Source organism: Bidens hawaiensis, unplaced genomic scaffold (assembly GCF_021521415.1).
Source record: "Bidens hawaiensis isolate Kalapana, Puna unplaced genomic scaffold, B.hawaiensis_p1.1 tig00002866_1, whole genome shotgun sequence".
Taxonomy (NCBI): Eukaryota; Viridiplantae; Streptophyta; class Magnoliopsida; order Asterales; family Asteraceae; genus Bidens; species Bidens hawaiensis.
In genome coordinates, this window is record NW_027491154.1 from 1,912,536 (window position 1) to 1,984,624 (window position 72,089).

At 37.1% G+C, this 72,089-nt stretch overlaps 2 protein-coding genes and 4 pseudogenes across 5 annotated transcripts; 2 read left to right on the forward strand and 4 right to left on the reverse strand.

The window, feature by feature from the left end:
• Positions 1 to 9,717: 9,717 nt before the first annotated feature.
• On the reverse strand, positions 9,718 to 22,646 carry LOC143621430 (E3 ubiquitin-protein ligase UPL1-like; annotated as a pseudogene). Its single transcript, XR_013151517.1, has 16 exons — positions 22,602 to 22,646; positions 22,128 to 22,223; positions 21,843 to 22,049; positions 14,432 to 21,322; positions 13,842 to 14,342; positions 13,438 to 13,755; positions 13,155 to 13,356; positions 12,789 to 13,072; positions 12,418 to 12,686; positions 11,229 to 12,336; positions 10,990 to 11,136; positions 10,828 to 10,908; positions 10,504 to 10,729; positions 10,283 to 10,422; positions 10,095 to 10,201; positions 9,718 to 10,014 (listed from the first exon to the last, which is right to left on the reverse strand). The product of XR_013151517.1 is annotated as an E3 ubiquitin-protein ligase UPL1-like (transcript).
• Positions 22,647 to 25,837: 3,191 nt separating this feature from the next.
• On the reverse strand, positions 25,838 to 28,047 carry LOC143621472 (putative L-type lectin-domain containing receptor kinase S.7 pseudogene; annotated as a pseudogene).
• A 4,725-nt stretch (positions 28,048 to 32,772) lies between these two features.
• LOC143621473 (nicotinamide/nicotinic acid mononucleotide adenylyltransferase-like) lies at positions 32,773 to 35,542 on the forward strand (annotated as a pseudogene). The gene is made up of 8 exons (XR_013151527.1): positions 32,773 to 32,823; positions 33,104 to 33,203; positions 33,276 to 33,349; positions 33,634 to 33,719; positions 33,912 to 33,995; positions 34,355 to 34,439; positions 34,606 to 34,685; positions 34,897 to 35,542. The product of XR_013151527.1 is annotated as a nicotinamide/nicotinic acid mononucleotide adenylyltransferase-like (transcript).
• A 1,569-nt stretch (positions 35,543 to 37,111) lies between these two features.
• Positions 37,112 to 39,774, forward strand: LOC143621431 (uncharacterized). Its single transcript, XM_077092855.1, has 2 exons — positions 37,112 to 39,036; positions 39,181 to 39,774. The coding sequence occupies exon 1, from the start codon at positions 37,112 to 37,114 to the stop codon at positions 38,987 to 38,989; it is 1,878 nt and encodes a 625-aa protein (XP_076948970.1). The 3' UTR covers positions 38,990 to 39,036; positions 39,181 to 39,774.
• A 626-nt stretch (positions 39,775 to 40,400) lies between these two features.
• Positions 40,401 to 44,628, reverse strand: LOC143621528 (DEK domain-containing chromatin-associated protein 3-like). Of its 2 annotated transcripts, none has more exons than XM_077092935.1 (11): positions 44,166 to 44,628; positions 44,026 to 44,059; positions 43,424 to 43,506; positions 42,980 to 43,039; positions 42,621 to 42,725; positions 42,240 to 42,320; positions 42,079 to 42,162; positions 41,544 to 41,973; positions 41,257 to 41,369; positions 40,968 to 40,998; positions 40,401 to 40,855 (listed from the first exon to the last, which is right to left on the reverse strand). In XM_077092935.1, the coding sequence occupies exons 1-11, from the start codon at positions 44,625 to 44,627 to the stop codon at positions 40,701 to 40,703; spliced, it is 1,638 nt and encodes a 545-aa protein (XP_076949050.1). In that variant the 5' UTR covers position 44,628; the 3' UTR covers positions 40,401 to 40,700. The 2 variants fall into 2 exon arrangements, with proteins under 2 accessions (XP_076949050.1, XP_076949048.1); XM_077092933.1 differs by having other exon boundaries at positions 40,433 to 40,855; positions 41,544 to 41,979.
• A 4,112-nt stretch (positions 44,629 to 48,740) lies between these two features.
• Positions 48,741 to 56,552, reverse strand: LOC143621432 (ABC transporter C family member 3-like; annotated as a pseudogene).
• Positions 56,553 to 72,089: the final 15,537 nt, after the last annotated feature.

Genomic DNA, 72,089 nt, shown 5'->3' on the forward strand with positions numbered 1-72,089 from the left:
CCCAAAGGGAGGAGACGTTGAACTGGTGGCATATACAGATTCTGATTATGGGGGATGCAATCAGAGTCGGAAGTCAACAACAGGAGGCTGTCAGTTTCTTGGAGGAAGATTAGTTTCCTGGCAGTGCAAGAAACAGACATCAGTTGCAATTTCAACATGCGAAGCTGAATACATGGCAGCATCCAACTGCTGCTCTCAGGTTTTGTGGATTCAGCAACAATTACGCGACTATGGTCTGAATTTCTTACTCACTCCTATTTTAATTGATAACACTGCCGCCATCTCAGTAATTAACAATCCCGTGAAGCACAGTAAAACTAAGCATATTGACATTCGTCGTCACTTCATACGGGATTGTGCTGAGAAGAAACTGATCAAGATCGAAAAGGTTGATACACTGGAAAACTTTGCTGATTTGTTTACAAAAGCGTTTGATAAATCCAGATTTCAAAACCTAATTGAGCTGAACGGGATGATCAATCCCGAGTAACCATGCCTTTGTGTTTATTTAAAAAAAAAAAAAAAAAAAAAAAAAAAAATCTGTGTTATTATTGCTTAAAATTAGTCGGTTACCTCAGTTTGATGGACATATCCTCGGATATGTTTTGGTCCTCGTTTCAACTTAGAGAATGAGGTTAGCCATTAACCGGAAGACTGAAAGTGACCGGGGCAGTTATGACGTATGTTCTTCAGTTGCTGAAAATTAGTCGGTCATTCTTAGTAAGAAGGACACATACTTGTATGTGGTCGGTCCAGTTGATCCATTGGATCTTCAGGATTGCCGTTTACCTGACGACTTTGACATGATCGGGGCGATTGAAATCAAAATTTTATTGGGAAATGAAATTACTTTTCAAGTCTAATACTTCGTAAGAAGTTCTTTGCTGTGTTTAACAGAAAATTGATCCAACCATGGAAAATGATATATATACTGATTGTGTGTGCTTAACTAGTGAAGTTATTAGGCTTAAAAGGCTTTAGAACAGTCATTGTATGTCATGGTAATTTTTATGGTGCGTAAAAGTGTATGTGATACTAACTTAAACTACTCGAATTTACGTGGAAACTCCTTAAGAGTTTTGTATGTCTTCATACATATCTTTTCGAAGGATAGGCAGAAAAGCAACTACCCAGTCATACACGAGCCCGTGAGTGTTCTGATTCCCGTGAAGAAAGCATTTCAAGACACTGCAGTGATCCAGATTCGGGACTTGCAGTACTCCGAAGTCAATAAGAATGTTTGGTTTAAAAAAAAAAAAAAAATATTATTATTGTACATGTATATTTTTTTAGTACTTATGAGACATAGTAACAATCAAGACTTCTCAATTCTGGAGTAAGAAGAGAACGGGAAGCAGACAACGAGTATATACAAGTTAATCAGACACTATGGGTCGAAGTCAATTCGGGGTGACTTGGGTATAGCCAAATACGCTTTGAGAATAGATAGAAGGCTTCATTATCTTTGAGTTGTTGCCCACTTAAAATTTTGAGCTTAACTGAACCTTAATCCGTATCACAGAAACGATGAAAACCATTTAAGTTATTTACGTGCTTACAACCTGTTTCTCTATGTCATAATACAGCTAAACACGGATCCAAGTGACAGTCACATAGTTAGTATGATTCCTGTTCGGATCTTTTCTAAAAACGTAGTGGTCCCTGACTAGACTGAAATTTGATCCCTTATTTCGTTAAATTTTATAAGTTTTTCTATTTTTGTAGTTATATTAATTTATCGTTGGTTACTGGGTCTTGATCATATTTGTTTAACTCTTTTTAGGAAACTTCTAATGTTAAGTGCATGATTCGTCAAACTTAAAGGGCTGATTTTGAAATTACGGGTGAAGTTGTTGAATTCGACGAAGTTGTGCTTAACTTCGCCTAGGCGAAGTTAAGCGTAACTTCGCCTGAACCAACTCTGCCCTATATAAGGCTCTTTAAAATCTGAATAGTTCCATTGTTTTCGAATTACCGGCGAACTTATAATCAGAAACCAAAATTTTTCCGGCGATCTTGGTTTACTTTTCGTTTTCGATCTTGTGTTTCTATTATACTCGTGGTATGTGTTGTCAATATCATTCCCAAACTTACTCGTTCGTTATAGTTTTACCCGGTTCGAGACCTCGGGTCGTCGAACCTTCAAAACATAGTTTTTCAACCGTGTATTACGTGTTCATGGACGAGCTTTACGTATTTACACCATTATTATGTGTTGTTCGTCACTCCTAAATCGTCAAATTTGTGCGAAAACATCGGATCTTGGCCGATTGAATCTGAACAGTCGCCGTTTCAGATTCAGGCGAAGTTATGGTTAAGGCGAAGTTATCCGCAACTTCGCCTGAAGCTTAATTTCGCCTGTGGCGAAGTTATCCGTAACTTCGCCTTGAACTCAAGTTCGCCTGTGGCGATGTTGTGATAAGGCGAAGTTATCATCAACTTCGCTTATACCAATTTACTTAACAGTTTTTAGACGAACTTACAGATAAAGCGAAGTTGTTCCCAACTTCGCCTCACCTATAAGTTCGCCTATACAGGTTTAATCACAACTTCGCACGTGGTACAAAGCGAACTTGTGAGTTGCTTAACTGTTCTCTAACTTGTTTTGTTTTGTGCAGATATGGCTGCTGTTGGAGGTGCTGGTGGTGATGACGGTGATGATCAACGACAATTCTTTCCGGCCCATAACCAGTACATCATTTTAGATCCAGACGTAAGAGGCGTAGAAGACTACAGGGAGATAATCACATTTCTCCAGCGATCAAGAGTCTTTCATGCGATCACAAATACACTGCCCATTTCTCTGCCTAACATTGAAGACTTTTGGCAGACAGTGTACTATGATTGCAGGCCTGAGCCTCCGGTGATGCGAGCAACCGTAAATGGTCATAACATACAGTTTTCCTCGGAAGATATACGGTTGGCTCTGCAGTTCGGTGAAGAAACAAGAGATGACCCAACGGAGTTCGTAGCTCCTTTCCGTGATGGAGCTTATTTGAGGATGGGTTATTCGGGTCCGCTGGGGGACTCGCAGAGGAGGAAAGGGTTTTTGCTGGATCAATGGCGCTTCCTGATGCATGTATTGATTGTATGCATGTCCGGCAGGAAGGCAGGAACAGATGGGATGGGCGCGACGATGCAGTCAGCCATGATAGCGCTGACTTACAACCGCCGATATTCTTTTAGTCAGCTGATATTCTACGAGATCGATCGTCAGAGAAGGGCTGTGGCGCGCGAGCGATTCACTATGTATCCTCGTTTCTTACAGATGATTTTGAATCATGTCGCTCCGTCGCTACCGCAGAGACGCCCGATTAGATACGTCGAATGCGTGACGAAACGTATCTTTGCTCAGTGCCGCACTTCGAGCACTCGTAGCAAGCCTGAGCTGCGTCCCAGGCATACTCCATTATTCGGGTATCTCATCAATCCGGAGTATGTTCCTGCAGGAGGGGACGAGTTCAGAGACCCGCAACCACATCAGGCGTCAGCACCACATGCTGTATCAGCTGCGCCTGTTGTATCTACTGTTGCCTCTGCTGCTGTGCCAGCTGCGGTATCTCCTGCTGTGTCTACTGCTGAAGACGTTGATCTTGATGCTGCCTTTGGCGGACATGGTTTGTTTGATATGGATGTCTCGGGTCCTCAGTTTATGGATGTTACTAGAGCAGTTACTTCGGTAGCTGACTCCGATCTAGACGAAACGTTTGCTGAAGCGAGACGACTTATGGTGTCTCGGGAGAGAACTACGGGAAAGGGGCCGAGAACTGTAGATGAGGATGAGGACGAAGTTGATGAAGAGGAGGCAGTGCAGATTGTGCTCAGACGTTCACGAAGAGAACGGACAGGTATGGGTTCCGGAGCTGGAGAATCTTCGAGGCTGGTACGTTTTGCTCCACCTGCCTTGTCTGGTATGTCTCTTATTCCTTCCACAGCACAGGTTACTGCTGTCGAGACGTCGGCCCCAGCAATTGTGTCTCTACCACCCCAACCGCTTAATCCACCGGTGGTAGTTGCACGATTTGTTGAGTCGACCATCACTACTACTGCAGGGTTACCAAGTGTACCACCTGCGGTCACTTCTGCTGCTGATGTCCCGCCAACTCCAACGCCTACTTCAGATTCCGAGAGGATTACATCACTAGAGCGGATTGTTGCTGATCAGACAAAGACCATTCAAAGCCTAGTGGAATCCAATCGACTACAAGCAGCCCTCCTGGTTGAACACGGTAAAGTTATAGATGCCTTCAAGGCATTCTTGGCATCTCAGGGGGAGAAGACTTGTAGGGGAGATGAGTTGAGGACGAAACGGAGAGAAGATCATGACGATGATCCCAATGCACCGGAAGGTGCAGGTGGTGAGCTGCCAAGAACCTCTCAGGCTCTTGGGGCTTCCACAGCTAAGGGGGGGAGTCTACAAATGCAGCTGGTGACGACGTGGTAGCGGTTGATGATGATGCTGATGTTGAAGATGTTATCGACGCATTGAAAGAGTTGGATGAGGAGGATGATGAGTTTATGATTGAAGATGATGTGCTGCCAGTTGATGAGATCGAGAGGATTGGAGAGCAGATTACGGTTGAAAGCGTGATAGAGGAGGGTGAGATTGTAGATGACTCCGTGGAACACGAGATTCCGGAGGTTGAGAGACCAGAGTTGGGTGATGAGAACGCGGAGGAAGATGCTGAGTGGGAGGAACAACCGAAATGGAAGGAGGGTTGTGCCCACTGGTTCGTAAAGACGAAGAAGCCGGCGGTCCCTAAGATGTTCAGAAAAAGTTACAATATTAAGGGATACGCGGAAGCCAAGAAAGGTATTATCTGCTGGTTATACGACGAGCAGCTGCGGCTCTTCGTGATCAAGAGATACGATGGCATTCAGTACTTCCAGAGAAAGTTGAGATCTCTAAACACACTGCCAGAATGTGAAGTAAAAGATTTAGCCAGATTGGGATTGATAAACAGAAGTGAAGACAACATGGCTAGAATCATTGCGAAGATCGTGTGGAAAGAGTGCGTTAAAGAGAAAAAGTTTGAGCTACTGAAACCACAAAAGGGGAAACTTGTCGAAGACAAGGATAGAGGTCTGAGAGTTGATGGAAAACCTTGGATGGTCATGAAATACAAACCGATCCGGTGCCTTAAAGAAGTACCGATGAAGTTCATGCCCAAGGACGTGCTCAAAGATCTAAAATGGTGGTACGTGGATTGTGAGACAGCTGAGGCGGTAATGGAAGATGAGGATGAACAAGAAGTACTTCGGGTTTACGACCCGATGCATCTTGTTAATCTATCGCAGGCTGATCTGAAAGTGCTCAACGAAAAGAAGATCTTCTACATTCCTGCTTGGAAGGATCAAGCTAGGAAATATCAACGGGTGGTGTCGGTATGTGTTAGAGAAGGGGCGCATGCGTAGAGATGCAAGATTACAAGACTCAAGATTTGAAGATCAAGATATGAAGCTACTGCCAAGGGGGAGTCTGTTGGTACATGTGTGTCAGTAGTTCATAGTCTAGCATTTGTAATCGAGTCTGTAATGCAATTATGTTTTGATTATGTTTATATTTGTAACACGCGAAGTTGTCAACAAGTTCGCTCTGGCGAACTTGTTGAATCAGCGAAGTTATTGACAACTTCGCCTATGGCGAAGTTGTCGTGTATATAAACTGTTCAGCGGAACAGTTTTTGTGTTGGTCGTTTAAGGTTTTCGTTTCAGCTGTTCACTTCGTGTGTTACGTGTCATTGTCTGTAATAGTGATCTCGGGTCACGTGTTTGTTATCAATATAACGTGTTTGGTTTATTGCTTGTGTGTTCGATCTCTACATACTCTACACTCGTATCTACCTACGCAGGGATTCCGCACCTGCGTTGTTAGCGACATCCCGTGTACGATCCGTCCAGGAGCCTACAATGTCCATATCGTTTAAATATGCATTTAAATGTATTTATTACTAATAATAATTTAAAATCAATTTGAGTTTCATATCTAAAACCTTTTGATATATATATTTCTTTACTTTTTAAGTGTTAGAACTCAATATGTTTACTTTTAGAAGCTATGTGTTCATTTATGTTAGTCTGTGTTTAATTATGTTTCTTTGTGTTCGTTTATATTCGTGAACAGTTCGATAAATTATTAACTAACAGATGTAAACGAACATGTATACATTTATTTCCGTGAACATATATTCGTGAAGTATTTATCATAAATGGGAGCTTCACATGTATACCTTAATTTTTTTTATTATGGAGAGTGAAGTATTTATGCATATGGATATTGTGAAATCAAGCCAAAAGTATCTACTGAAATATCTTCATAAATTTGAAATACCTATAAAAATATGTGTGGTCAGGAAACAATGGCTGTGATAGTCTTATAGATGGATATTGTGAATTCGTTACTTTTATTACTAAAACTTTGGTTATATTTTTGTTTATTTGATTTGTTAGCACTAACAGACTTTAATTAGTTTCTGTAAGTATAAACCTAAATTTCTTATTTTCTCTAATTATATTATTTTCTCTAATCATGTAATTTATATAAGAAGCATGTAATTGAAAGTTTATGTATTATAGTTTTAAATTTTCTTTGTAATCATTTTACGAGGTAGTATCATTATTTGTAACTATATATGTTTCAAATTATATTGCTTTTTGAGAATGACTTGCAATTATAAATAATATTGCCATTTGAAAATGACTTGCCATGATAAATCATTAAATTTTTTCATTGGTCAAATATAAGTGTTTATAATGTTAATTACCTACATGCAAAATTTTATCAAAATAAATAAAAAATTAAAAAAATCTTGTTTGAAGCTATAAAAAAACCTTTTATAAGTAATATTTAAATAACTATATTAATATTCAAATATATAACCAGATTTGTTTTCTTGATGAATTTCTTAATTTCCACCCGTGTAGCACACGGGTTAGTAACCTAGTATTTTAATAAAGAGGAACTAATAAGATTAGGCATAGATATTTATAGGCTTGACTTAAGTAATTTTTCTTGTTACTTGATGAAAAAGTAAGTATTTTACTTTTATGCTGATAGATAAATGTGCAAATATAAGATCTTTTTTATGCGACTTGACATCAAAGTATTATCATTTGTTTTTATCACTTGGCGCAAATGTAACTATATGCTTTATTGTGACTGGTTTACTCATATGTGTATTGAAAAGGATTTAAGTGAAATGTGGTTTTCTTGCTAGTTTTGACTAGATCATCCAAGAAACCAATATGTTCTTCATTTTGAAGTTAGTGAACACAAATCAAAGAACAATTTCCAATCGATTGAGAAATCAAAGTATTCGGCTGGCGCAACACTAAATCTTCACCACCCAACATTTCTCTGGAGTTTGGCTTCAAAGCTATGTGTGAATTGTTAATTTTGCACAATTAGTTTTCTATCGTTTTTTCTTTTCATATTTTGCAATGAATTTAGAGAATCGAGAAAGCACTGCAACTGTTTTTTGGGTTTTGTAAACGACTAGCGACAAATAATAAGGGGACAAGGCAGCATTTAGTGAGATGGCTTTTGGTTGGTCTTTTAAGGTTATGCATCAGAAATTGGGGGTGGAATATCGTCGAAAAAACTGCAACAACCGTGAGGAAGATGATAATTAGAGATAAGTGGCAGAGAAAACAAAAGAAAAGAAAAGGTGTTCTAGATTACATAGTTTCCTAATTTATTAATTTCTAATGAACGACTATACTGACCATTTTAATAAAAATTAAGCATAATGCTTAACGTTCATGAACAACAAACACTACCCTTGTAATGAAAAAAAAGGCTATATTTTAGTAAAATTACGAGTAGAATTTTGACTTTAATAATTGGTTATATATTATTTATAGTAAAAATAGTAGAATTTGTGAGAAAGAGAATAATAACGTCTCTGCCAATCAGAGCTTGATACGTCACAAGTTTAATTATATACTTTCATTGCTGAATAGCTGAGTAGTCTTTTAAGACTTTTTGAACGACCAACTAAGTAACGTCCGATACTTCGTACGTGGTCCCCATTGGCTAAAGGTAGCCCGAGCCCGCCACTAGTCCGGACGGACGGAGCCCCTAGCGGTTCACCTATTGAGGGTTCGCCGGATAAAATCCAACCCTCACGCCCACCAAATGGCACGACATCAAAGAGCCGGTAAAACCGGGTGAGATCAGGACTCAGAACCCTGATAAGCCAGGGTCATCCCTCATATCTCCCATATAAATTGGTGATAGTGAGGTTTGAACCCCCTACCTTTCACTAGTAAAGTGAGTTCTCTACTATTAAGTCACATACAATTTATAAGACTTTTTTTTTCCTACTAGCTTTATTTTATATAGTTAGCACAATTCAATTTATTTCACCATTGAAAGTGAAATTTTAGTTTAAAGTCAATTATGTAAAAAAAAAAAAAGTTGCAGTTTCTATATATGGTATTGAGACGTATAATAATAAAATAAAATATATTATGCTAATTTAGTAATTTATATGTGCATACGTATTTTCATATGAATCTATCGTTAGCTGTATTTAAAATCTTTATAAATTGATAAAACTGAATATCGTGGAATCTTACGAAGATAACAAACATCACCTTATGATCGTATGGATAATACAAACATCACCAACTAATTTTCATGTCCAAATTACTCATCTAAAAATTTAACTAACTCAAAGTATAAGTTCAAGCACTAAAATTGGTAAGGGGTGTGCATGAAATCATAAAAACTGACCCAAAACAAAAAGAAAAAACCAAATTCAAACCGAAAAGGCTGAACCAAAACAAAAACAACAGTTTGATTTTATGCTTTGTAAAAACCGAACTTACGATTCGGTTTTAGTTTTGCATGTAATAAAAACCAAAAAAACCGAACCGAATTTCTATATATTCATTCTTTATTTGTTATTTTGAGTAATATATAAGAATTTAACAAATATGTAACTCAAATGTTTTTGCCAAAATGTATAATAATTATTTAGTTATTAATTTATCAAAATTTTGAGGCTCAAATGGCAAAAAAACGTAATTCAGACGGTTTCAAAAATCCAAAAACCGAAGTTTCGATTTGTTTTAGCCCAAAACCGACCTAAACCGAACCATGCACAACCCTAGAAATTTAAATATTCAAAAAGATGGTTACACAGCTAAGTCAGACATACCATTATTGACACCAAGATATTCCATACATCTTAAAAACTCCTAACTTGATTCTACTCTTCCAAAAACTTATTACTGATCATAGCTTCTAAAAAAGTGTTCAAGCCTAAAAAATCTAGCTTAATCTGTTACTCCCATTTCATATGAATACTAACAGAAACCTTTTGGTCTTTTGTCAAAAGACTTAAAAGTATTTAATATATCAAGTGTTTTGACTAGTCAAACATACCTGGTTTTTTAAACTGACTCACATTGTCCCAAAGTTATTTTGGCTAGTTATTCAACCACCACATTATATGCAAAGAATGAGCTTTTTCAAAGGTAGAAAATGAAGCTTCAAATGCATAAATCACAAAAGGGCTAGGATTTACATGAAACCTATGAATATTTAAAGTTCTCATTTTATTCGGTTTTGCATGAAGCGAAAGCAACCCACAAAAATCGCATATCCATGCAACAAAATACAGCCAACCAAAAAGCACTTGCTTTACTTCATCATCTTCTTGTGATACACACATGACTCCTTTCTCTTCACAGGGACTCGCCTTCAAGTTGCATCGCGATGCATAATCAATGTTCTTTCTTTGTCTACAAAAACGACGAAAAAAACTTAGACTATATGTTTCAAATTAGTAGAAAATTTATAAAATAAAGTGGGAAAGTGAAACTAACATCTACATGACATGGCAGTGGCTGCAAAGATGCTTAGGGGTCCCACTCCCTACGCCACATCATCCAGCATATCATCATTAGCCAAACCCAAAACCTTCACTAGCTTCATGGATAGCAAGTAATAACCGCTCCTGAAGCTGTTCTTTTGACATATATTCGGGAAGATCTAACTGGTTGAAACTGATAATACAAAATAACGAGTGAGAACACGAAGCTTAAACTTGAAGGAAAAAACAATCTTAACAAAAGAAAACACAAACCAAGTATGAGCTGATGGCAGCCTCTTCGGAGCTCCATAAGCTTTGTGAATTTGAAATCTTTGTGGACCCGATAAACCTTGCAATGCCTTAAAACCTTCCAATGGAACCTGAAGAAATTATACATGTATTATGTTATTATATTCACCTTCTAGAATAATTATGATAATTTACATTACTCTTTACAATACCTTTGATGTACCGGTGACAAACTGAAGCAATCTAGCCATGTCTTCTTTGTTAAACGCTTTGACAACCTCCCAAAACCACATAACTACACTAGAACCAACAATGTATCCAGTATATTCAGTGTTGGCCTTCAGATCATCCACTGCAACAATAACAGGTTGGTTAAATTAACGATCTTGAAATACAATTATGAATTGTTTATTGAACAAATAAGATAACTCACAATCGATTTCTGGAAGCCCGCTTATTAGCAGCTCAAGCTCTTTATCGTTGAAAAGAGAAATGAGGTCGCGCGGTATTAACTCATTAAAACCCTCCAAAAAGGAATTGATTTGAGGACGTATTGCATTTGTAAGTATATGTTCAGCAACAAGATCCACATATTCATGCTTTGTTTCTTCTGTTACTCTTATGTTCCGTCCACCCGGTTTTAGCTCATAATCAGTAACCTTTTCCATATCAAAATAAAAACTAAATCTTAACAAATTTAACTTTGATGCCAACTTTCTTGGTGAAACATATTTTAAATATGATTTTAGATACATACCTCTGTCTTCTCATAGAGGATGTGCTTTTCTTCATCAGCATCCATGATAAATGTCAGGCCCAGTATGTCATTTACATCATTCTGATACAGAAAACAGAGTTGTTTAAAAACAAACAATGCAAGTATAAAGAAAAAATGAACCACAATAATATATAAAAGTACCTCAAGCAACCACTTTAAATTCTTGTAATAATCAGGATCAACAGCCTCTATATCATGATATGTTACCTTCACACCAAGAATATGTTTATAGAACGACCGAGTGAAGTAAACATCCAAGAGTTGCCCATCAAACAAGGCTTTAGCAACCTATAACACAAAACATCATTACACAACAATTAAAATTCAAAAATTACATTAAACAAAAAGAAAAGTTTTTTTTTTTGAATAAAAAGAAGTACCACGCGGCCCACAAACTTGAAGTAGGAAAGATGCTCAGTCTGATAAACAGAATTAGGGTTTGGCTGGAAAGTTGCATTGTTTCCTCCAGTTGTGAAAAGTAAAGCCCCTTTATCAAATATACCTCTAGACAACAATTGATACCATTCTCTAGTCAAGCCACCAGCATCAATACCTTCTTCACCTTGAAAATGAACATGTAACCGTCCTTTTAGCTCTTGAGTGGGACGTATGCGCAGCTGATTGTAAGAATCTTCAAGAAGATAAGCCCGACGAACGCTAATTCTTAATGAGCCTGACAGGTGTCGATCATCTTGCTGCCTGATTCTAGAACGGAAATACAACCTTTTGTTGTCAAAGTCAATTAACCTCAGTGCTTTCAACATCATAGAAAGTGACTTCTCCAACAATCCGGGATTTTGTCTGACAAAAGTTTTTAATACCCGTCGATGTTTCTCAGCAAACTTAGCAAATGTTACAGCACCATCAATCCCGGTCCCACTTGGTGATGAATTACCAGAAAACTCCTTCACTTCCCGAGCTGTTGATGTTGCATTTGTGTCATCTTGTTGTAGGCTAGAACTATTTGATTGCAGCTTTTCACATAGGACCGAAAAGGACTCAATATAAGGTAAAAGTCTCTGAATGCCAGGTGGCAGAGGAGATGCAGATGAAGCACCGGCGACATGCTCAACTGTATTAGAATTCAAACTATCTGATGAAAACGAGCCCTGCACCAGCTGTGTTTCTGTTGCACTTATACACTCACTCAATTCATGCCATAAAGGTTCAAGTGAAATATTTAACTTCAACATAGTAGTGTGCTCCTGATTGTCATCATTTTTAGAAACCTTACTGTCATCGACATCAGGTGCATTGAGTGTGCTAAGTGTTTGCATGATTCTTAGTACAGCAGCCCCAGACATGGACCCCGCACTCAGACCCAACATGTGTTTGGTTCTTAGTGTGACAAGTTCTTGAATGGCGGACCCACTAAGACTATGCGCTAACTCCACTAGCTCTACAATGAACAACTTTCGATGTGATGGAGCAACTGAGGCTAACTTCTTCAGAACTTCACCAGTAAGCAGATAAACATTATCTGATAGCCTAATAAACAAAAATAAATCAGGCATTAAGCTTCCAAGTTACAAATGAATAACAAAATAATCATTGAAAACTTGATATTACCCCTCGTGTCCAAGAAGACTGCATAGATTATGAAGATCAGATTGGGGAAGCTTCATAAAGATGTCATGCACGTTGACACTTTTTTGGTCATCGGATGTGGATAATCCATCGTTGACAGCTTTATCATCATGATGAGGTTCTGCTCCTGCCGAGGAAGAATCTCCCTGAGGTTGACTAGCAGATCCATTGATTTCAACTTGTTTAGTATTAGATTTGCTTTCTAACTTTAAAGCAGCAGTGTCTACAACAACTTTAATTAGACTCACAACCTGCATCAAATATATAACAAACATATAAGGAATGCCAAACCTAACAAGAATGTGAGAATCAAATTTGTCACTTTATAATAATAAAAGTAGAGTCTAAACTACCTGTTCTACTTGGGCAGTACTGCAAAGGAACGACGGTTGATTCAAGAGTTTTACAAATAATAATATGGGAATATCACCCTTGGATCCAACAGGATGAGAGATTTCTCCACCTTCAACAACCTTTTCTTTCCCCTTATTATTCTTTTTATCATGGCATTTGAGATTTAAAGACTCGGGAACAAGTGAAGAATCAAAACTAAATAACAAATTAGCAACAGAAGAATGATTTGTAGCCAGATATGTCAAAATCTCTAACACCCAACGCAGTACTAGTGGCGGGAGACCTGTAAATGAACCATTTCTAGCATCAAAAACAACATATATGTTGGAAAGAAAAACTAATTCCAGGCTAAAAGAAAATCATACCGTCTATAAGCTGTGATCGACCATAAACAACATTAGACTGACACCCATAAAGCCTCTGAGAATTAACCATTGTCAATCCACCTGTCAGGCCTTCAGTCTCCATCTTGATCATGCCCAGTAGCAAGAAAACAAGAACTGCCCGTGTACAACTACGAGCACATAAGTTCAAAAAGAGTCTCTGTAAAAGGCCTTTCCCAAGAGGCTGAAAGCAAAAGGTAAAAATGGTCATAACAATTAAGAAAAAGACATTTACTTCATTACTTGTTGAATCATAAATCATTACCTGTGCTAATCGTAGAAGCCTGATCAAAGCTTTCAAAGCATCAGCATCCAAAAGCGCATCCCCTTCAACTTCCTTCACTTTCAAGCTTTCTAAAAAAGCAGAAGGTGCCCTTTGTCCTATTGTAACACCAACACCCCTATCGATTGCTGCCTGCCTATCAAATCTCAACGCGTTCCTCCTGCTATTAAGTCTATGGCTGTTTCTAAACAAACTACAAGCCTGATGGTGACTCATTGATCTATCCCTCAGCATTTGTGCTTCAGCAAGTAGCGATGATGGCAATGCTGAAAGAACCGCTTCTGATGATGTCAATAACACCTAAAGACAATAAAAAAGCAAACACATAGTACAAGTAAGCAAATGATTTTCTAAATTTCAAGATGCAACAATGCAAGTATGCAAACCTCTTCACGCAAATCAGGTGGAAAAGTAGCTATAACTGAAGGATTATCCATATCAACGGGTTGACCTTCAGCTAGCTGTGCAACCCTTTGCGCCCGTTGTTGAGCTAAAACTTCTGCTTGGATTTCTGGAGGAAGTGCAGCTAAAAACTCAGGATCTATTTCTTCAGCTGTAGCGGAAACAGGTGCAGGAGCAGAAACTGGAGGTGGGGTCGACTGAGATTGTTGTGAAGCTAATACTTCTGCCCTAAGTTCTGCAGGTAGTGCCTCCAAGAATGCTGGATCTATGCCATTTGTACTTTGGGCTACGTTAGTTGCAACCGGTTCATCAGGTTGACCAGTTTGACCGTCACCATCAATGTTAGCGTTATGTTCAGAAAATGACTCCTCAATGACACCAGCTGAAGGTAACGAGTCCCCTTCAGCAACGTTCATATCAACATCAGCATTATGGTCACCAGAATTGGAGACATTATTGCTTGCCACGTCAACAATTAACAACTCCTGAAAATACACATAATGTGTAATTAAATTATAAAAAGAAACTAACAGAAAAAATTGCACAGTTGAACAAATAACTAATCAAACTCTACCTGCTGCTCATTTCCTTCACCGATTTCCATGTTATTGTGACTATCTTCACTGTTGTTTACAGCATCGGGGTTGGGCCCACTTACCTGGCCTTGTGTTTGTTCAGCATTTTCAACGTTCTGGTTAATATTTTGATCATTATCATCTTCCGGACCTTCAGTCTGAAAAACATTATCGGTAGCCTCTGCTTCTTGCGGAATATCGTTGGCTAAAGGAGTACCTGTGCTTATCTGAGATATGAAAAGCTCTTCTACAGCCTGTGCAATAGCAGCAGCCTGACCACCAGCTTGCGGTTGTCCATCATCGGCCCACCGCCCATCACCTGGTCCTCTTCTTGTCGGTGCTCATAATGACTCCAAACCAGCAGAAAAGTCGGCTAGTGGCAGTGGAGCTCCACCACCATTTCTGTCACCAAACACGGTAGATTGTACATGATCAAATGGAAGAACAGGAGCATCAAGCGTCGGAAAATGGGGAACATACCCATCAAAGCTCCCGCCAAATAAAGATTCCAAATTCCGAATAGAACCGCCACCATTTGATGACCTCACTGAACCTAGTTCACCAGACTGTGATGATGGTCTCACAAGAAGAGGATGCTGCAAACCACTATTCACGTCTGAACCAGATCTCTCAAGCAAGCTTCTGCTCTGCTGGCGGCGGCCATGGTCAAATTCGCCAGTTAGCGTTCTATGAAGACCAAAAAGGTCATCAACATTGGCACCTTCAAATGGCTCTGCAGCAATGTCAATAAGTGCACCATCGGGTCCTGTTTGCCCGAGTGCCCCATCTAGAGCCTCTCGCCATCTCACCTCAACAACACGGTTTAAATTGTACACATCATCCTCGTCATCAACCATGTCATCATTATATTCATCACCTAATCCAGTTTCATCATGGTCTTCAACATCTGTGTCAGCCAATGACATTAAAGCAGTACCATCCTCAGCTAAATCTTCATCCTCGTCATCGCCATTTCCATCACCATCATCCTCGTCATCTTCCATGTCATCATCCTCGTCGCCAGTATTATCTCCACCTCCCCTCTCAACATGAAAAGCCATCTCGATTTGATCAGAATCTCTTAACACGCCACCATCTTCTATCTCATCTATTTCAATTCTCAATTCCCGTTCTGAAGACTGGTCTAAGTTGAATTCATGATCACCTTCATCTTGAGATGTTTCTTCATAATGTTGATTTTCAGCATCATCAGTACCTGTGATCTCATGTTGACCACCCACTGGTATCTGATTGACTGTAGTATCAATCGTCTGATTGCCCAAACCAACAGACTTTTTCTTGTTGACCGGTTCAGATAAAGCAAGTTGCTCTGCCGCATTGGCAGCACGCGTTAAGCCTTCTAAAGATTTAAGAATAGTATTTACAACTTTGGGGGCATCGGGGTGGTCTAAATCCAGCACCTGAAGAATGCTGGATAGACACGGAATTAGTCCTCCATCAATCATGCCTTTAGCAATATCTGGAGAGCAACCAAATCCCAGTACATTACTCGAGGATGGATTTTTTGATAGAATTGAATAAACCAAATCAACAAAAGCAAGCACCCTTTTATCAGGCAATAAACCATTCTTAGATGAACTGCTTGCTGATGTGGCAAATGAAGACAAAGCTTTCACAAGTACATTTATGACCCGCCTACGCCCTTCACTTGATCTGCCACACAAAACCACCAACAACCATGAGGCATTTTCAGATAACTTCCCTCTCCATTCATCAGATACAGATATCTTGTCTACAGAGAGAGATAGAAGGTGATGCATAACATGATGTACAATCCCACCGTGCATTTCTAGATCACGTTTTAGAAGTAATCCAGCTGCGTGTGCATACATAAGAAGAATGTCGCCGAATAATTTCAGAACAAAAGTCACTTTAGCTAACTCAGCAGCTGATTTTTCTGACAGGCTTTCGGATTCTTTCATTGTATAATCGACCTTCATTTTACCCTTGATTGCAGCAGAACCATCTACCTCCATTGCACCATAAAGTTTATTGCAATCTTCCTCAGGATTCAGTGAAGGGTATTTCATTACAGTTTCTAGCAAGTGATCAACAACCAGAGTGAGATTAGCAGGCACTTTTTTCTGAGATTTGACACCATTTGTTGGTCCGCCTTGAGATTTATTTTCAGGTACAGGTGATGCTCCAATTTCAACACCTTGAGTTTTTGATTTATCTTGTTCTTTCTCTTTATCTTTCTCTTTGGATATTACTACGCTTCTGCCACCTGTTGTAACCAACTGGCATACAGCTGTTGCTGCTTTCATGAAGACCTCACCATCTCGAGAAATAAGAGGTGCCATTAATGTCAAAAATACACGCGAAGCAATACGACCGACATGGCGGCTGCCATTTAAAGCCTGTCGTATCTCCAACTCCATTGCTGTTTGTAGCGTCTGAGGATCTTCAATGAGATGTCGAATGATAGCAGATGCCACTGTGTCGTAACCAGGAAAAAAACAAGACTTAGGTATACTGAAAAGATCACTCATACCTCCATTTTCAAGAAACTGTAAAGCCAGAGTGTGTGTTTTTGTCAAACGAGCACACAGTAATAAAACCGCTTGCATAACCATAGCAGGGGCATGCTTTTTGATCAGATCACATGCAATATTAACTACCTTTCTACCCTCTTCAACAGTCAGATAGCCAGTAGACTTTCCAAATATATTTTCAAACTTACAGCAGTAATCATCATCATGATTATCTAGAGTAGATTTATCATCAATGGGTTCTGTTACTTCTTTTATATCAGATGATACTGTGGGTTTGGATTGCAACAAATAGTCCAAAATAAGAAACAAAGCACTAATGCATTTTGGTACCACGAGTAGCTCGCTCTGTGACTCGGTTTCCGCCAAAAACTTCATTAAAATGTCTATGGCTATAGAAACAACGCCATTTTTCACAGCAATTTCTCTAGCAGTGACATCTTCAGCAACAATCAATGCTAGTGTGTGTGATACCATACAGAGTGTACTGGTTTCCTTTGAAGTTTCCAGTGGGCAAAGTTTTAGCTGTTCGATAAGATACGATATCACTTTTGGGCGATCTTCTCCTTTATTTCTGTTGCAAAAAGTGGCAAGCAAATCAGTTAAGGAAAAAGCCAATGAGTCACTACTTTGTAACAACTTAATAGAAGCTGCAAGAATGTCATCAATAGGGGGCGTTGGTGTTTTGGCTTCCGCCACTTCTGTTTGACCATCGTTTGCCTTTTCTGTGTTGTTATCTGATTTAGGAGTCTCTGATGAGTTTCCTAAAGATAAAGCAAGTGCTCTTGCCAGTTCATCATCCTGTACAGGATCATCAGGATGAGTAAATAACCATTCCATTGCCATCTCAACACTATTTGTTTCAACCCGTCTTAATGCTTCCTCTGCCCTTGCCCTAGTAAACCCCATATCTACAATGGTGGCTATAGCGGCTTCATTAGGTGGTGGTGGTATGAACCGCTGGTTAGCACCGCCAGTACCACTGCCACGGGGTCGCTTCACATCACCAACACCGCAATATATCTGAGTGACAAGAGTCAAAATCATTGTAATAAAGCCCGGATTACAACTTGGAAACATCTGATGATTCCAGATAGGAAGTATTATATCAAGAACTTGAGACTGCAGCATCTGAACAAACACTTTGGGATCTTGAGGAATCGGAAACAACCCAATTGATAACCCGACAGCCATCGGTTGTACAAGTAACTGAGGATGAGATGTGGAGGCTGATGGCAAAAGATAGGTAGAGTTAACAAAAAACTCCAAAAGCCGACAGTAACTCTGTAATGTGTCAAGTAACCATTTACTGTGAGACAATTTGTTTCCTTCATTATTTTCATTTCCAGATGTTGAACCAGAATAAGGCAATGTCCATAGTAACTGACTTGTAGCTTCAAAAGTGTTGAGTAGCTCCTTAAAGGTACCCTGGACATAGAAGCTATTTACCATAACAGTATAACAGATCTTTCGCCTATTATCAAACGTTAATGCTGCCATGTGCACCACCACTTTTCCAAGATAACGGCACTTAACTGACAACAAAGTATCAAGACCCGAACCCATGCCGTACCCCGAAAAACTAAGTGCTTCAAGAAAAATCTTTGCTAATGCAGTTCCAATATTCTTGGAAGCAGTACTTAGTGATCCACTTTCAGCCCTTCGCCGGTTAGATGAAGGAAATCCTCTTATTAAAGTGGTAAAGAAAGAACGTATAGTGGAAGCCAGTTTGTTAAGATTTTCCATAACAAGAACCTCGGGGCTTTTTTTTCTTTATATCTTGTGAAGAACTTGCCTTCATGATGCTTATGGAAGCCTCTGGATCAACGTGTATGGCTTCCAGATGTCTTCTGGTGTCTCCTGCACTTAATTGGGCTAAAATGAGTCGTTGACGCCGACTGAGCCTATCACCGGATCGATCCGCTGCGCCAAAGTCACGTTCTAGACTCCAATGAGGGTGTGAACTGTTCCGACTCGAAAATGGGTTCATGTACCCCGCCGCTGGCACGATTGCATCATCATCATCACTTGCAGCAATGGTAGTATCAGTGCCATTAAGATTAAGCTTTTCAGTCTCTGTTTTATTACTCTGTTTTCATCTGCTTTAGAATCACAATCAATAGAAACTTGCCAGAGTAGTTCCCGGTAAGCAACTCCGAGATCTCTCAGCACATCAGAATCAGAAAACCCAAGCTGAGACACGATATTTGCAGTCCCCCTTGATAAAAAATTAGAAAGAGACAAAATACCCTCAAGACTAGAAAGGCATCTTAACACCTTTGTTCTTCTAGAATCTTCGATCTGTGCAAGTTGCATGCCTCCAAGAGATGCAAGTAGCTCGTTTGTCACTTTCAAATGCTCTTTCAAGAATGAATATAATGCTCTAGCTAGAGATGTAGAATGATTAGCAGAGAAGCTTCTAAAGGCAATTGATATGCTATGACCAATAGAAACAAAAGAAGGCATCAAAGGTAAGGTAAATAACTGCAGAACAGCTTTAATTCCCTTTTTCTCCACAAATATACGACACGTGTCAGAACTTTGAAGAATCGTTTCGAGCAAACGAGCAACATTGTCAACACAATCAAGTAGAAAAGATTCCACGTTCAACAAAGACGTATCGGCAGAAGATTCCGCAAGCTTCTCGTGATTTTCACTCTTGTTGGATTCCCCATCAGTTTCCATTGGAACAGAAAAGGAGTCAAGAGCTTCAACAACTTCAGATCCAGAACCAAGCTTCTCAATGAATTTTAAAATCTCTATCAGCATATCAACACCATACACACGTAAAGAAGCAGCATGTCTCATCAATACACCAAGACCACTAGATAAGGAACTTGTAGTATCACCCATAAGGGCACGAAGGTAATTTCGTGAAGTAAATACCTTCACAAAACACCTCAAAGCATTACAATCTTTGATAGCCTGAAGACCATTATTACTAAGACACAAAGCATCCAAACACTGGGGTATGCATGTTATAGCTTGAGCAGAACAAGGCACACCATCCATTATAGCGTCTAGAAATGCGGACGGAAGACCAGCTTGTTCTAAGATGGGATAACAAGTTGGATCATTATGAATCAAATCACTCATTACAACTGCCGACAATGAAAACATCCCACCCCCAAAATCTTTAGCTTTCTTAAAAATCGCATGCAAACATTGTGGTAACAAACTTTCTTCAGAGCCATAAACACGAGCAGTGGTTCCAGGTGCATATGTTCCAAGTGATATAGCACGCAGTAAGGCTTTCATTAATGACTTCCTGTGGTGCGATACCGAAGCGTCAGAATAAAGAGGCTTTGTAGTGTTCGAGTCAGACAAATTACTAGTGTGCATCTGAACAGATGTGCCATTTTCAACATGAGAAACTTCTATTTTCAATCGGGAAATTGCATCATCTAATCAACCAAGGTCTCGAAACACAACAGCAGCTGGATTACTGAGATCCATAAAAGTTTCTAGAACATGTACAGCAATGCTGACTAGATGCAAATGCTGAGGATCTGTATTTTTCAGAAGAGGCAAAAGGGTAGGTATGAACCCTTCACGCATGGCAGAACAGCCAGTAGAAGATACTAAAGTTGTAACCAATGAGAGTAAAGCCTGAGCAAACATAACAGACGATTTACTAACCGTCGAGTCAATAGCCCCCTGCATGAGACTTGATAGTATGCCACGATGTCTGCCAGATGTGACAGCAACCAACACGGTTAACTGGCGAGAACGATCTTGACTAACAGCAACCAGTGATAACAGACTTAATATTCGAATATTTTCAGGAACTGCATCTTCATAACTCAAAAGTGTTACCAATTCGTTGATGAACTCAGGTTCGGTGTTAAAAAACGAAACCAGACCATCAGTATCACCACACGCTTGAACAAGAACTATAAACGCATTTAAACGAATACTTGTGTACTGTCGGCGAGCAGTAAAGGAGCTAAAAGCTCTTGAAAAGCGTAACCTTGTCAAAAGTGAGAATCTTAAACTACTTGGTACTTTATACTCCTGAATTAACCTGTGCATAAGTTCAACATCGGATTCTTTGAAAGTATTGATTTTAGGTAAATGGATTATTTGTAACCCTTGAGTTGAGTTTTCTGAATCAGAGTTGTCATAAAACTCAAAATGGAGTGTGCTACCCAACTCTTGAGATACTGGGTCAGATACATTCTCTAGAGCACATGCAACCAATCCTAGCCCTTCATCTTTCCCACCCCAGCCTTGTGCAAAAGCAAATAGCTTTGATCTTAGAGTTTTGTCTCTTATAATGTGTTTTACAGTTGATTTCCTTAAGAAAGATGATAGAGTTTTCAAACAGGCTTCAACCACGTCCGCATGAGTAGAAGCCAGTAGGAAAGAAAGATGATGCTGCATGATAATAATCCAGGATTAGTATATACACAATATAATGCAACCTATCATGAAATATTGTTCATAGGTTTGATTTATAGAAATACACACATCAACTTGTAATATCAGTGGCTGTTAATCGCAATATGACCGTAAACAACTTATTAGTTTAGCGTGCTAGGCAGAATTCAAAGCAAAAAAAATACATTTACAACTTTGTTATAATATCATCTTACAAATTACCTCTCTAACAAACGTGTAATACATTCCAAGTTGAGAATAACTGACGATGAAAACAAGTTTAAGAAGGTAGATTTATCTCTTGTAATTAATTTAAAATACTTAAATCAATAAACAGTTGCTTATCTAAGTGTTAAAAAAGCTGATAAACTCTTAAAAATGCCAATTAAGAGACCACAACTAATCAGCAGTGAGGTGACGTTTAACGCCTAGATGGACTACTAAGTACTAAGCACTCCTAAGAGGGATTTTTAGAGCACTGTAAATAACATAATCAAGAACTTATAGAAAAATTTACCTCATATGAGCTATAGAAATGCTTATTTGTGCAGTTGTCCAAAATTATTCTTACAACACTCAAGATCAGCAGCAGGACAGCATCTCTAGGGAAAGGAATGTCAGACTCCGAGTAATCATCCTCCAACTGTAAATCTGTCCTCGGCTTCAAGTACCTCTCAAAGGTCTCGAAATGGTTAAACAAGTCAACCCAGTGATTAAAGTCTCCCTGTATTAACAACAATAACCACAATCAATTCAATATAGTCAATATTATGATGCAAATTAAATTAGATTTTAGAGATACCTTGTCAAAGTCCCAGGAGAAGTTTCTCAAGCGATCTTCAATATTTTCAAGTGGAGCAGCAATAACACCATCGATGAAGGACTTAATTTTAGGAGGCTTATTCACAATAAAAAGAATATAGCACGTGTCAACAAATTTTGAGCATATCAAACTATTAAAATGTCAAACTCTTATTGCAGGGAGCAGGCCATGCCTAGAAAATTAAACACACGGTCTAGAATGCAAGGATATTTGTAAAAAAGAAATAGGCGTGAACGTTGCACTTATAAGATTGACGATATCACCAAAACAATAAAAGAGGGAATAAAAAATAGCTCATTTTCATATAATTTCTTACACATGAAGCAAAAAAAGTGACTAGTGAAATGATTTAGCACACTCAATTCAATAAGATAAACAAATGTCAAAAAGGTTACTTTTTCCATCAGCATCTTACTAGTTTCCAGTTCAGTTACAAATGTCAAAAAAAGTTACTTTATTCATCAGCATCTTACAAGTTTCCGGTCCAATTGTCTGCATGGTATATTAAGGATTATTACAGACACGTCATACATCGTCAAACACTTCAAGTTACATATAAGATGTGAATGTTTAGCATTATATTGAAGTAACTGATAATTCATACCAGACAAGCAAACATGCATTTCAGGAAATATAATATGTAATCATACAATCAATCCAAAAATTATACATATATTAAAAGAAAAGATGAAAAGATTCAGACTTTCAACTTTGGCCACAAAAGTTTTATACTTTTACACATCAAAACTTTTCACCTTTCAAATATAATATGTAATCATACAATCAATCCAAAAATTATACATATATTAAAAGAAAAGATGAAAAGATTCAGACTTTCAACTTTGGCCACAAAAGTTTTATACTTTTACACATCAAAACTTTTCACCTTTCAACTTTGCCCACAAAACTTCTAGACTTTCAACTTTGACCACCAAAATTTTATATATCTTAAAGGCAACAAGAAAAGTTTTAAACTTTCAACTTTGGCCCTCAAACTTTTTTTACACGTCAAGACTTTTCACCTTTCAACTTTGGCCACAAAACTTTTTAGACTTTCACTTTTACACGTCAAAACTTTTTACAGTTCAACTTTGACCACAAAACTTTTTTTAGTTTTTTAATGCAAAATTTTAGTTATAGTATTTTCAAATGTTAAACTAGACACGTTACACACATCGTTTACTATAGCAAACGACAATACCATAACGAACCGTACCCGCTGGTTGGAATTAGAGTTGCTTTGCAAATCAAGTTTCCGACTTTATACAGTAAAAAGGTACAGCCTGATGATCGGTACACCGTACACGTATACAAAGAGCCAATCTTTCGTAGATTCAAAACACCATATGATCATACATTAAGTCAGTAAAAAAATTATCATAATCAAACAATCAATCATGTTGATCAAAAATTAAAATAAAAAACCTAAAACAATACACAAAACCCTAATCAACTGCACTAAAAAAAAAAAGCAATGGCTGCACGAACGCAAGCGATCGGTCCGTTGATGGTTCAAATGCAATCAGATAGAAGCAATTAGCGTAAACTATAACCCAAGTGACGAATGATCAAATTGTATGGCGTCGGAATTTAAGCGATTGCGGATAGGAAGGGTTTTAGGGTTTTTGTTTCCGAAATTGAAATTGAAAGATAAGCGAATTAGTGAAGAAGAATCAAGCTATAACTATAAGCTATTTGTGTCATATGAACGATATATATATATAACACGTTAAGCAAACAGGCTGATTATATTATATCATATATTTCACATTAATTAATTCATAATATCTATCTATAATATATATAAATAATATATATAAACGAAGACAAAAAATCCAACGTGTCGCGATGTGGTCGCTCCCCTATTTTTTGGAGTCATCAGATTTGATTGATTTATAAATAGAGGCTTCTCATGTATTTGACTCGAATTTATGGGTATGAGTCTTACCAAACCCAGTTATTTCTCAAACGGGTTATAACATCTCATTAAATTAAAAAATATTCTCACCAAATTATTTATGTGAAAATCCTATAAAATAGGATATACTAAAAATTATTATATGATTTTTTTTAAATATTATTTATAATTAAGAAACAATTTTATAGTTAAAAAAATAAGCAGGTCTTGGGTCTTACCAAATCCAGATAACTTTTAAACCGGGTTATAACATTTTAGTTATTTGTGAAACCTTTTTATCATCAAACTCTAAATATATTATAAATTTCATTACAATAAATAAAATTAAACCCCAAAAAGTATATAAAGATTAAAAACGAGTAATGTATAACAGCCCCCGTAATACGGGGAATAAAAACTAGTAATACAATATAATATAATATAATAAAGTATTTTTTTTCTTTTGGTATTGTAAGTTTATACGTAAACCGAATTAGTTAAAGCACAAACACAAAATCATACCGATTCTGACGATACAACACCAGTTCAGTGTTGTTGATGTAAGAATATTGAGTATAAGTGGATTAACGGTACTCAGTACAAAATGTGAACCCCTGGCTTTCAATGCTAAAATATGTTTTATTTTGAACGACAACTCAGTTTAAAAAAAAATTATATCGATATGTTGAGAAACAAAATTAATCACAACGGAATATTTTGTTTAGTTTTTAAGTTAATTAATGCGAGTGATTAGAAAAAAACAAAATTGTTAAAATATTAAATAGGAAGACGACGTATATTGTTATATTAGAGCTGAAATTGAAATTTAAAAAAGCTAAAAAGATATCACGTGATATCTTCTAAGTGGCAACGTTACTATTCATAACCAGTTGATAATTGTGGGCGTCTAGTGTGGAGGATTATTGTAAAACTAGGGGTGCCAACGAGACTAGAGCTCGAGCTCTACTCGTTCCAATCTCTATTTCTAAAGCTCGAGTTCGGTTCGTGAATATCTTTTCAAGCTTGAGCTCAACTCGGGTCCGGCTTGTTTACTATTTCTTAATATATTTTTATATATTTATAATTATATTTTATATCGTTTTCTTCTACATAAGATAATATTTATTATTTATTTATTTTTCGTAATATTAAATAGATTAATTAATAATTAATAAATATATATTGTAAAAAATTATGTTAGTGACATACTCGTTTAGGCTCGCGAGCCAACTAGAGCTTGATAAGTGAAGTTCGGCCCAGAGCTCGTTTAAGCGCGGTCCATTTGCACCCCTAGGTAAACGTGAATCTAATTTTTACTTTGTTACCAAATTTTTGAGGCTTGAACTCAAGAATATGCTTCATATTCAAGCTATAAGTTTTGATAACTTCTATGAAGCGCGTAAGCATAAATGAATTTGCTTCCGTTGTAAACAATAAGTTCAAAGTTTTTCCATAAATGTTTTTAACCAACACATTTATATCATCTATGGATCATTTCTTGCGGATGAGTGTCACCAACATATAGCATTATTTCGTTGATACGTTTACTATCTAGAAAGTATGATTCAAAATGCAATATATTAAGTAATTAATGTATTGAAATGATTAAATATTGACATGAACTATTATGACAATAATCAAAATGTTTAACTTGATAAAATATATTGTTATTAGTATAAAGCAACTAATATTTGAAGTTAAATGACTTTTGATGTAACTAAATGTGCATGATCAACACCAAATCAAATCAAATCAAAGAATAAACTCAAAACCAATACACAAGCTGCCTAATCTTGAAACTAATCTATACGTATCTCAAACCTAGAATCATCACCATCTTTTTCTTCATGTTCACCATCTTCTTTCACTAGATCATCCACACTCAACGGCATACTAGCCGAAAAACTCACCTTCGGCTTCACACTCGGGACCTCCATCTCCCCCACCTCCCGGTTCAAAACTTGCAACACCCGCCTCATCGACGGCCTCATTTCGCTCCTCGGGTTCACGCAACTCAACCCCACCATCAAAAGCCTCCTCCCCTCTTCCTCATCAAACTCCCCATTAAGCCGCTTATCCACCGCACCCAAAACCTCCCCTTTCGCGTGCAAATCCCAAACCCAATCCACCAAATTCACCATACTCACACCCCCGGTTTCCTTCTCAATCGGCCTACGCCCGCAACAAACCTCTAGCACCACCACCCCATAGCTATAAACATCCGTTTTATCAGTCGCTTTCCCACAATGTAGATACTCAGGAGCCAGATACCCCGCGGTCCCAGCCGTAAGAGTGGACACCGGGCTCTTGTCATGGTCTATTAACCGGGCCAGCCCGAAATCGCCTAACCGGGCATTTAAATGTGCGTCTAACATCACATTACTAGACTTTATGTCTCTATGGATCACCAACTTATCACATTCTTGATGCAAATAAGCCAAAACCGAAGCTAACCCGATAGCAATATTATACCTATGGCCCCAGTTCAAAAACCCCCAATGTTTCGGGTCTTGAGACAACACGCTTTCCAAGCTTCCGTACGGCATTAAATCGTAAACAAGTAACAACTCGCCCCGCTTGACGCACCACCCGAGTAACTGGACAAGGTTCTTGTGACGTAACCCCGCGATAGCCGATAACTCTGCGAAAAACTCGGTTTTCGCTTCCCGGGGCCTCAACGATCTTTTCACGGCTGCGGGTGTACCCGATGATAATATGAAGGCTTTGTAAACCGTCCCAAACGAACCGTGCCCGATGATTCGGCTCGAGTGGAAGTTACCCGTGGCGGTCTTTAACTCTTTGTAACTAAATTTTCTCGGTTTTCTCGTAACTTGTTCCTTTATGTTCGTTTGTGTTCTGATTTCCCGCCATTTTTTAACCGAAATGTACCCGAAAACGAGAAAGCCCGCGAAGATGAAAACCGAGCCCGTTACTTCAAGACCGAGCCCGGGCCCGATCTTGTTACGGTTATTGTAACGAGCACGAGAAGTGTTCGGAAACCGAACCGGGATGGTTTCGGTGCTAACGTTATGCGGGTTATCCATCCGTGGAACGAACCGTTTGATCCCGAACGATTTAAAGCTCCATCTTTCGATCGAATGCGTCTCTTTACTACCTTCTGTCGATCCCGAGAACCCGACATACATAAGCTCTTGAAAATACACCGAAAGATCAATCGACACGTTCAAAATCGGGTTCTCGGGTTTGAAACCCGAGCGGGTCAAGAACACTTTCAAACTCCTCTCATCGTGATTGTAATCAATCCAAGAACTAAACGAAACACCCGTTCGTAAATCGATTCCCACGGTACCACAATCAGCCGTCACGATCGAATTCAAGCTATCGATATCCAACCCGACATGGTTCCGGTTGGGATCATTAAAATGCGGGTCGAGTCGGGTATCGAATTCTACAGCAATGAACTTATTTTGTGTCAATTGGGAAGAATTCACAATACCCAAGTACCCGCCGGGCGACCCGAGGGTCCGATTATCGGGGGATATAAAGAACGATAAGCCGCCGCCGCCCGAAGGGGATAACGGGTTGAGGGTTGTGATTGAGAATGAGAATGCTGTGGAGAATGAAGTGGTGGAGTTGGTTCGGGTGTCGGAGAAGCGAATTGGGTTATTGTAGATGACGGTGCCGGAGGAGGAAGATGGGAAATTGGAGTCCAGGGTGAGTCCGGCGGTGGTGCGGTGGTAGGAGTCGCCAGAGAAGGTGAGGTTTTGAAGAGGGAGGGGTGGGAATTGGAAGGAGATGGTTCGTGGGTACGCGGTTGATTGGTTGATTATGAAGCTGAGTGTGAGAATTGTGAAGAGAATTAGAGGGTTTCTTGAGTTCATGGTGGAGATGATGGTGGTTGATGGTGGATTACGGTGGTGGGTTTTAACGGTTTGAAAGAGGAAAATAAGCGGGAGTGAGAATATATGATTGAAATAATAAAACGACGACGTTCTTGATTAATATTGTAATTTGTTACAAGGGAGGATGACCAAAATGCCCTTATGGCAAGTTAATATCGACAAAATCTTCGACAAAATTTGTATATCTTTGTAAATTAACTCGTTTTTTTTCAAAAATTTTGAGTCCTTCCCTTCTGATGCTGTCATTCAAGCTTTGCCATTGCTTTTGACCAACAAATTCTCATCTAACACCTATTTAGAAAATGGCTAACCCATTACAATTTTCACGTTTGAAATCGGTTCGATGTATAACCGGTTTCCAAGCACGGGTGTCAATCGGTACGGTTAATAACCGGTTTAGGTTCGGGGCCGATTAGCACAGGCTGTAGGCGTGCATCTGCTGGAAAAATGGTCGGTTCGGGTCAAGTCAACGCGGGCCGACCCGATTGTGACCCGGTAAGAGTTACACCGAGAATAACGAACATCGAGCCCACTTAAGTTGTTAACTAGGCTAGACACGATTGGATAAGGCTAACGGTGATTATAGGTTTTTTAGTTTGGTGCTTTGGGCTCTAAGCCCATTGGGTTTAATATTGATTAAACCCTAATTATCTTTTTATTTATATATATATATATATATATATATATATATATTATGATAAAGGATAGAATACGAAAATCCTTTATCGTACAATAGGTACGCGACATTATGGAACGTCCATATTCAATAACCATCCTAATCCTAAAATCACAATTACGCGAGCCGGCCTCCGTCAACCTCTTCTCCCGTCGATTCCGTCCACCTTCACCATCGCCGTTCAACGATTCCGTCCACCATCCACCTTCGCGACCACCATCTTCTTCCGACACAACCATCAATCGTTGCTCACATGTCAGTTGATAAAATTGCCCAATTAAAATTGAAATTGTTGAACTAATTGATCAATTAAACTTTGAAATTGGTCCAATTAATCATCAATTTGAAGTTTCAATTAATCAATTTTGAGTTTTGCAGAAACCCAGTTGCAGACGCTCTATATTTTGTTCATATGATCGAATCAATGATCAAATTAACGGTCGATTGACGATTGTTTGATGATTATGAGATTATATGAAGTGATTTCAGTGTTCAATTTCATGTTTACAGGTGTTTAATTTTTTTTGTTAGTTTTAGAAGTTCTGAACACCCAGAACTTCTTAGAACTTCTGAACTTTATCAGAACTTCTAAACTTTTTTGAACACCCAGAACTTCTTAGAACTTCTGAACTTTATCAAAACTTCTAAACTTTTTTGAACACCCAGAACTTCTTAGAACTTCTAAACTTTATCAGAACTTCTAAACTTTTTTTAATAACCTGAACTTCTTAGAGCGTATTAGAACATTTAAAGATGTTCACTGTTTTTTGAACACCCAGAACTTCATTGAACGTATTAGAACGTTTAAAGATGCTCTTTTTTAGTCAGAACGTTTAAAGGTCTTCAGTTTTGTTTCAGGACGTTTAAACATAATATTTTGAACCATAATCAGAGCTCGATTGAGTGCGTTATTTCTGCAATTCCATAATCCGATGATTCTAAAGCCTATTACACATCAATTCGATTGATTAAATCATCAATTTTTTATCAATTTGAAGATTTCTTGATGTTCAGCGACGTTTAATTTTGATTTGGTTTTTGACTTTAGAGATTTCATACTTTAAGCTGTGATTAGAGTTTAGAAATTGGATTAGATTGAGCGACAAGTTTCGAATTTGGATCAGAGTTGATTTGTAATCGACGAATTTTGATCGCGAACTACTGTTGGGTTATTTACGAAATTGCTACCGTGCGTTTTTTAATCAAACGCTCTGGAATGTCGTGTACTTAATGTACGATAAACAATTATTGTAGTTTAACCCACCCCTATATTATATAATATACTAGTTTGAGGCCCGTGTATTACACGGATAAATGATTAAAATTTTAAACTTTAGCCATTAATTGAAATACAATCAACAAAATGATCATATATTGTTTTTATAGTTACAATTCACATTAAAATTACATAAATTACATAACTAAAATTACACAAATATGGTATAAATAAGTAAAATCTTTCTTGTACACTACATTTGTGATTGTATTGGTCTGTATTCATTGTTTATCAAAAATCAAAATCTTTAGTTCATGTTTGCTTGTAACTCTAGACAAGGTAACATACAGGTCTGCTTATAACTCTTTCATGTAAAAAATAAGGCTCTTCATGTATATACCAACCCTAGATAAATGATAATGTATCCATGAAACTATAAAAAAAATATATATTAAAAAGTCAAAACTTTTGTTCAAAAGAAGCCAAAACTTGTTATAGAATCTTGGTGCAAAACAGAAAATAACCAACAAACGCGAATGTCGTGTTCAGTTCATGTGTACGATATAATTTGGTTTCGGGTCGTGTTAGGGTCAGATGGACCTACCAACCCAAGAACACGAGTACACGAACCGTGAAACAATTTAAAAAAAACATTCAAAACAATATTTTGTCGGTAATTCAATATGAAATTATAATAAGGTTGCAGGTGGTCTTTGGGTTAGTTGGACCTACCAACCTAAGTACACGAACCATGCGGCAATATTTAAAAAGAAAAAAAAGTAAAGAAAACAAAAGAAATCCAAGTGATACCTTAGTGCCGGTTATGTTTTAGTTTTGAAAGGTTGATATAGTAAAGTTGCATCAATTACCATCATCTGGAGTTATTTGGTCATCTTTTCGGAATCGTAATACATCTTACGCGGTTATTGAATCTGAAAATTTATTAAAAAGTCAAAACTTTTGTTCAAAAGAAGCCAAAACTTATTATAGAATCTTGGTGCAAAATAGAAAATAACCAACAAATACGAATGTCGTGTTTAGTTCATGTGTACGATATAATTTGGTTTTGGGTCGTGTTCGGGTTAGTTGGACCTGCCAATCTAAGAACACAAGTACACGAATCGTGAAACAATTTTTAGAAAAAAACATTCAAAACAATATTTTGTCGACTATTGAATCTGAAAATATAATAAGCTTTCGGGTCGTCTTTGGGTTAGCTGGACCTACCAACCCAGGAACACAGGTACACGAACCGTGCTGCAATATTTTTCAAAATTAAAAAAAAAACAAAAGAAATCCAAGTGATACCATGATGCAGCAAGAGACTATGGTTATTGCATCGTGAGCGATGTGGAGGACATCAACAATGGCAACAGTAACTCCATCTACACCAACCAAATGTAATTTAGATATACAACCTATATGTATAATGTTTATATGAAATGTATAAAATGAAACATACAACAATGTCTTTACCTCCATAGACAACAGAAAGATGTAAAAACTTTCTATCGTGCATGTGATGCAGGGCATCAACAATAGGTGTATCGATTGTAATACTTTATGAATTTGAAGTCATTACCTGCGTAATAAATCATGAAAAAAAAATAAAAATTAGTTGAAAAGTGAATAACCACTTACCAATATAACATCTTACTATTACATTAAAATTGCAATTACAATATAATATATGTTGTTTATCACTTGATAATATATTAATTAAAAAGTGACAACTAAACTATATACATACTCAATAACAATCAACATCAACCAAACATTTAGATAACACCACCAAATCAATTTCAAATGTCTCTTTCTTTTATTTTAATCCCACCCCATGATTGGTAGGCACCAACATTTCTAAAGCATGGAATTGTAAAATTACCTAAAAGTTAGTGACAATGGAACAGTCTGAAGCAACGGTGGAGATGAACGATAGCAGCGGTGGAGATGAACGGTCTAGTAGATTTAATCAGATAAGGGAGAAAATAGCTAAGTAATGGCAGATTGGTAGCTAAGGGAAGAGGCGCCTGATTGAGTGTATGCAGCGTAGGGTTTTTTTATTTGGAATTGGGAAACAAATTGATTAAATAATATACATATTCTGATAACATTAGTCGGATGGGTTGATCTAAAATAATACCATTTTAATGAATATGTGTTAAAAAAGGTAATGAGAGGTTGACAAGTGACAATTTATATAGCAATTTGTTTTTGTTAGATTAGTAAGATTCATTTTTTAATTAACTCATCACTACCAAACTTTAAACCCTAGCCACCATCACATATATCCAGCCGCCACCTGAGCTGCCGCCACCTCCGGCCGCCGCCATCTGAGCCGCCGACTGCCGCCGCCGGATTCCGGCCGCCGCAGCTGATGTGTTGCTTGGTTGCTACAATTACCGACAACCACTGCCCAACCGCGCAGCCACCACCGGACTACCATCCCAGTCGCCGGAAGACCGCCGCCGGTCACCAGTTCCGCCGCCGGTCTGCTGCCGACAGCCCCCTGCACCGCCGCAGTTTCTGTTGCTGTCGGGGCTGCTGTTGTTACTGTTTCGGGCTGCTGCCGCTACTAGCCGACCACCGCCACCGCCGTGCACTGCCGCCGCTGCCGGATTTTGTTGGATCTTGTTGTGTCTAGATCTAGCACCGTTCGTTATATCTCGGTGTCTTACCCGGTTACTTATAACCGAGGTATAAACACTAATCCTTTTTTTATGGTTGTCGTTTATTTTTTCGTGCTTGTATTAGTTGTAACCGGATCCAAGTTTGGGTTTCGGGTTCTTGTTGGTTCGTTTTTATCCGCTGCGTTTTTGGTTCGTTTATATTATAATATGATTAATACTTATGAAACGAAATACATATTAAAACGGGTTTTATTGTTTAACCGTTTTTGTTCCGAACCACCGTTGAAACCCAACAACATCTAGGCATCGATTCTCACACAATAAATTCATTTTGAGGCGTCGGCTATTGAAGATGAGGAGTTCGATACGCACTTGCTAATAATAAATCTATCGGTAATGATTGATTAATCCAAGGATGACCTATTTAATTTAATATCGTTATGTAGATTTAGGTCTGATTAATTAGCTATTGCTAATTAGTTGATTGCTCATTATTTTCAACTGTTTAGTGATACTGTAATTTGCTACTCTTGAATAATATTTGGTATTTAAGTGTTACATAACATTTAACTTATTAAATGATTATTATTATTATTATTATTATTATTATCTGATTTTAATTCTGAAAGTTGCAATGATCAGTTATATAAATGTTTGATTTTTCTTGTGTCAGATATCAGGAAATAGGAATTAAGTAAATGGATGCTGCTTTGCCACGAGATAAGTTATCGTTAGTCCACAAATGAAGACGGTTCATCAGATTCTAGCACAAAGTAAGTTTTACCAGCACACACTGTAGGTAAAGATTACAATAATATATATAATCTTATATCACACTTTTGCAGGGGAAAAACGCATGTGGTATTGGTATCAACTGGAAGCTTTAATCCTCCTACATACATGCATTTACGTCTTTTCGGTATGTGTTTCCGTCTGCTAGTTTTTGTCATTTGTTTGTAGTGTTTGAGAAATGGTTATAGGTAACTAATGTCCAAACAGCTGCATAGTTTTTTCTTATAAGAATTAGAAGAAATTTATATTACATGTCACATATGCATTTATAGTTTTTAGTTTAACAATGCGAGTCAATAAACTACTGTGGTTTAAAGTTTAAGGAAATTGGACTATTATGTTTACAGCTACAAAAGTGAAAGTCAATATAATTTGGATGTATGCTAATCTTATTTTTATTTGAATGCTTAGAATTGGCAAGGGATGCACTTAACTCAAAAGGGTTTCATGTTGTTGGAGGCTACATGTCACCTGTCAATGATGCATACAAGAAAAAGGTATTTACTTTCCTGTAACATTACATTCTCCGCACCAGAAAAAGAAGTTTTAAGACATTTGAAATGAAAAGGAAAACCTACTTTGCTTCATGTATCATTCGTCCTCATAATAAAATTAGTTCATATCTCTCCCGCAATCAAATATTAAATAAATTCGAGTGCAAGAGCTGAATTTTTTTTTCTGTTTTTCAGGGTCTCTTACCAGCTGAACACCGTATCTCAATGTGTCAACTCGCTTGCAAAAGTTCTGACTTCGTAAAGGTGGATACCTGGGAGGTATGCCTCTCTATCTCTATCTCTCTCTCTCTCTCTCTCTCTCTCACACACACACACACTTTTACACACACACACACACACAAAGTGGTTAAAAGCGTTGAAAACAATTTTGAATGCTTAAAGAAATTGATGTAGTAAAGTTGAATTGACGATGGTAAGTGGAAAAACATGTCAGTCTTCAGTGTAGTCACTGCAATGTACTTTTAGGACTAAACATAGATTGCATCCGTTTTTATTGAACAGAACACGCACGTTTTTTATTCTTGTTTCTTTGAAATGAGGAATTTTTTGTATAAAGCTCTCAGCTTAATTTTTTTTCTTCTTATGTTTATTGATGCAGAAATATTTATTTGTGTTAGGCAAATCAAAGTTCATATCAACGATCATTGACTGTGTTATCAAGAATCAGGAGCTTCTTTTGTGACAATGGGCTGATACCTAGTGGTATGCTACTTTTGCTTGTTCCTTAACTTGCCAAAATAGCTTAATAATATGATTTAGTGTTTTAACCAAATTGGCGTTTCCAAAATTATTATATCTATTGAGTATAAGAAGGTTTAGATTGAAATATCTCTTGCTACAAACACTAATTTTGTTCATGCAATTGTAGCTTTATTAAAGGTTATGCTTGTTTGCGGCTCTGATCTGCTAGAATCTTTTGCCAGACCTGGAGTTTGGATACCTGAACAGGTAAAATTCTTCTGCATTATTACGTTAATAAAAGTTGGTGATTGTTAGATAATCTTACACCAACTGTTTTCCTATTTCTGATTATCTTGACTCAAAATAAGCAAAACATCATAACCGTAATCACTTTTTTGCCAAACACTGTTGTAATTATAGACACACATCTATATGAGATTACAAATTCATGATTTTTATGACCATCTGTTCGTTTCAGGTTAGGACTATATTCAGAGATTATGGTGTGGTTTGTATCCGCAGAGAAGGTCAAGACATTGGAAAAATCATCTCAAGTGATGAAATCTTGACAGAGTACAAGGTAAACCAACTGACATTCTGTCACTACTAGGGGTGCAAATGAGTTGAGCTGCTCGTGAGCTCCTCGAGGTCGGATTGATAAAAAAGTTTTAAATGAGCCAAGCTTTTTCGAGCTTGAGCCTCAAATGAAGCTTGTTTAGTTATCAAGCCAGAGCTCGAGCTTTGTATGGGAAGCTCGTTTAGGCTCGTCGAGCCTTAACGAGCCTTGTGTATTTTTTTAAGTTTGACCTATTTTGGACTTCTATATATTAGTTTCACACTGCATAGCTGAGCTCGAGCCAAGTTTGACTCGTTTAAGGTGCTACATGAGCTTGAGCCGAGCTTAGGCTCGTTTAAGGTTTTTCTCAAAATAAAAAACTAAATAAAAGCGTAAGCAAACGAATTAAAAAGTAATGAACGAGTCGGTCCCGAGCTTGAAATAATGACTCACGGACCGAGCTCGGGCTCAGCTCGTTTATAGAATACCTTTTGTGTGACGTATTTCATCATATTAAAAGGAGATTCAGTCGAGAACCATCCATTAATAGTAACCAAACGAACCACTTTTTAGCCGTTGGATCGTATTTCAATTAATGACTGATATCTCGCTCTATTCAGGAGCGTTTTAATGCTTATCATCTGAACTAACCCTTAAGATATTAATGTTGTTTTATAAATGTTGCAGAGTAATATTGTTGCAGAGTAATATTGAGGCGGTAGTCATTAAATTGTATACTGTCGTTTCTATTTTCTATTTTCGCTCTTAACATGCACAACTTAATTATTTAACAACGTTTGTTTATGTAACCACAGAGATTGCGTTTCACGGGGTTTGTCGGTGAAATATTTGACGTCAGATGAAGTTATCGACTACATTAAACGAAACCAACTTTATACCAACACTGCATCTTGACTGGAAGTAAGCTTGTTATGTGGTTATGTTCCATTGAATAATTCCAATGCGGTTACGTTAAGTTAATAAATAAACCACTGCTGTCTTCTATAGAATTAGTGTTTTGTTGGGTTTCTACTTGGTTTTTGATAAACTATGTATTGTAACTGTGCTTAGTATACTAAAATTATTACATTTGAATAAAGTGAACTTTCACTTTTACTGTTTTATGTGATGGAAGGCTTGAACAAATAATGAATTACTTGTAGTTATTTATAATTTAAAAAATTTCAAACTACAGATGCAAATAATTACAACAAACATTACTTTCAATGCATTTTGATTTAAGCAATTTATTGATTTACGTTTGTTATAGAAAATGCAATGTTCGGTTATGATAAACTTTTTAAAATGTAAAGTAAAATTTTGACAATATATTTAACTTTAGTACAATGTATAATCTATTAGAAGAGATTCAATATAGAACCAATAATATATAGAGAATTGTAAAAAGACATTTAAACGTTTTAAAACATGTTCATTACTAAAAACGAAAAGTTCAATTTTGATAACGTATATCATTTTAGTATAAGGTATGATGTATAATTTGTTAAGAAGGAGACGCATTACCAATTATAAACAAAGAACTGCAAAAAACAAACATTTTAAGCATTATAATGTTCTCGAAAGTAAAACACCGATCCACGCCTGCTCATCTTTCCTCCTTACAAAGACTTTTTATGAGTAAAGGCGTCTCTCGTCCCTCTCTTCTTCACGTCAGCTCATCAACCATATATTCTCCTAACTTCTTCTTCACATCAGTTAAAGAAAACAATTATTGTATAGTTCTTATCCTTAGTAATAAATCATAATCCTAGTATTGTATTTCGAACTCCAACCGAATCTAAACAAAAACACTAAATACAAAATTAAATACATCTTGACTAATCAACTTATTTAAAGAAAATAAATAAAAATAGATAGAAACATACATTTTCCATTATATTCCAGACTCGACAAGTGTCCTTAGTATATCGGCTTATTATATTATTATTATTATACAAATAAATATATATACAAAATGAATATTACAATTTAGGGTTTTTTGTAATCGATCCAATCTTCAAGTTTCTGGTAAGCTCCTTCCCATTTCACCCATCAAATCTAACTTGTTCTTTTCTTTTATTTCAGTTTCATGATTACTTGGTTTTAGTTATTAATTAAGCCCTAGAAATTGTGGGTGATGGATCAAAACGAAGAAGCCATAGGCGCCGTCGTAGACGAGGGGTTTCTTGGGGAAGAAGATGACGAAGATTACGAGGACTTGTATAACGATGTTAATGTTGGCGATGGCTTTCTTCAGTCTGTCAAAAAAAATCAAGATTTAGGGTTTAACAATCACGATGAACTTGACAAGAAGCCCGAACCCGTTCCGGTGCAGCGTTCGGAGCCGGTGGGTGATGTTGCGTCCCGGGAAGGTAAAAGCAATGATCTTGTTTCTGGTAAAGGGAATTTGAGTATAGGGTTAGGAGGAAATGAGGTTTCCTGTGGTCTTAGAGTTGAATTAGGGCAGGCGTCGGTTAAAGTCGGTGAATTGGAAAGTGGGCCCATGAATAATAATAATAATAGTAATGGTATGCAAAACATAGGGATGGGACAACAACAGCAGCAGCAGCAGCCTCAACGTGTCGAGGCTGCAAATACTGGTGGTGATGGTTTAGCTGCACACGGAAGCGGAAATGGTTACGGAAATGGTGGTGGGATGGGCATGGCTGTTGGTGGTGGCGGCGGTGGGGGAACGGTGCTTTTTGTGGGAGATTTGCATTGGTGGACGACTGATACGGAGCTTGAGTCGGAGCTTTGCAAGTATGGTCATGTGAAGGAGGTTAAGTTCTTTGATGAGAAAGCTAGTGGGAAGTCGAAAGGGTATTGTCAAGTGGAGTTTTATGATCCGTCGGCTGCTACAGCTTGTAAGGAGGGAATGAACGGGCATGTGTTTAATGGTCGTCCGTGTGTTGTTGCGTTTGCGTCGCCGTTTAGTGTTAAACGGATGGGTGAAGCGCAGGTTAATAGGAATCAACAGATGGCTCAGGGTTCTGCAGCTCAAGCTAAGAGGGGACCGGGAGATACGCCTGCTAAACCGGGTGGTAACAATATGCCTGCTGGCGGGAGTTTTCAAGGTGGTGGCGGTGATAATAACAGAGGATTTGGAAGAGGGAATTGGGGTAGAGGTAACGGTCAAGGTGGGATGGGTGGGCGTGGGCCAGGCGGACGTGGCGGTGGGATGGGTGGACGTGGTATGATGGGAAACGGGTTTGGGCCGCTACCTATGATGCATCCGATGGGTCAAGGGTTTGATCCTTCTTTTGGAGGCTCAATGGGCCGTATGGGAAGTTATGGTGGTTTTCCTGGTGCACCAACACCTCCATTTTCGGGTATGCTACCTTCTTTCCCGCCAGGATTACCAGGGTTGGCACCCCATGTTAACCCGGCGTTCTTTGGGAGAGGAATGCCTATGAACGGGATGGGTATGATGCCAACGGGTGGTGCTGATGGGCCCAACATGGGAATGTGGTCAGACCCGAATATGGCTGGGTGGGGTGGTGATGAACATGGTGGCAGGGTAGGCGAGTCTAGTTACGGTGAAGAAGCCGGTTCTGATCAGCAATACGGGGAAGGTAGTCAGGATAGAGGAACTTGGCCCAATCCAGCAAAAGAAAAAGATAGAGATCATGAACACGGATATGAGCGAGACCCGCCAAGAGAAAAAGAAGTGGTTTATGAAGACGAGTGGCCCAAAAGAAGGCAGCGGGACGAGAGGAATCGTGACAGGGAGCGGTCACGTGACCGTGACCGGGACAAGGAACGTGATAGGGAAAGGGACAGTGACCGTGAACGGTCACGTGACCGGGACCGTGGTAGGGACCGTCATAGGGATGAAAGGGACAAATATGCTGATCACCACAGGTACAGAGAGGTTAAACCAGAGTATGATGATGAGTGGGACCGTGGGCGGTTTTCGCGGGCCCACGGGAAATCAAGAATGGCTCAAGAGGATGAACACAGGTCTAGATCTAGGGATGCTGACTATGGAAAGAAGCGACGTGTCACTGCAGAATGATTATTATTCTCTATATCAAGTTGTTGAATGCGGTCTTCTTTGAAAATGTAAGTTACCAACTGTTTACAAACTTGCTGATAGGTTTATGTTATGCTTAGTGAATACGATTTCTTATAAACTTGTCATCTTATTATAATGTTATCACATAATAGATGTATCAGGCTGCTTCTGATAGTTTTTAGCATTGGTAGGTTTGATAAGGAATTGAAGCTGTTTCAGAGTTGCGCTTGCTTTTGAGATGCAAAAGAGCCCCCGGGTTTGAGCTACAGATATACAAGTGGAACATTGTGTCAGTCATCTTATTAATTAGAGTATGTTTGGAATTATCATGTATTTGAAACTATGTTGTGGCTTATGTTTGTTTGCCGATTAACCTAGACTATATGCTGTGTTTGAATGTGAGTTGTGTTAGGATTTTCGCAGCTTGTTTTGGAGGATTAACCTCCCTTTCTGGGTTGTTGTTTTGTATGTATTTCTTTGTTGTATTTTTCGTTCTTTTTCTGTATCTGTATGTATATTCTGATGCCGGCTTGTGGCTCTTAGGTCCGTAGAGAGTAGTGACTAGGCTTAACTGACCACTTGAATGGAATGTCCACATTGGAATCCCATGGTGTACATTGGTCAACCACAGTATGTATATCTTGATACAGATAATCAATCCGACTGTTGATTATGTTGCTTTTTAAGTTATAATCTGTCTGCTATAGTTTTATAAATCTGGTCAGAAGTTTATCTGGCAAACAGGCGGGTCAGATAATGTTGGACAGGACAAGTCAGAAATGGTCATTCTGGTTTGGGTCAGAACGAGTTTTGTTTCGACAAATATTAGCATTGGTCTAAAAGGTTCTGGTGAGTTGAATGAAAGTCCTTTTTTAAGTCTGGGAATGCAAATATCAACATTTTTTATACATAGGAACTTTAACGGAGTTTATATAGATAATGTCTAGTATGTTCCCACCTATCCATGCAATAAACGAGTCTTGACTACAGTTCCGACGCTATCTTATTAGTGGTAAGATAGTTTATTTCTCTAGATTTGTATAATCTATTAACAAACTTGTCTATTTATATGAAAATAATATACTAATGGTTTGTTCAATGTCACAACTGATCTAAATTTTATGGTTAGCTAATGAGAACATCAAAGCATTTGAAAATGGACAGGCAGACTATGGATTGTGAGCATTATTGTTGAACAAACTTTTAGATAATCCTAGAGAACTCAACAAGGTACTTGATATTATTCGAACACCCATTGTTCGTTGTTTAGTACTCTCCTTTGGATGGTTTCTCAGTGATACAAATGTGATTGGTTGTGCTCACACTTCAGTAGCTGGAAACTACTACCAAAAAACTTAGCAATACCTAGAAAGGATCGTACACGATGCACAACCAATTACCATCATTTACACAACCCTGAATGAAAGGTTAACCTTATAACACAGACTACACAAGCATACAAGTCTAAACATATAAACCATCAACGGGTCAAATTATGAGAACATACAGGCAAATTATACCATAACTTACACTCTCATTACATGTATTATGCATAAAAAGCAGAACTACCATTTACCACTGTACTTTTACTCTTCTTCTACCTCTAAGGTGAACATCCTAATCAAATAACTAACATTAAGTTACATGCTTATACCACAAGCAACAAGAAAACCAAAAACCTAGTGAAACGAAAACGGTTTTTTCTGCATGCTCAGGCCTTCACCTCTTGCCCAGATGCCTCTTTTCCAGCAGCTTCCTCTTCATCCTCATCGTCTTCAGCTTCATCGGCTATCTTGGTTAACTCTTCCTGGATCATGAACTTTATGGATGCCTTTCTTGATGTCAGATCTGTATCAAATCTCTTAGCTGAAACAAAAACATTACAAACAATAGAATTAAAACCCATATTGAGCGACCTATTCATAAATAGATCGTCAAAATTGCCACATCCATAAATTAAGGAATAGAGGATGCTTACCGAGCAACTTGACAATATCAGTAAAGGTTGCCTGCAAAACACAAACAACGCAAAACTTGTAAGAGAGACATATACTGGATTTTATATACATTGCATCAAACTCGAAACCTAAAGAAATGCAAGATGTATCATGGAACAACCATGTGTGTTATTTTCTTTTAAAACTAATTCTTAGAAAAGAGGTGTTTCGTAATGATATCACCCACAAATTGTGAAAACTGACAAATCATTATGCGATTGATCTTGTTTCTTTGCAATGATATGAACATTTTTGGTAACAGATTCTCACCGTATTGAAGTCAACTTCCTTAAAGATCTCACAGATTGCAGTTCGAAGGTCACCATCACTTATCTTCTGTTTTTCTGATTTAGGCTTCTCTTTCTCTTTCACCGTCCTTTTCCCTTTGTTAAAAAAAAGTAGCTATCAGCATATAATGAATCACTATATATCTTTAGATAATTATTTGTTATTGACTGATTAGCCTAGCGCCACATTTGACCCGAACCCGTTTTCCCAACCGCCCATTTTGCCACCTCTAATAATTATGGTTAAGAAAAGAGAGAAACATGTGGTACCGTTTTTCTCTTTAACTGCATCTCTCTTGTTCTTCCTTGAGAAAGTCTTTGTACCAGAATCAGTTTGATCCGCAACTTTAGAACCACTTATGAATGATTTAACTGGTTTCTTCTTTTGAGGTGTAGCTACTTCTTTCTTCTCTTTAGGTTTCACACCCGATTCCTTTTTGGAAGATTTAGATTTGGTTGAACTTCTTTTGCGTTTCTTACTACTTTCTTCTTCAGGTTCAGATTCAGATTCAGATTCAGGTTCAGGTTCAGACACATCTTCACCTGCAATATCCCCTGATTTCTCATCCTCAGATTTCTCAGTAGCACCGTTCACATCTTCATGTTCTTCATCGTCCTTTTCATCTTCATCACTCTCTTCTTCTGAATCATTGGTTTTGGCCGCCCTCTTCTTATCCTCTTCAGAAAGGCTTTTAGTTTTCTGCTTCTTCACAAACAAATTATATGTAAACTATTGTGCTCGCCTTCAAAACATGATTATGATTTATAACTACTGTTATCAGAGTTTATAACTTATAAGAGGTACCTTAGATGAGCCTTTTGAAGGTGTAGCCTCAGGGCTAGATGTGCTTTTCTTGCTTTCACTCTTTCGCTTTTTACCTTTGGTCGACTGTATAACATGACATATTATAAGCAGGAAGTGATAAGAGTTAGAAAAATGGTAAACATTAAAGCTTAAATGCAAACCTGCTCTTTCTCTGCAAGCAGCTCACTAGTTGTGGCATGAGGAGTCAACATAAAATCAATCAGCTTTACCACAATATCTTCCTGTTAACAACACATACATGATGTCATTCTATGTTAACAAGAATATATAAACTTCAAAATTGATTCAACTTCAAGGTAAATCTATTTTCTTTTTTAACTTAATTTGGTAATTGCATTCAAGAAAGAGTGTATTCTAAAAGAAATGTTGAGTCAGGATTAGGAGAAAAGCCACAAAATTAAAAATGTTATTGTTTTAATACAATTATGCGTCCTCAAAAAATTGCATCAGCAACTATTTTATAGATAATCCGCATTAAAAATTTAGAAAGAAGTAAAGAACCATGCACTAGCTAAACAAACCTTATTAGCTCCGCTGACTGTCATGCCAAATATATCACAGAACTCCAAGAGTTTCTCTTTATTGAGCTTGTCAAGCTTTTCTTTAACTTTTAATTTATGCTTTTCCTGCAATGACAGTATATGTATCACAACTATACATGTCAAGTATATATATCATACATATTTTTCTAATGGAATCATATAGTGACACACATCTCTGAATTACTATGAGTTTAAATATCAATTCATCTATTTTTTTTAATCTTATTGTTCTACTTATTTTTCTCTACATATACATGCTTGATACCTTGTATATTTTTGAAATTTAGACAGTGAGAAAATAAAACTAACAATCTACTGTTAAATATAATGATTATTACCTCATTTTCAGGCCAAACAAAGCCAGAAAACTGCAAGATATTACTCTTGACCAGGGCGGCCTGCAATTTGAATCGAAAGCTTAATATTAGGTATCCACACATTTATAGTAGCTCACCACGAGAATAAAACCAAGATCAAAACATAGCAGGATTTAGTGTAAGCCCGGAAAGTACACAAGAACATCAAAGAAAATGAGAGCTTAGATATAGATAAAAACTATTAAAAAAATGCTTACAAAGTCCATACATACAGAAAGCTATTCATGTATGTCTATCACTAACTACAACTTATCTGCATGATTCAAACCACCAATATTGGGGGGTTTCTACTTCGTCAATATAAACTTTAAGCATAAAAAAAGCATACCAAAGAGAATAAAAAAAATAGCACCACTAGATAGATCATCCAGATTCATAGATATTCATGAACTGAAGTTCAATTACCTTTCCTCTTCTCCCAAATAAAATAGTATGGAGCAGTTTGAGAGTGTCATCAACCACCTTCTTCTTTGATAGCTTGTATGAAACTGAAATGTAATACAGGATTTAGACAGAAAACCCAAGATATGCAAAATATGAAAAGTATATACACACATATATAGTTAAGGTTAGTGGCTTTGTACACACATAAAAATAGTATTGTTAGGTTTATGTTAAAAATTGATGTAGCAATTAACCTCACTATCCATAGCTCTATAACTTGAAATTTCAAACACTTTAAACATGCCTAATCCTTCTGAATCACAAATTCAAAGAGTTCACAGCAGTAGTTAATAAGCTAAAAAAGTGAAGTCAATACTTTCCTCCCAACCAATACTGTTAATATTGAAGCCCTAACAAGTGACTAAATCAAGTCAACTTCACTTCATCAAGCAATTTGTTTATGTTTATTTATGAGATAGCATACATTAAGTTTTACAAAAGCATATCTTTTATGTTTTATGTCACTTTAGATCAAAAGTTTTCTTGATAGCAAATCAAGGGGTGTTTGATGCAATAAGGAAATGGAAAAACAAATATAAGAAATTGAAAGCATAAGACAATACCATTTGGAATATCTTTCAGTACTGTACCACGGCCCTGCACGTCATTACAACAGCAATAAATCAGTAAAAGCAGAGAGATTTAATCAAGTTATTTAAAGACGAACAACAACAGTCTTGAAATTCTAAACAAAAACAATAACCTTTAATATATGGAATTCCTTGGTGGCGTCATTCTCAATGACAGCAACCAGCCGTTCTACAGATTTCCGTGCCCGTACAGGACGTTCAATTGTAGGAGCAACAGGAGTTGTCTGTTCCTTTACTTTCTTCGTGCTTTTGCTTTTCTCTTCACCGCCTTTCTTTTTTGCACCTTTTTTCGATCCCTTCTCCTTTGGGATCTCTTCTTCCTCTTTTGAATCATCAGCTTCTATATTATTATTATTCTTATTATCAGTCTCCTCGTTTGCATCTTTCTTGCCATCAACTTCCATTGGCTCACCCTCGGGTTCATCATTTGCTTTATTTCCCTCTGCTTCTTCATTATCCTTTACATCTTCAACCGCCTCCTTTTTCCCATTCACATCATTGGCCGCTTTATCTGAAGAAACAGTCCCGTTCTCCACCATCTCTGCAACTTCAGAAGCCGCACCTTCTTCCCCCATAACTGAACATTTTATCACAAACAGTTAATTAAAAAACTAAACTCAAACAGCAAAAAGCTGCCTCATAACTAAATCCTAAAAGACAGACCCTAAATATCAAAAACCGAACGAAAACGTGCACTTGAGCTAAAATACACATGCAATGATCTACATACACAGTTACAAGTAGCAAATACAATGATTTCAGATCATCATAATTCATATGCACATATATAGTAATATAACAAGGAAACTATTAAACAAAAACCCTAACTAGAATAATAATAATAATAATAGAGTTCAGACGATTAGCATCAAATTAAACCACGTGCCGTTGCAAATTAATAACTAATACAAGTAAATAAAATTGATTAAAAAAAACGTACATGAATTAGGGGTGAGTTAAAGGTTTCTGGTGAGAAATTGGTTGGAGCGTTGAGAGTGAAAGTGAAGTGTGTGTGTGTTCGGACTTGAAACACGGATTTTAAAAGCAGTTAATAATTAACTAGTGCCATGTCACCGGTGGTGAACGGCTGAGATGTGACCGGCAACCGGAGCATCTACTCTTGTTCCCGTTGTTGAGTGTTGACTTGTTTGTTTAACAAGTGTGTGTGTCTATGATTTGTGCTTCACTAACTGCAATCACGTGTTGTTTGGCATATCCAAACTACTTACATGTAACTAGCTTTCGGTTTTCTTTCGGACACCACTAAATTTCTCAGTTTCCAAATACAACAAATCGAGTTGTCAAGCACACCGCATAAAATGCTTTCGTCCTTTTCGGTAGTGCGGAGTATTTATACAATTTCAATAAATCACGAGTTGAGAAACCATAGATAAACGGTACCTTATATCAAGTAACAATAATGCTCCAAACCGATTGCGCAAGTTGGCAGGACACAAATAGATGCTATGCATACTCCACTTCCACCTCACAAATTGGGCACACCATTGACACAACCATCACACCACATTTAGCTAAAGCAAATAACATCTGTGTTTTTTCCATTTCCGTGAGCCGGGGGTCTCACCAGAAGCAGCCTCTCTATCCCCATAGGGTAGAGGTAAGGCTGTCTACATCTTACCCTCCTCAGACCCTACCATAGCTTTGCTATTGGTGGGATATACTGAGTATGATGATGATGATTATTATTTTTTCCATTTCCGCTCTTCATGTTAAAATCCTCACCTTTTTGGTACAAAATTGTTTCATTCCACAGCATTTATTCCCCACATCTACGTTGGTTGCAAACTGTTGTTTTAAGCTCCTAAGTGAGAATGCTCCTCGGTTTTGAATTAGAGACGTTCAAAATGATGAATCGACGTCTACTATAACCCCTAGCCTTCCAAGCTAACGATGCGGGTTCGATTCCCGCTACCCGCTCTATCTCCTTTTATATTTAGTATGTTATCTTACTATATTTATATTTATCTTAAATACTCTAACTCTAATTAATACGTCATTCATGATTGAATATACAATTCAAAAAATTTTCTTACAAAAATCCTATTATATTCTTCTTCTTTTTCTTTTCAAATCAATAATTAAAAGATCAGAAAAAATACCCAAAAATAACAATGAAAGTGTCCATCGTCTAATGGATAGGACAGAGGTCTTCTAAACCTTTAGTATAGGTTCAAATCCTATTGGACGCAATTTTTTTCCAGATCTTTTTTTAGATTTCGAGATCAAAAAATCAATTTTGCATGATTTGAATCCGAAATGTTTGAGTATCCTTTTTATTTTATTGAAAACATTATCTACTACACGAGCAATTAAGATAAAACATAACTAGGTTTAAAACCCGTCGCGTTGCGGCTACAGCTTGATCAAATTCGGTTGGTATCACTAAAGTTCGTCACAACATCAACACTAAATAAAAAAAATGATATGTGAACGTCTAAAATAGTGTCAGCACGCGTATTACTTATGATGAAAGCGTATAGCTTATCATACAAAAAAATAATATATGTAAAACCACGTTTATTCAGTTGGCAAAAATGGTGGCGGAAATTCGGTTAGTAGCGATATGTTTGCCACGGTACTAGAACTAAACACAATAGATAATTTCAAAAAATTAAAATATTTAAAAAACAAAAACAATACGCGGGTGTTGCAGCGCTGAGTCGACACACATTCGGTCATCGTACTAAAAGTAAACATAAAAAATAATTTTGTTATTGGCTATGTTCGTTACGGACCAAAACTAAATAAGAAAAACACGGGTGTTACGGTGACGATGTGTTGCGTATATAGTTGGCATTGCTTAGATTCGTTACGATATCAAAACTAAATATAAAACTTAGTTAGCTCAAATTAGTATACTTAAAAAAAACCTTTTGCTCAAATCAGTATACTTAAAAAAAACCTTTAAAAGAAATCCTAAATTCAAATACCTTTAAAAAAACAATTAAAACATTAAATAGATAAATTAAAACAATTAAACACCAAAAAAAGAGAAACATATAAACAACCTAAAAAGATTCGACCTGGGGCTAAGTAAACCCATAGAGGTTAGTAAAACAAACTTCAACCAACCTACTACACCGACAAAGTTGATTGAAAAATGAAACTAAATACATAAATACGTAAACTATCTATTTCTAAAAGTTGTGGCACCAACAGATGCATATTTATCTATATATATAATAATATAGAATATATGCAAAATACAAAAAAATAAATAATAAAACACTACTTTACATAGTTATTTATTAGTTATTTTTGTTCTTGAAATAATATTAATAGTTACCAATTAAGAAATAAATGGTAATGAACGATTTTAAGAATTTTACTGTTTTAAATTGTGAGGTGACAAGTGAAAAAACTTATAGGTTTTATTACAGAGTATAAATTGTAATTATAATTATAGTTGTTATATTATATAATATTATGTCAAGCGGACGAGTGTAGTGTTTAATTTATGTCCTTGGTTATTTCATAGACGATTGGAAGATTTAAATTCTGTATATGTGCTCAGTGGCGGATCAAGAAACTTTTCCATTGGTGCGAGAATTTTTAGGGGTTGAATGTGCTAATTTTTAATTAAACGAAAATGGTTTGATTTGGGTTGGGTCGAATTCACACAATAAATAAATAAATAAAACTAAATTACTTTCAAATACACAATACAAATACGTCAATCGTCAAATCACTAATAAAAATACAATCTCTCTTAACAAGTTTAATAAACGTAGACACTTGCTCTATACTAATTTCTTTTTGTTATAGAAACATAGCCGTTACATTTATTGGCTAAACGAAAACATTTAACTTTTTATTAACAATTTAATCTTTTTATAAATAAATTTGTTATTCACGATTTAACTATTAATTTAGGCAGTATTTAACAAACTTAATAAACGTAGACACTTGATTTGAGTTTTTAATTTTGTCAAACATCATTTCAGAAAGACATGCATACATTATAAAGAACCAGAAGCTAGTCCCCCGCGCGTTACATGAAGACCATATTGATAAGTTTTATATAACTAACAGATTGCCATAAGAGATACAAATAAGTTATATATAATCATCAAATATTAGTGCTAAAGTTTTACACATATGTCATTCAAAGTTCAAACACAATGTCATAACTTCTATACAACCAATAGATTTTTTGTCGTTAACATTTGATGCAATGTGGATGTAGTGACTACATGTACCACCAAAAGTTACTGTAGTTAAGTCTACACTGTTAATGTATAATTACAATCATTTTATAACTGTAACCAAATGAAATTACCATTTGATTCCTTTAGCAACCAACTTTCAACACACCTCATCAACATTCAAAGCTTCCAGTATACTTGGATGTAGGCGGCTACAATGAGGACTTACCAATTGTTATAGCTTATAGGGATCTCGAGCTATCCTTAGGAGTATCGGGTACTTCAAATCATTTGTCTTCCACCATGCTGTGCCTGTAGTATATCAAGATTAAGTTTGGTGAACAAGCTGCTCTTCAATGTAATATTTATTTAACCTCCAAAAACCAACAAGAATATATAAATTAGTCATACCTGCAAGGTTCTAACTGCTGGAACTGGATCTCATGCTATACTCAGCGACAAGCTTTGCAAATGAGGACGATTTATCTTCCAGCAACTTTGTTCGGGAATCATATTCATCAATCAGACCTGCATATATACCGAACAAAAATGGAGTTACCGGGCATTTGACCATTTTGACCCAAATATCTAGGGGTGCAATCGTTTAGCTTACATAAAGCTAGAGCTCTATTGTCAAAGCTCGAGCTCGGCTCGTGAGTAAAATTTTCAAGCTCAAGCTCGGCTCGTTTACTTTTTATCAATTATTTTTTATATAATTATAATTATTTATTTATATATATATTTTTTTTATTATAATAGTATGCATATTATAATATATATTTAGTTAATTCTTATTTATTTTCTCATAACATTATATATATATATATATATATTAATAATTATTAAATATATATTTTAAAAAGTTATATAAATGACAGGCTCGTGAGCCGGCTCGAGCTCGATTAGTGAAGCCCGGGCTGGGGCTCATTTATTAAACGAACTTACTTTTAGGCTTGAGCGGGCTCGGGATCGATTAAGCCGGGTCGATCAAGCTTATTAACGAGCCGATCTCGAGTAGCTCGCGAGCAGCTCGGCTCGTTTGCACCCCTACTAATATCAGACCAAATTCTATCATACAAACTAAACAAAATAAAAGACTTAAATGGCTAACCAGGATACAATTTGCAGCTGGTAAGAACTCTACTTGATGCGTGACATAAATAACTGTCTTTGAGTTCAGTAATCGCATTATGCATTCCTGTTATTTATAAACACAAAAATACATTCAAGTTATGTAATTAAACCTTTATATATTTTCAAAACAACGAAAGGTTCTTGGAACAAAAGCAAAATCGAAAATCACTTACATTAAACAGATGACTTCCTGTATGAGCATCAACAGCACTAAAAGGGTCATCGAAAAGATAGATATCAGCGTCTTGATAAAGAGCCCGAGCTATTTGTATCCTCTGCTTCTTCCCGCCGCTCAAATTGATCCCACGCTCCCCTATAACAGTTTGGTCACCAAAAGATAGAATTTCAAGATCTTTTATCAATGCGCATGCTTCCAGAACCTTCTCGTACCTCTGTCTATTCATCTTCTGCCAAACAAAATATTTTCTTCGATCGTTCCACTTTGAATCCAAGGAGATTGAGCTACATATGCCTTTGATCCTTCAACTTTCACACTTCCTGATATCTTAGATACCTCACCCAAAATCAAGACAACAAGCTCGACTTTCCTGACCCAACGGTCCCACAAACCGCAACCCGCATACCATGATTCACTCTGAGGTTTATATCTTTCAAAGTCGGGATAGAAGATGCATTTGAATCCCAAGAAAAATTACCATCTATGATCTCAACAGCGGTTTCAAAAAACTACCTAGTGCAACCTTATTAACAGCACTAGAATCAATGTCGCTGAGGCAAAGATATGTGGCAATTCGATCAAGCGAGACTTTCATTTGAAAAAACACTGATATCGATTTGGGAAGATCATAAATCGGCCCTTGAACTATCTTAAATGTTGCAAGTGCGGAAAGTACTTTCCCTGATTCAAGGGGGATGCCAGCAAATAAACATGTTGCAAAAGTGGCCACCGCAACGTTAATCGGAGCACCCCGGAAGATAAAAGTAGTCACGGATAAAGTATATGTGTACTTCTTCAATGCATCTTCTTCTTCATCTCTAAGTTTGATGATTTTGGACAAAAACTTCATTTCCCAATCAAGTTTAAGAATCCTCATATTTCTCAGGATTTCAGAAGTCGATTTCATCCGTTTATCTTTGGAGTTCATCAAGTCACGTTGAAGCTCTTCTTGGATGTTTCCAAGTGGAATATTGGCCAACAACACAAGAATTGTGGCGATTAATGAAGCAATGAAGGCTAGTCCTAAGTTTTTGTACAAAAGTGCTAATCCAACACAGTTAAAACACGTAATGTGATTTTGGTTATTGATTTCTTGACTAATGCATTACAATAGATCCCTATATATAGGGTAGAATATTACATTCAACTGCCATCTAAAATCAAGATTGTAAATATAAGATCTAACATAATATATTGTCTAACATTCCCCCGCAAGTTGAGGGCGGGGAACGACCTGCAACTTGGACCTTAGAAGTAGAAATCTTTGTGACGGTAGCGGTTTTATGAACACGTCAGCGATTTGATCATTTGTAGATACGAATTGAACTTTAAGTTTGCCTCGAGCCACCTTTTCTCTGACAAAATGGAAATCAACTTCAACATGTTTTGTGCGAGCATGAAACACGGGATTAGCAGATAGATAGGTGGCACCTAGATTGTCACACCATAGTATAGGTGAAGACTTGGTGACAATACCGAGTTCATTCAAGAGAGCCTCCAACCAAGTTATTTCAGCAACCGTGTCAGCAAGAGCTTTATACTCGGATTCAGTTGAAGAACGAGAAACCGTACGTTGTTTACGAGCATTCCATGAGACAAGATTGGACCCTAAATAGACAGCAAACCCCCCTGTGGATCGACGGTCATCTGGACATCCTGCCCGGTCAGCATCAGAGTATGCTTTGAGAGTGTTGTGCCAATGAGCATCGGTAAAAGCAGAAGAGTAGATCCAAAGTCATGTCGAATGAACAACCCAAAATGAGATGTACCCTTCAAATAGCGCAGAATCCGTTTAACAGCTAACCAATGGTTATCAGTTGGGGCATGCATAAACTGACGAACTTTATTCACAGCAAAAGTGATATCCGGACGCGAGAGGGAGGCATATTGAAGACCCCCAACAATTTGACGATATTTGGTAGGATCAGTAAGTTGAGGGCTGTCACCGCGAGATAAAATTTGAGAACTACTCATAGGCGAAGAAACCGATTTACAATCAGTAAGCCCAGCACGCGTAATTAGTTCACGGATATACTTTTGTTGAGACAAAATAAGACTTTTTCCATGAGGAATGATCTCAATACCCAAGAAATAGTGAAGATTGCCCAAATCTTTTATCGCGAACGAGTTGCTTAACCTGGTAATAACACCATCAATAGCTTTCGGATTGTTCCCTGTGACAATAATGTCATCAACATAAACAAGCACATACACAAGAGTACCCTGAGACTTCATAATAAAGAGTGACGGGTCAGTTTTGGAACCCGAGAAACCGAGTTGGTGTAGAGCAGCGTTCAAACCAGGCTCGTGGAGCCTGCTTCAGGCCGTATAAAGACTTATGAAGAAGACACACGTGATTTGGATGAGTCTTGTCAACAAAACCAGGTGGTTGACGAAGGTAGACGGTTTCTTTCAAGTCACCATGGAGAAAAGCATTTTGGACATCTAATTGGCGAAGTGACCACTGATTGGTGACCGCAAGTGATAGTACGACCCGAATGGTAGTAGCCTTGATAACGGGACTAAAAGTTTCTTGAAAATCAACACCCGGTTGTTGGCGAAACCCTTTAGCTACAAGTCGTGCTTTGTAACGAGTGACATTACCGTGCTGATCCCGCTTTAACCTGTAAACCCACTTGGAATCAATAACATTAGTATTTTTAGCATAAGGGACAAGAGACCATGTGCCATTCTTAACAAGAGCACCAAACTCTTCAGCCATGGCTTGACGCCACTCCGGAAATTTGTTAGCGACGGTAAACGAGGATGGCTCAAGAGAAGGAGTTAGATCAGTGGATGTATGATAGGAAGATGGATTATAGCGAGTGGTGGGTTTCGGATTGGGCCGAAGATTAGCTGGACGAGTGCGAGATGGTATAGTAGGTGTTTGAATGGGAATGGGCTGAAGGTCAGGTTGTGGAGTGGTGGGTTTGTTAGAAGTAGGGACTGGTGCAGGTGGTGTAGTAGAGGCTGTTTCGGTAACAAGGGCTGGTTCGGTAGCAGGAGCTGGTTCGGTAACAGGGGCTGTTTCGGTAATGGGGGCTGGTTCGGGCTGGTTAGGAGTGGGCAGTGTAGTGTTAACATGTGTTGGAAAGGTGGAGAAATAAGGGGCTGGATTGGTGGTGGGCTCGGTTAAAGGAACTGGTGTAAATGGAAAAAGATGCTCGTTAAATCGAACATGACGTGCAATATACACAAGATCGGTAGTCAAGTCCAAACATCGATACCCATGATGAATAGGACTATATCCAAAAAATACACAAGGTGTAGATCGGAAATCTAATTTATGTCGATTATACGGACGGAGGTAGGGAAAACATTGACATCCAAAAACACGAAGAAAGGAGTAATCTGGTGTTTGTTTGAAGAGATGCTCAAAAGGGGATTTGTTTGAGTAGGTTTGGGAGGGTAGTCGGTTGATTAAGTAAACGGCTGTTTCAAATGCAAAATTCCAAAAACGTAGTGGAGTGTTAGAATGAGCAAGGAGAGAGAGGCCCGTTTCGACAACGTGTCGATTTCGACGTTCAACGATACCATTTTGCTCACTCGTGTGAGGACAAGAACGACGATGAATAATACCTAGTGAGGAGAAAAAATGTGTGAGATTGCGGAACTCTCCCCCTAGTCAGTTTGCACATTTTTAAGTTTGGTACTAAAATGTCGTTCGGCCATTGTCACAAATGATTTAAAAGTGGAATAAACGTCAGATTTTTGTGCTAATGGATAATACCACATATATCTTGAATGGTGGTCAACACATAACATAAAGTATCTATATCCATCAAAAGAAAGTGATGAAGCAGGGCCCCAAACATCACAATAAACCAAATCTAAAATATTATTACTACGAAAAATTGAATTATTCAAAGATAACTTAGAAGATTTTCCCATTTGATAAGCAGAACATAAAACTGGAAATAGTTTTGTAGAAACAGGTTAAGAACAACTAGAAACAATAGTTTGGAAAACACAAGCATGAGGATGTCCGAGACGTTGGTGCCAAATGGTTGAAGAAGCTCTAGTGGCGGTGAAGGAAAGACGTGGAAGAGACTTCAATTGGGGAAGACGGATCGAGTACAAACCACCATTACTTGGACCCGTGAGTAGGATGGACCGTGTAGATTCGTCCTTCACAACAAAAAAAGATGAGTGAAATTCAAAGAAAACATCATTATCAGTACAAAATTTTTGAACAGATAAGAGGTTCTTTGTAACATCGGGTACGTGAAGAATATTAGAAAGATTAAAAATTTTGTTTAGAGAATATATTTTGGAAGAGCCAATATGAAGAATGGGTAAAGGTTTACCGTCGCCGACATGAAGGTTGTCGTTACCAGAATATGCCTCGGAGTTATCCAAACTTGTGAAGTCCGGTGTGACGTGACTGTTGGACCCGTGTCGGGAATCCATGTAGAACCAGATTGTGACCCAAGCTCAGTAAAATTTGCATAGTTTGCTTGAGGTGATGCACGGATAGCAGAGGAATTGGACTGATTAGGGCATTGGGAAGGCAGATGCTGGATGCCACAACGATTACAGTGGCCATAAACTGTGTTCTGAGTTGAAGCCCATGCAAATTGCTGTTGTCGGTTTTGGTTGTTGCCGTGTCCACGAGAGCCATCATGAGTTCTGTTGGAATAATTACCACGTGTATTGCCACGTGAATTGCTACGCCTGTTGCCACGATAATTGTTTGATGGGCGGTTTGCATAGAATGCTTGAGGTTGAGGGTTTTGAGAGACGGTAGGATGAAGTTGATACCCCAGTTCGGATGCTAGCTGATGCAAAGCATTTAATTGATTTTGCGGGAATGTGTTTGGTTGCAGCAGGGGATTGGTAGTGGAGGCCATGAAAGCTTGTGGAGAGGGTTTCATGGATTTGTTTACCAGAAAGTCATAATCAGAAATAAGGCCATGCAATTTGTTAAATTTTACCGGTGGGTATCGGCCTAGAAGATTTGCCTTGAGGCCATTGTATTCATCACGAAGACCGGAGATGGCAAGCATAACCAAGTCTTTGTCTTTGGTTGGTTCACCAATGTTGGCTAGGGCACTAGCATATTCTTGGGCGCGGTTGAGATAGGAGATTGGAGTTTCATCTCCTTTCATCTCAATCTTTAAGAGTTGAGTTTTGAGAGTGTATTCCCGGGAAGAATTATGTGGTGCATATGCCCTCTCAAGCGAAAGCAAGAGATCTCTATATGTTATTCCTTGAACATGTTGAAAAGAAGCTTCAGATATAGTAGAGATGACAATCATTCTTACGTGTGCATCATTGGAGATCCAATGATGATAGCTAGGATTATCAGCTGATGCAGTATCAGTTGTGGCAGCTGTTTTAGGCAGTGTGCATGGGATTGTCCCATCTATGTAGCCAAATAAATTGTTGGTGACTAAGAAGGGATGGATCATGGCTTTCCAATACCCATAATTGGTGGGTGATAGTTTGAAAGCGAATTTATGGGAGTTGTGTGCTGTTTTCTTCACAGTTGTAAAGGTAGTAATCATGGCCATGATGAATTAGGGTAGAGTTGTTGATCGACAGAGAAGAGAAAAAAAAATATATATGATGTAGGCTGCAATTGGTTGTTGACGACAGCTAGGGTTTGAATACCTTGGCTGTGATACCAAGTTAAAACACGTAATGTGATTTTGGTTATTGATTTCTTGACTAATGCATTATAATAGATCCCTATATATAGGGTAGAATATTACATTCAACTACCATCTAAAATCAAGATTGTAAATATAAGATCTAACATAATATATTGTCTAACAAACACCTACTTGCACTAGTACTAGCCACAAAGCATGCATATGCCAAACAAAGGTACATATCCTTTCAGCATCAACAGCCATAAGGTTTATGATTTCGCCACTCGAGTTCCCTTGCTTTGACTGACTAGAAAGAGTCAGACCCTTTTGGTAAATCATGGCAACGATTGCGGATCTGGCCCTAATTCCGGCCTGCTGGAGCTTGAACCACCAATGTCGTTGTGCTAAGCAGCCGATAATTTTTGAAACGACAAACGCAGCCACCAAAACAAAACCTTGGTTTTCATAATCTTGATTTCCGTTCAGATATTGAACGAATGAGTTTATGAGGTAAGGACCAACATAACTAGACAAAGTATACGTTAAAGCAAACACTCCCGTGACCACAACATCTTTCCACATAATGCAGAATAAGGCTTTTGAGAGACTAAATGTAGTGATTTGATTCTCCCCATTGCGTAAAGACTCTACTTTGTTTAACAAAACAGGAAACACTTCTCCGACCCTATCAATACTTGCAAGTTGAGGGACATCTTTAAGGTCTAATGGCCTTTTGTTGCCTTTTGCAATTAAGCAACTCACCCAGGAAAATGTCAGCAGGCTAACGAAACTCGCATTTTCATAGGTTGGCGTAATTTCACCGCTAGGCACACCAGCATTCAAAAGGGGTTCTTCAAGATTATGACTTTGGGATTCCGCCTCGGTTTTATGGAACAACCCCACAAAACAAAGAAACGAACCCATGATACTAGACACCGAATCAGACACAACGAACATCGAAATTGAATCATGGGTTCTTTTATAATAAACATAGTCTACCACAACGAGATAACAAGAAACCGAAAAGAAGAACACCCACCAAACCCTTAAAATAACAGGGTACCCTGTAGACGAATTCGAAACAAGTGCGTGTAAATAAACCGAAACAAAGGACCAAACCACTGTTCCAAGAACAACATGCAAAATGATCACATTGCTTCCAACCGTCCAGTCATTTCTATACCAACAAATACTAGTCTCCAAGATACACAAAACAAGATTAAACAGTGAAAGTGCAAGAGAACATAAAAGAGTTTGTTTGTAAAACAAACAACTAGAAGCACTCTGTGTTGGAACCACAGTTAGATCAGTTCTAAATTTTTTGCATACCCAAGAGATTAATATGAATAACAAGACCACAAATTGTACAGAAGCAACACACCCATGTAAGAAAATTGGGTTCAACAAGAAATCAGCAGCAGGGTTCATCAGAGACTCATAAAGCATACCGATTCTTGAGATTATGTGGATCGCCATTGTTTATGGAGTAACTGAGTGTAGTAAGATGTTCTTGATTTTGATGTTCTTCAGATGTAAGAAACTAACAGAGGGTCATAAAGAAGATGGAGTGTCCTTTAATAGTAAGCTTCCGTTAAGGAAAAGGCGGCGGATAGAGTCTTTATTCTGTTGCATTATTAAGTAAATGAGCTGAGCCGAGTCAGAGCTCTGCTTGCTTTGATTTACGAGAGCTCGGCTCGTAATAAGCTTTTTTCTAAAGCTCAAGCTCAATTCGGGAGTTTTTTTAAGCTCGGGTGTAGCTTGTTTATTATTTATTATTAATTTATATACATTTTTTTTATTATTTTATATATTTTGATGAAAACATAAAATGAGCCTAATCTCAGCTTCAGCTTGTGAGGTGTTACTTAATACATAGAAGACCAAAATAAGTACGTAATATTTAAAAATACACACGGCTCGATGAGCCTAAACTAGCTTTCCATACAAGGCTCGAGCTCGAGCTCAATAACTTAGGCTCAGGCTTAGCTCGTTTTGAGCTTTTAATCGATATGAGGTTGAGCGGTTTGCGAGCAACTCGGCTCGTTTGCACCCCTAGTTGTATAGAATAAGGGTTCATGACATTAAACTTTTGTTCATGAAACATTCTGATGTCATTTTGACCAAAAAAAGTAATACTTTGATAATTAGAACGACATTTAAACAAAATTCGGGCGATCATTCTGACCACTAGGGTCAACCTATTAAAATTATTGGTTGGAACGGTCCGACTTTGGAAATGTTGGGTCAAAACGATCGTCCAATCTCTATTTAAACAGCCATTTAAAACGGTGTGGGATCAGATGTCAAATGGTGTGTATTAGACTCTAGATGGCCCATAGAATAATTGTAATTTCAAAATTTAACTTTGAATGCAATAACTATAACAAGGGTAGACAAGGGTTTCTAAAATAAGAAATGTTGCCACCAAACTCTAATAATTTCATTTCATAGTCCCATGTAGCAGGATGTAACAAAAGCGGTCAAAGGACCCTCTGACCGGTCAAAGTACATTGGGATGTAAACTGAAAAGAGATGAGTGGAGTGAACCTGGGATGACCCATATACTTCTTTTCCGGTACGGCGGAAGTGGTGGTTGTAGGGCGGTATGATAGTTAAATTTTTTTTTTCTTTATACATTGAGTATATATTTTTTTCCTTTTAATTAATTTATTTCATTTAGTTTGAAATACTTTTTGTTTTGTTTCAACTTTTTTTTAACGGTTAACAAAAGCAATTTATTAAAATAACACACTAAATACAAGAAAAGACGAACTAATAAGAAACTAACCCACCACCACAACCTATCAAACCATCATAAAGACTAACCTACTACACTACTTCGGTCCTTTCAAGACAACAAACACACCCCCGATCTAGTTTTTAACCCAAAAGGTAACTAAGACCTTTAATTGAAGAAAATGGTAATAAGCTAATTGATTTCTTTTATTATCATACCCAATACATATATGATTACAAAGAAAAGGATAAAAGGAAAGAGTAACAAACTTTCCTAATACATGTTTAACGTGACATTGATATAAGAATATGTTTAGGAGATAATTAGGTGATATGATATGGGGTATGATTTCATAATATCTTCAATATTAGATCACCCGCAGTGGCAAGTTATGAGAGGCGTTATGGGTTAAAACGCCGGGGGCACACCGCCCCCCGGCATTATATATTTTTTTTTGGCGTTTTGTACATAACGTGGCTGTAAGGCCATACCATTAAAAACCATGTCGTTTCACGCATTCCATGTATAACTCGATGAGACTAAACAAACCACGTGGAAAACTTCACCTTCCTCCTAGGGAACTTTGACAATTTGTGTAGCTCAAGGATATCCCTAATATTAAAAGCATAAATGTGAGGGACGTTGCACCAAAGAGTGATTGCTTGCCAAACCGCTTGGGCTAACCTACAAGACACAAATACGTGATTGGCAGTCTCCTCCATATCGCCACACGCAGGGCAATCAACCAAATCAACCCCAATATTCCTTTCGGCCAAGGACTGGGCTCCATCCAACTCCGCCCGCCAAGCTAGAATTAAGAATCGGTTATTCACACTCGATCCTATAATCCGAAACAAAGGAACAAACCTCAATTACTTTCCTTTGGCACCCTCATTTTTTAGTTTAATTGTTTACCCTTTCAAATAATTTATGATTTATTGATTTTTACAAAGTTTGACTTAATTTTTTTCATGTATATAACTTAACATCATCTTCTATAAAAGATAAAAACTTTTTCCTTAAAGTTCTCTTGACAGAAAATTAAATTATTACTTTTTATAGTTTTGAAAATCAATTAAAGTAGTATTAAAGTAAGCTTTTGTTGATACGGGGCTGCCAACTTGGTGAAGATACTTGTCTCTTATACAAGAGGTTCATAACTCAAGTTCAAACCTGACATAATATTATTGAATTCTTCAAGGTAGAAAGGTGAAAAATAGATTTGTAAATTGAATACAAGTGTTTCAATAAGTATTTAAAAAACATGTTTTTAAAAAGAAACCGTTTTTTACCCGAAACTCATTCTCACCCAGACCCTGACCAAATGAACCTGTTTGACCCGAACACGTTTTAACCCGTGACTTGTACTTGCCCGACCCGATCCATTGACGTTGATTCCAAACATGTCTCATGATGAAATCGAATAACACAACAGAACGTGAATTGAGTAATACTTGATAAATCAACTGATGTAAATATTATGATAATGATCAGATGATCTATTCTTGAAAGTTACATCACCACACATATAAATATAAGATTAAACGGTGCAACTGTTCTAGGTAACTGTCGCGCAAAACAGACAAGTCGTTTAACACCTAACGACACACACGTAATCTGACACAACTTGGGCTTATTAAACAAGTCTGGCCCATGTACATACATAACATAAAATTAATTGTCTTAGACCCAAATATTATTTAAACCTTAAACGTTACTAGCAGCCCATGTAAACAAATCTACTCATAATAAAAGAATACTACTATATATCACTTGTCAGTCTCTCAACCATCCTCACATTTTCAAACTCAATTTGTTATTTGGATCCCATGTGGGTCATTATCCAACCCAAAATAGCATTATTCTTATGTATATATAAAGCAAGTGTTAATGGTTATTTATTTCATCTTTTTTTTTCTTTTTATATTTTAATGTCATGTTATCCTTAAGTAATAAAATGAAGCAGTTTAGCTATAGAAAAAGATTATATCAAATGGGATTGAAGTGGTTGGAACATTGCTTTATTTATTTTTTAGTATTTTCAGGTATATAAAAAAAATTAATTAAAATACTTTCTTCTTTCAAAATTTACATTATATACATTGACTACAATATCATAAATTTGTTTATCGACATACTAACCATTTAAATTTATTCTTTTGTTTGTTTTGAAAGGCTAGAATCATGTTCTTCTTTTCTTAGCTATCATATATATATAACTAGCTTTTATTCCCTGTGATACGAGATTGTTTTATATTATTCATTTATAGTATTAATATATTTTTTTGGATTTTAATTTTATTTATTGTTAGGAAGTTACTAATATACTTAGGATTTGATGATAAAAGAGTTTCACAAATAAATGAGATGTTATAACCCGGTTTAAAAAAGCTATATGAGTTTGGTGAGATCCATGACCGATTTTTTTACTATAAAATTGTTTCTTAATTATAAATAGTATCTTTAAAAAAACCGGATACTAATTTTTAGTATATCCCAAATTTATATGATTTTCATATAAAATATTTGATGAGATTAATTTTTAATATAATGAGATGTTATAACCCGTTTAAAAGGCTATCTGGGTTTGGTGAGACCCATACCCGTGAATTCAGTTTAATGCATGATAAACCTTCATTTACAAATAATACAATATGGTGGTTTGAGAGAATTTAAGAAGATTTCATTTATATATATTTAAGATTTAGATTTAATACATAATCTTGTTTTATAATATATGGCTGGCTTGTACTTGAAAGAACCCGTGTTTTCACACAGACATCAATATCGCTTTGTCAAGATTTACAGACAGGCATTGACTCAACATACGAATAAACTTTTTCTCTCTCTACATTTTTTTCTCTCCGTACATCTAACAGTTCTACCCTTCCGTACATACGACCGTTCAACCCTCTACTCCGGCCATCTTCTCCGGTAGAAGGTTTATTCTACGGCTAGAGCTTGCGTCGGATAGAGCTTGCTAAGACTCTCTACTACGGCTAGAGCTTGTTACTGTCATCTTCTCCGGCTGGACCTTGAGTCGGCCAGAAGCTTCACAGGGCAAAAGGTAGGTGGGTCTTGTTTGTGCAGGTCTCTAAGCTCAGGTGATCTTTGGACCATCTCCAGACCAGAAAGATAGTTCCGGTGAAGCATCGAGGTCGTACGAACAAGCTAGATCCAGACGACCAAGTTTTCAGACGACTTTTCAACCGGCAGGAAGCATCTGTCTCTTTAAAAGGAGAACCTTGCGGTTGTTTTTTGTCACCGTTCGAGGGATTTTTTTGGTGATCCGGCCTTTTCCTCCACCGGCTCTCCTTTTCCGGCAAACGAAACCCAACAGATCTACCGTTCCATCAACTTTTCTTCACTGTGCTCATTATTATTATTATTACCCATCATTATTATTATTATTATTTATAATTACTACCCATTAGTATTATTATTATTATTATTATTGTTGTTGGTATTATTATTATTATTATTATTACTATTATTATTTTTATGTGCGCAATTATTATTATTTTTTGCTGCCGTTGGGGGTTCCAAAGCAAAAGAGTGAGCTTATTGTAACCTGGCTGCCGTTGAGCTGTATCTGCCTTCATCATCTTCACGGTATACTCGTTCCTTTCTCACTATTATTATTATTAGTAGTATTATTAGTATTATTATCATTAGAACATACGTGATCCGGATCTTTGGAGTTTATTTTCATTTTAAGATCTCTTGACTATTATTGTTATTGCTACACACTATTATTATTATTATTAGTTTTTGTTACTATTATTATTATTATTATTGATTTGGTGTTCTATTGCTTGTGTTTGTGTGATTAGTTGCAACCATAGAGCGTAGGAACCATGACTATTACTTGAGACCATGTCCTGAAACGAGGGGTGTAGGAAAGAGTAAAGATAGGGAGCGTATATTGCGTTTGGCTTCTTGGAATGTAGGAACATTAAATGGTAAGTTGCTAGAATTGGTAGATGTGCTTAAAAGACGTAGGGTTCAGATAGCATGCCTCTAGAAGACTAAGTGGAAAGGACATAAAGGGGCTGAGTGTAATGGGTATAAGTTGTGGTACTCGGGGTCTGATGGAGCTAGGAATGGAGTGGGGTTTCTAGTGGCTAAGGAAATACACACTAGTGTGGTGGAGGTGATAAGACATAATGACAGGATTATGGTGTTGAAATTAGTACTAGGAGAGGAAGTAGTGGCAGTAGTCTCCGCCTACGCGCCTCATGTAGGCCTAGGGGATCAGGAAAAGAGAGAATTTTGGGATTGCCTAGACGCAGTAGTAGGGGGCATACCTAGGGAGGAGAGGATTTGCATAGGAGGTGATTTTAATGGACACATTGGTAAGGCTAACGATGGTTTTCAAGCCGTACATGGGGGTTTCGGTTTTGGTGATAGGAATGAGGCCGGAACAGATCTTCTAGAGTTTGCGGTGGCACATGACCTAGGTATTATAAATTCTTATTTTAGGAAACAAGATTCTCACTTAATCACTTTTAGCAGTGGCGGACGCGACACGCAAATTGACTACCTTTTGATGAGGCAAGGAGACCGACGTTGGTGGAAGGACTGCAAAGTCATACCTGGGGAGGCAGTTGTGACTCAACATCGACTACTAGTGACAGATATAGCCTTCAGAAATAAGCTGACTGTTCGAGAGAAGAAACGTACACCGAGAATTCGATGGGGAAATTTGAAGGACGAAAATCTCCTACTGTTTAAGGATAAACTCATACTGCATACGCGGGCTCGACTAAATGGGGACTCAACTCATATATGGGAAGCTATGGAGACGAAGATCATCCAAGTAGCAAAGGAGACTCTCGGGGTCACAACAGGAAAGACAAGTGGGCATAAGGAGTCTTGGTGATGGAATGACGCGGTGCAAGACAAGATAAGGGACAAACAAGGATGTTTTAGGGAGCTAATGAGGTGCACGAATGAGGAGGAGCGAGCGGAATTGAGGGACAACTACAAAACGGCCAAGATAGAGGCGAAGAAGGTAGTGGCGAAAGCAAAGAAGGCGGCCTTTAAATGGATGTATGAAAGTCTAGAAACAAAAGAGGGGGAACATGCTATGTTTAAGATTGCCAAAGCCAGGGAGCGTAGAAGGCAAGATCTAGGACCGGTGAAGTTCATAAAGGATACAGATGGGTATGTACTGGTCAAGGAGCAGGACATCAAGCTAAGATGGCAAACCTACTTCCACAATCTTTTTAACAATGGGAGAGCTTACCAAGAAGAACATGACAACACAAACTTTCAACGACAACAATCGAATAACTGCTACTGCCGACGGATCACACGAGAAGAGGTGAAGGATGCACTTAGGAGGATGGGAAGGTCTAAGGCGGTTGGCCCAGACAACATACCCATCGAGGTGTGGAAGTGTCTGGGGGAGGAAGGAGTCATGTGGTTAACTACTCTGTTCAATAGTATTCTCAAATCAGGTAAGATGCCAGACCAGTGGAGGAGCAGCGTTGTAGTTCTTATCTATAAGAACAAAGGAGACGCCCAATGTTGTGGTAACTACCGAGGAATCAAACTACTAAGTCATACTATGAAGCTATAGGAAAGAGTGATTGAGGTTAGACTTAGACGAGAAACTCAGGTTACGGTAAACCAATTTGGCTTCATGCCGGGGCGTTCCACCACAGAGGCAATACACCTTATAAGAAGATTAATGGAAAAGTATAGGGAGAAGAAGCGTGATCTACATATGGTGTTTATTGACCTAGAAAAGGCCTACGACAGTGTGCCACGACAGGTGCTCTGGGAGTGCTTGGCGGATAGAAGAGTGCCCAGGAATTACATAGAGATAATTATGGATATGTATACCAGGAGTAAAACAAGTGTCCGTGCGCCAGTGGGGGATACTGATTTCTTTCCTGTAGAGGTAGGTCTTCACCAGGGATCAGCGTTGAGCCCGTTTCTTTTTGCAGTAGTCTTGGATGAGTTGTCAAAGTCGATTCAGGGGACTCTCCCGTGGTGCATGATGTTCGCAGACGATATTGTGTTACTTGCTGAGAAAAAACAAGATCTAAACATGAGGCTTGAGGAGTGGTGAACAACCTTAGAGACAAAAGGTTTAAAGATTAGCCGATCTATGACGGAGTACCTCCACTGTGATTTTGGTGGGATAAACGACAATGAAGACGCACAGATCACAATTCAAGGGCAGGTGGTCCCGCAGGTAACGAAGTTCAAGTATTTAGGATCATTTGTACAGAGCGATGGGGAATTAGACAGTGATGTGACCCACCGAGTTCAGGTAGGATGGTGTAGATGGAAAGCAGCCACAGGTATATTGTGCGACAAGAGTTTCCCGACTAAACTAAAGGGAAAATTCTATAGGGTGGCAGTTGGACCTGCAATGTTATATGGAACAGATTGTTGGGCCATCAAGAAGGCACAAGTGCGGAAGATGGAGGTAGCTGAAATGAGAATGCTACGTTGGATGTGTGGGCACACAAGGCTAGACCGAATAAGAAACGTTGTGTTTCGCGAGAGATTAGGGGTGGCGAACATAGCAGACAAGATAAGAGAGTGGAGATTGAGATGGTTTGGACATGTAAAGAGAAGACAGACGACGAATCCTGTTAGATCTGTAGAAAACATTACTATAGAGGGGAGGAGGGGTAGAGGACGACCGAAATTGACTTGGGATGAGAGGATTAGGCATGATTTGATAGACCTAAACCTCTCCGAGGACATGGTTGAGGATAGGAATTCGTGGAGAAGTAGAATTAAAGTTAAGGATTTTTAGAGAGAATTGAATACCTTAGGGCTTAGACTTAACTTATTTAGGTTACATACCATAATGGTATTTCCCTTACTTATAGTATTATTATTATTATAATTATTATTAGCTTTTATATAGCTGTTAAACTGTGATCTTATTATTAATATTATTAATATTATTATAATTAGTAGTAGTTTTTATATAACTGTTAAACTTTGATTTCCTTTATTTTGCTTCATACACATGTACTTAGAGCCGATGGTCTCTCTGGAAGCCACCTCTTTATTCATTTGGATAGAGGTACGGTGTGCCTACATCCCACCCTCCCCAGACCCTACTTATAGCTTTGCTGTCGGTGGGATTTTACTGGGCATGATTGATTGATAAACTAGGTATATTGACCAACACAACCGCAACCATAGTGTACAAGTAATTTATTATTAGTAAATATTTGCGTAATGTTTCTTTAGTAATTCCTATAAATTTAATATCAATTGTAATTTTATTAACAATATATGAAAATTGTGTTGTCGATTGTATTTTGATTAATGTTCAAATTTTAAAATGTTCAATAATTCCCCGTGTAATACACGGGGCTCAAACTAGTAAATAATAACTAGCTTTTGAACCCCGTGTATTACGCGGGATTTGTCAAATAATTAAAATAAATTTGATCCTTTATTTCAATTGTGATTTCTCAAAATACTTATAAATTAATTTAATGTAGATTTAATGGAAAAAAACAAACGGGTGGTTAACAAAAAGTACTAAAATGGCATGGTTTTAATGGAAACGTCAAAGAATTTTAAAAAAAGGTATTAAAGTTGTGTAATTGATCAAACCTCAAGTATGAAAATGAAACTTAATTCAATAATGAATAAAATCCATCCTATGTTATAACCCACTTGACAAAATGGTTTTGATCCATGATCCATGAATAGCTAGAATGAATAAGATAAGAGATTAGAAATTATGAGAAATATAGTCTTGACACCTAAGCTTCATTATTTTTTTTTATTGGTATTGTAAGATTTGATCGGGAGATTAGTTATCCAATAATAAGTCCTACCAAAATGACTTTAATTACCTTTAGAGATGCTCGAACCCCTGCCATTATGGCCACCAAAGTCATTGTTAATTATTAAGAAATGTCATTCAACTTTGAAGAAAGCACATGGAATATGTTTTGACTATTAAGAGTGGTAAGTGGTAACCTCATGTCTATCGACCAGCACAACTCATTAAAGCCATTAAAAGCTTGGTGTCTACCGGTCGATAGAGGTGGGCAAATAAACCGGTTAATCAAACTGACCCGAAAACCGAACTGAAACTGAACCAGTTTGAAACTGATTATGTAGAAACAAGTTTGGAACGGGTTTGTACTTTTCTCCACCAAAACCGGTTCCAAACCGGTTAACCGAACCGAAACTCGTCAAAACCGAGCAAAAACCGTCCAAAACCCGAACCGAAACCGATCGTCATTGTTCATGAAAACGGTTTCAACCCGAACCGAAACCGATGATAAACCGGTTTTGACTTTTATTGACCAACCCGAACCAGTTTTAAGTTTTAAACCGGTTTGTGCACGATCTACTGGTAGGTAAATATATGCACGAAATTCATTAAAACTTTAGAGATTGGATGAGTTTATTTATTTATTTTTTTTTAAACAGCTAAATGTATTGAATGAGTTTATCAGTTTCGTTTTTTTAAAGTTAGTATAGTAAATTTATATTTATATTTTAAATTAATTATAACACAATTAGATTTTCCCATTTTTTACAATTTTATGTCTCCTTATTCCTTGTCACCCACGTAATACTTGGCGTGGCGACCATGCTATACTTAGCAGCCAACATGGACTCTCCAGTGTTAGGACGAACACAAACATCTATCTATACTATATTAAGGGTGTGTTTGGGATTGTTTATTTAAGTGAAAAAGAACTTTTAGCTAAAAAGACTTATAAACTTATGAATTTTGAAAAAAAGTTTTTTAAAAAATGTTTGGATTAGCTTATGTTTTAAGGAAAACAAAATGACCAAAAGAGACACTATTTTTAACAAGTAGTGTAATGGGGTTTAAGGATTAGAGGAGTGTAATAGGTAAATCAAACTTATTAAGTTAATAAGTTACATATTTCTAACTTTTCAAAACCCCTTTATTTTGCCTTGTCCAAATCCATAAGGCCTTATGGTTTGCCAAACACCTTATACACCTTATTAACTTTTCAAAAAGTTTATAAGTTATAAGTTGATGAAAATAAGAAATCCCAAACACCCCCTAAAATGTATGTAGGGAGGACAAGAAAGTAATTTCACTAAAAACTCTTAAAATTAAGAGATACAATATTTTCAAGCTTAATGTACAAGTGTCCATTGCTTAAAATCTTAACCAACATAAGTTTTCTAGAATCCCGCCCAGATTTCTTGTCCTGTTCAAATTTTGAATTGCTCATATCTGCAAATACTTCATCGAATATCACAAAACTTAATGCTTTCATCTCTCTCTATCTCATCAAACCATGGAAGCTGCACACCATTCAACCACCATAAGCTTGTGAGCTCTTTTTCATCATATTAATCAACAAGCAGGTCGTTCCTTGATCTTGCTTGAGTGCATTTAATAACGGTCATAGTTCCTGATCCACTATTCGCTCCTATTCGATCCATTCCAAAGGAGTTTACAAAAGAGTTATTGCTACCAGTGACTACCTCAATTCCACCACCCTCTCCACGCAACACAGCCTCCTTCTTCACATCGTCCACCTTCTTCTACCTCAAATCTCCTTCCACACCACAACCATCATCACTTTAGATAAACTTCAAACCCTAATTTGGTTTTTTTCATATTTTTTTGGGATATTGGTTTTTAATACTCCAAACTTTCTCTCATTGGTAGATAACACTCCCAACTTTTGATTTGTCACCCACCACTCCCAACTTTCACCCTATTTTCCTGTACCACTCCCCGTCTAAATGAACACTAACCTCGTTAATGTTTTGGATTAAAAATGTCATTCAAATTAGTTGAGGGGGTAAAACAGAAATTTTATTTTTAACACACAATCTCCATTTCCGGTGATCTCGTTTTTCCGGCAACCTCATTTTTTCCGGAGAATTTGAGTTTTCCGGCTATCTCGTCTTTCAGAACGCCATATCCATCATTTCACCGAACTTCACATATGAATTTGAGTTTTTCGACGAGTTGCAGGTTTCCGGCGAACACCATATCCATCATTTCACCGCCCACCGCCCCAAAACCGCAACCCCCGCCCCCGTCACCACCAGTGTCTCACCCAGCCACCTTCCGGGATCGCCTGCATGCAGGAAAATCGAGTTGCAGGTTTCCGGCGAGCACCATCTTCATCATATCTCCACCGGTGCACAATCTTCATGATCTCCATCACCTTTTCACACCTCTAAACCATCTCCATTTTCTGAAAGACGAGATAGTCGAAAAACTCAAATTCGCGGTCACCGGAAATGGAGGTTGTGTGTTAAAAATAAAATTTCTGTTTTACTCCCTAAACTAATTTGAATGACATTTTTAGTCCAAAACATTAACGAGGTTAGTGTTCATTTAGACGGGGAGTGGTACGGTGAAAGTTGCGAGTGTTGGGTGAAATCATTTTTTTCTACATCTTCACTTTGTGTAGAAGAATCCACGAACTCAATTTCAATACTGGTTACAAATCTAAGACCAGGTTCAAGTGTTATTTCATCCGTCTCTGCGCCACCCGTCTTCTTAGTTCGCACCATGTTGTGGATAAGCACGACGACACGAAGGTATAATATTCAAATTTCAATTATAGAGTTCTGAAGTTGGGTTATGTATTAGGGTTCTTTGATATTTGATTTTTTTTTATGATTTACTTACGATTAATGTTTGATTTAGGTTAAATTAGTGGACTCGGAGAAGATTAAGTCTGTAGTAGCAACAACATATTCGATAGTACAACAACCGTTAAGCTCTTTGCGACCGGGTTTTAAAATGTAGCCTTTATGTTTTGGTTTCGTTTTTCTTCATTTTGCAGGTGAGTGTTCTTTCAAGATACCATTTCACTTGCCATTGCTGCTTCTCGGGAGTTCAAAGAAAAGGATATAGTTGTGCACCTTTCAGAGATGGAGGTATTACATTTATGTTTATTTAACTTTGATTATGTAATTAATTAGGACATTAACAATTTAAATGCTCTTTATTGAAATTTTGAAATTATTTAACAACGGGTCATTATGGATGTTGTTTACAAGCATACAAATGAGGCTGAATGGCTGATGATAAGAAACCGTATACCACATCATAGAATATAATAAGGTATTCAAACTAATATTTAATTTTTTAATGTCTAATTTAAAACAATTTAGCAGATTTACAAGATTTTACTGGTCAAGATGTTGGTTTGGTTTTGTGTAGCTGAAATGCTTCATTTTGATTTTGATGTGAATACAGCAGCAACTAACACACAAAGAGTAGGAAACTATTTGAAACTGTCTATTTAACTTATTGTCTTATTTATTTAATTATTATCTATCACAATGTTTTAATTTTAGCCGTTGATTGTTGTGACACATGTAGTTGGCCACAAATGGTTTGGTAATTTAGTAACAATGGAATGGTGGACTCATTTATGTCTCATTGAGGGTTTTGCAACATGGGTATTTCTGATTTCTGATATACTTTATCTTTTTCAAATTGTAATTGGGAATTAAGTCTGAAATCTACATTTTATGGCTCAATGAGGGTTTTATTATGTATGTATAAGTGTACATTTTAACGATGCTTATCATTATATATATAATTTTGACAAAAATCAAAATAGTTGAATAATATATAATATTATTTGTTTATTGAAACTTTAATTATAAACATGAACACGGAGTTTTAAATATTTAGATATAGATATAATTAACTAATAAATATTAAACGAGTGAAGCCGAGCTCAAGTCTGAAAATACACATGAGTTTCTGAAATATAGGTCTAAATGAGTCAAGCTCGATTCGAGCTCTTTTATGTTAAACGAGTTGAATTCAAGCTTAGATGAGCCTGGGTTTAGCTTAATTCATTTAGTCATGTACACCTCTCTAGCTTAATTTATTTGTTGTTTTCGGGCCACATGCTGTTTCAAATTACACAGTTGTTAGCACAAATCTAAAGGTTTAATTCCCTAAAACATGCTTGACCTTCTACGTTATTTTGGTTTATGTTATGCTTATCTTTTTTTAATGTGTATTTCATTCAGTATTTGCTGTTCATTTTTTATAAGTATTTCAAGTATTTATTGTTTTAAGTTTTAACTTGTAGGATCCAATGTGGGGATATTTTTGTCTTTTTAACTGGACAAGATGATGATATTGCACTTTCAATTAATCACAGAAGAAACTCACAGAGTGGCAAATATTTTTTAGGTATATCATAAGCTTAGTATATGATGTTAATGTTTAGTTTATTATGATGTTAATGTTTAGTGTTCAATTGAATTTGTAGTTTATTATGACAATCTATAAATATTTCAGGGATGATTGCTTTGCATTTGCTTTCGGGACTCACTTGTGCAAATCAGGTAACTTATCCTAACACTTTTTAGTGTACTCAATTTTATTCTTTTGAGCAGGGTATCGTCTATGTTCATTAGTTTGGTTAACTTTAATTAAACAAACCATTGAACATGAACACTTAAGCAAATGGTTTTTTCTATTCATGCTCGTTTGTTAAAAAAGTGACAGTGTTTGTGTTAAAAAATGTTTGTTCGTTAATAGTGTAAACAAACGGTTCAGTGACTTAAATGTGGTCATAGTTGCAGAAATTTTTATTTTAATTAAATTTTGTTACTTGTTAGTGATACGTTTTGACATGAACCAGATGACCTTTTCTTTAAAATGGTCCGATCTGACCCAACCCTGACCTGACTCGAACCAAATTGACTTTATTAAAAAGTGGCCCGTTTTGACCCGAAGCCATATTAAAACCAATTCAACGTAAAATATTTTATATATGATTTATTAAAAACCATTTTTTAAAGAAAGTAATGCGTTAGTTTTTTACGTTGTATTCAAATTTGATACAAGAGTATTCTCATAACTGATGAACTGCAATGAGCCTTGGGATTCTCATATAACTGATATTCTCATAACTGCTGTTAACAAGTTAAGGGTGTTAATAGAATTTCAATTTACAACTTTCTTAGTTTGGTTAAAGGTTTATACTTTCTAATTGGTAATGTTTTCGTAGGTGTTTGTAGTGTTATGAAGCACTTGGCGCATTAATTTGGGCTTCTTGGTCTCCAATCGGCACTGGTGAGCCTAATTATGTACGTAAGAGCTTGATTTGGTAACCTCCATTTGTGGTTTCATTTTAGGGAGGTGTTTGCCAACAAGCCGAGCTAATAAGGCTCGGTCTGTAAACCAGCCGAGCCTGAGCCCATGTAAGCTCGGCTCGTTGGCTTGTTTAAATTAAATCCCAAAATTTAATATACAGATTATAACCATAAAGTGTAAATTTTAGTGTATATCTAATTTAACTATACTAATAAAAGAAAATAATGAGGATGATGTGGCAATCCCACATTCATTCTAGGCCTAATCTCTCTTCTCATTCGTCCTACTTATCCATGGGTTTTGGAGCAAAACCATATTGAGAAATGAGTTATAATTTCCTTTCTAATTCTCTAATTTATCATCTCATTCATCTTAACTATTCATTGGTCATGGACCAAAATAATTTTGGCAAATGGGTTATAATTTCATTTTCAATTCTCTAATTTTTCATCTTTTTTATCCTACATATCCATGGGTCATGGGATAAAACAGTTTTGAGAAATGAGTTATAATTTCTCTTTTAATTCTCTAATCTCTAATCTCATTTATCATAGCTATCCACGGGTAATTGGTCAAAACAATTTTTGCAAATGTTGTATATATAAAAATCAAATTTGTAAATTTGATATTTTAGACTTCTTATTGTTTATACTATATATTTTATCTACTTTTTTTACCTATAATTTCGATCATTTCTTTTAGATAATGGATCTATTTATTATTATTATTTGACAAATCCCGTGTAATATACGGGTTCAAAAGCTAGTAAATTTAATATACAGATTATAACCATAAAGTGTAAATTTTAGTGTATATAAATTTAATATGCAGATTATAACCATAAAGTGTAGTATATAAATTTAATATACATATTATAACCATAAAGTGTAAATTTTAGTTTATATAGATTATAACCAAAAAGTGGCTCAGAACCAACTAAACTAAAAAAAACTACACACATGTGCCTTTTGTGTTTGTGTACCGCAACTTAATAACAAATTAGATAATGTACAAGAAAAGGATAACACTCAAACAAATATGAATAAACTAAAGGCATTCTTAACATACATAAACGAGCTGAGCCTGATATTTATATAATTTTTATTTAATGTTTTAAGTATATATTTACGGAATGATAATATAAATTATGATAAAC

Coding starts and splice junctions, on each gene's coding strand:
- LOC143621431 (XM_077092855.1), top strand. CDS start 37,112: ATGGATCAAAACGAAGAAGCCATAGGCGCCGTCGTAGACGAGGGGTTT.
- LOC143621528 (XM_077092933.1), bottom strand. CDS start 44,627: ATGGGGGAAGAAGGTGCGGCTTCTGAAGTTGCAGAGATGGTGGAGAAC. Junction 42,321..42,620: donor CAGTCAGCGGAGCTAATAAG/GTTTGTTTAGCT, acceptor TGTTGTTAACAG/GAAGATATTGTGGTAAAGCT. Junction 40,856..40,967: donor TGATATTGTCAAGTTGCTCG/GTAAGCATCCTC, acceptor TTTTTGTTTCAG/CTAAGAGATTTGATACAGAT.